Raw genomic sequence first — 71,742 nt, forward strand, 5'->3', positions numbered from 1 at the left:
GGTCTGCCCCTCTCTAAGCACCACATCTGCACACTTAGAAAGCTAAAGAGCTATTGCTTATTCAGTGTGATCCCACAGCAGCCACAAGCCAAGCCCCAGAAGTACCCAAATGCAGTTCTCAATAACGAGAGGGAGCAAGTCACAGCCAGAGGATGCTCAGCTTCACCTGCAGAAAGTCACTGATCATCTATTTCTTTCCCCTTTAGCCCATAGTCTTCAACTTCTTGAATCAGCTCATAGTGAAGCAGACAAAAGTTAAATGCAGACCAGCATTCCCTAGCAGGTAACTTTCTTTCAACAACAGGAAAGGGGATACAGCATTTAGCTGAACCATCTGCGTCAGGCCTTCAGTGAGCTTTGCTGTCACCCCCCCAGCTGGGAGTAATCTTAAGGTTTATCACTCTGTTCATCATGGAAGTTTATGAGTCTCTCGCCTTCAGTGATGTCTCACTTCTTATACTGATGTGACCTTACTGACACCCCCAGTTGGAGTACTCTTCCCACCCCAAACCTCCTCAAACAAAACCTCAAAGGAGCTTTTGCAGAAAGAGAGCAAAATCATACTAGTGACTGGCATCCAGCTGGCAGCCAGTCACCAGTGGTGTCCCCCAGAGATCAGTGCTGGGCCCCATGCTCTTTAATATCTTCATTGATGATCTGGAAGAGGGGATTAAGTCCATCATCAGTAAGTTTGCAGATGACACCAAGCTGGGGGCAGATGTTGATCTGTTAGAGAATAGGAGAGCTCTGCAGAGGGACCTCGGCAGGCTGGTCATCTCAAAAGTGCCTCCTCTACAGATGTTTCCACCTTTACTGGTCCCAGGGTTCCCAGAGATGCATTAGACCCCTCCTCCCCCTCTTGTTAGCTGACACACCAGAAAGCTAAGACAGATCCATGGCCTTGCTGACTTGGTATTTTGAATCTGAGAACATAACAATTGACAAGGAGGTTATTAACAACTTTCAGGGCATCGATAACCATGGGCGTGCAGGCACACAAATCCATTACTGGTGCAAGCAGGCTGTGTGTCATTTTACAGTGCAGAAGGCACAAGAGTGATTTAGTCACTAATGCTTTGTCCTGGGCTCTTGGTGACCTTTGCTGCTTCTCTAGGCCAGTTTTTGCCACTGCTGGTCTGCCTTCATGCTCCCACTGCCCTTCACATTCCTGTCTACAAAGAGAGAAAAATGGGATCAGCCTGTAGCACTCTTCCCATTGTGACATTTAAATGCAGTTAAGAGTACACAATAATTAAGGTTCTTTTGTGCCTCCAGTCCACAACACTCTCACAGGGAAAAACACCACCCTCCCTCCCCCCTCCCCCCCAGCTTCTGTGCTCAGCACAAAATTACTCAAGAATGTAATAAGACACTCAGTGAGAAAACCCCAAGTACAACTAACCCTCACTGCAGCAATAAACTAAAGCAGTGCTCTGCCTGTAACAGAATGCCCACAAGGCTGTGTGAGCTCACTTAAGCCTGGTTCCCCTCAAAAGCAGGTCAGTAGGAATCACCAAGATGCCTTATGCTTGTGTCAGGAGCAGCTAACAAACACCAGCAGTGCTGTCCAGCAAGCAGGGCTCAGAAGCTGTTGCTGCAGCCCTGGCTTGGCCCCTGCAGCGCTGGGGGGAACCCAGCCCAGTTCTGAACCTGCTGGGGCAGCTTCTCAGGTTGGGCAATTTGCAGCATGTTTAAAGCAATCGGTTAGTGAGCATTTACTCCCAGGTCTTTCTCAAGCCTGGATGTGGGGAAACACTCCCTTCAGCCACCTCAGTTTTCTTACCCCAGCATGAAAGAGGGCAAATAAATATAAAAAGGAATGGCCTCTAGGCTCTGCTCTTACCACTCTGCAACTCCAGCAGTTCCAGAATGAAATCAAGCAGTCTCCCTCTCTCCTGCCTTTCCTACACCAGACATACAAAGGACTATCTGAATAGGATTTAGCTCCCACCCCCTTGCCATTGTTCCAGCTTTTCCTTCCTCTGCTCTGCACGCTGGGGAATGGGAAGAAGGATGGGAACAAATATTTGATCCATTCACTTTGCACCAGCAAAGTGTTTCCTGAGGGGGGAAAGCAGTAGCAGGAAAAACAGGATACTGGATGAAGAATGTCGATTGCTCTGAAGCATCAGGAGATCCATGATAACCTACACCCATTGCTCTTGAGACACAGAGGTGAATTGCCTCAGCTGGCAGACAAATCCCTATCCCACAGCTGTCTCACCATAGGCTGCAGCTCTGTCCCCTCTTCATTGTCTTGGGGAGGTCTCACGCTCCTGTGCTTTTGCCTTTCTGCCAGCTTGTTACTTCGACTCACAAAGGCCTGCAAGCCAAAACCAGGGTGAGATCCATTAAGAAATGCAAATCATTATGTAAATAAAAATACCTGGTCAAGAAAGATAATTAGCCCAGGGCTAAGAAACTGTAGCTGGTTCTCAGCCAGGTGACACTGAGAGATACCAGGAGGGGCTCCGAGAGGCAACAAGGATGACAAACCCAACTGAGAAGGATGAGGCTCTGTTACATCTCCTACTACAGGAAGGAGGACTCTGGCTGCCTGAAATCCTTCACTCACCTCTCCACCCACTGCCACACATATATTTTCCTGAAGGCCACAGAGCCTCTCTTACACGCTCAGGTATCTGTAACCTGACTGGAGCACAGCTCTCAAAGTCAAATGCCTTCCAGTGCCTGCTGGGAAACTCCAAGTTCTTGGCTGCATGAGCAAACCAACTCTTGATCATGCAGTGAGGAGGGGAGCATGGATGTGCTGCCACAAGTTTTTCCACACAAGGTTATACAGCCTGCCCTGTTGGAAGACTTCTTATCCCTGTGGGGAGACCTCTCTTCACTGCAGGGCATGACTAATGCCAGAATCCAGACCACAGTTAAAGAGAAATTACCACCAAGTTCAGAAGCAGAGAAAGAAAAGCCTCTGTTTCGAGAAGGAGGATTGGCAAGACCAGAGTTAAAGAGAAATTACCACAAAGTTCAGAAGCAGAGAGAGAAAAGCCTCTGCTTTGAGGAGGAGGATTGGCTTGAGAAGCATTTTAGCATTTGGTAAAACAGAGGAGCAGCACAGAGGCCGAGGCTGCCGAGTTTTCCATTCACTAACATGTTCCTATCTGGGACACGTGCTTAAGTGCTGTTCTGAACCAAAGCCAGGGAATATCTGTGTCTGCTCTCTTCTGGTGGCAAGGATCAAGCCTGTCTTTAGGCTGCCTTTTTATTGCTTTCTTGTCTTCCACAGAATTCTGTGGACATTACAGGGAAGCTAAGTGTGGTGTTAAAAAGAACCAGAACAGTTCCTCTGACAGTGTCCTGAGGAAATCCATCCAGGACATTCATATCAGATGAGCTATGCTGGCTGCTGAGCTTGTTTTGCATCAGTTACTAAGATTTTTCTTTGTCATATGGTTTATGAAGGAAAAGACAGAACTGGCCAAAATAGCATGAAAGGCAAAACCATTTGCAACTCCAGAGAGCTGAATGTGAAGGGCATGGCACAGACAGAGTCAAGTGCTGGGGAGCTGAACGTTGAAGGCATGGCACAGAGAGAGTCAAGTGCTTCAGATACAGCAATTCGCTAAAGCTCTCCATCACTACAGAAGATTCTCCATGCTGGAGACGCTTGTAATACAATTCAGTAGTTATGAGGGTAAAGACACAGGCAGGCAGTCCAGAAGGAGAAGGATTTAACCAAGAGGCAGAAGACAGTATTTTGGCAAAATAATCTGTCCAGGCATGAAGCAGAGCAGCTCAAGTTGGCATCCAGAACTACTGCAGCAACAGGACACAGCTGGATCCCTGAGCTGCTGTGGGCACCAAGAAGCTCCTTGTTATGTACTTCTGCTTGTCACTGTACAGTAAGTCACACAGACATCTACTCTGAGGTGGGCACTGCAGCTGGCAGTCTCTGCACCTGGCTCATCTATTTACTGACATTTTTTAATTGCCAAAAAGGCAGCTATCACTTACAGGGTATGACCTAAAAGAAGGCAGTGGATGGTAGCCAGCACACAAGACTCAGAGGCAGCCATTTGCTTTACCTTTATAAATTCACATATGATTTGTTATCCCAGAAACCCACCCTGCTCTAACTAAGGTGCTGGGAAGGAAAAAGCATGGGTTATGGGTTCAAATTACTAGGCCTTAGGGAAAGAAAACCTCTCCAGAAGTTTAGAGTGGCTTGAATCTCTTTGCTGCTCTCCCCAGGCTTTACCAGCAGCTCCTGATCCATGAAGTATGGCTTCTCTGCAGATCCATCATTTGTTTCCATGTCAATAGCAAAGCAAAGGAGCAAGGCATCTGCTGTCACTTCAAACACAGACAGAAAGCTGTGGGACATCACATAGGCGAAAAATCCAATCAGCAGCAGAGGAACTACCCAAGCTTGCAGCTCCCGATGGTAGTTAAATGCCATCAGTCCTCCGAACACAGTGAAACACACAACAAACACCTGTAAAGAGCAGTAAAAGAGAGGTGTGCAGCTGCATTCATCATGTAGAAATGGTTCTTTAAAAAGCCCAGAAACCAAACCCAAAGCTCCCCAACCCCCTGAGGCAAATACATGACAGGAAGTATTTTACCAGCATGTCTCCTCTGGGAGATTAGCTACATGGCTTGTAGCATCATGTAGTTGCCACAATTCCTGTGCAGTTCAATGTGTAATTCTGTTTTGCAAAGGCAATCTTTTAGCAAAGGCTCACTGCAACCATGGCACCATGGATGCTACCATAACACAGCAGAGTAACTCTGTAAAGACTGTCAAAAGGATTTGGTTCCTCAAACATCATCATCTTTCCTGAATTCATTTTAGAATCATAGAATCAACAAGGTTGGAAAAGACCTCAGAGATCATCAAGTCCAATCTGTCACCCAACACCACATGACTAACCCAACCATGGCTCCAAGTGCCACATCCAATCCCCTCTTGAACACCTCCAGGGATATGGACTCCACCACCTCCCTGGGCAGCACATCCCAATGGCCAATTACTCTTTCCAGGAAGAACTTTCTCCTCACTTCCAGCCTAAACCTCCCCTGGTGCAGCTTGAGACTGTGTCCTCTTGTTCTGGTGCTGGTTGCCTGGGAGAAGAGGCCAGCCCCCTCCTGGCTACAACCTCCCTTCAGGTAGTTGTAGATAGCAATAAGGTCTCCCCTGAGCCTCCTCTTCTCCAGGCTAAACAATCCCAGCTCCCTCAGCCTCTCCTCACAGGGCTGTGCTCAAGGCCTCTCCCCAGCCTCGTTGCCCTTCTCTGGACATGTTCAAGTGTCTCGATGTCCTTCTTAAATTGAGGGGCCCAGAACTGGACACAGGACTCAAGGTGTGGCCTAACCAGTGCTGAGGGCAGGGGCACAATGACTTCCCTGCTCCTGCTGGCCACACTATTCTTGATGCAGGCCAGGATGCCATTGGCCTTCTTGGCTTCCTGGGCACACTGCTGGCTCATGTTCAGCTCCTGTCAACCAGCACCCCCAGGTCCTTTTCCTCTTGGCAGCTCTCCAGCCACTCTGACCCCAGCCTGTAGCACTGCATGGGGTTGTTGTGACCAAAGTGCAGCACCTGGCACTTGGACTTGTTGAATGCCATCCTGTTGGACTCTGCCCATCTGTCCAGCCTGTACAGCATTAACAACTCTGAGTTTAACAAAGATAAAACCTTATCTACTTTAGGTATAAGGAGACAGCCAAGCTCTGGCATTTTACCTCATTCTTACAGACCAGTAATGTCCTCACTCTTACCTTTGCTAGAAACAGGAGAAAATCTCCAGGGCAGCTGATGGATGCATGTTTAGCAGAGCTGTTCTCCAAAACGATGCCAGCCTCCTTTGCTGAGGTACAGAAGTTTGTCCCATTTATGGCTGTAGCTGTGTACACATGCTGGGGTAAGAAGAGAGAATAATTCAGTGAGAGCAAAAACTCCTACTTACCTAGGCTTGATTTCAGCAAAAGGCAAAGCTTTAAACTCTAGTGGAAGGAGCAACTCCAGCAACAGAAAGACTTACTGCCAGGATATGGCAGTTTTATTTTAAGTGACTGTAATAACCATGCTTCTAACCTCAGAGATTTCATTCCAGATAATGTTCACCATTAGCAAATTCTGGGTGGGTGACTACATCAACTTCTGACCCCACCTTTAGTCAGTGTATTTTTAGACAGCAGTTCTTTACCCTCATTTTTTGTTGATGAACCTGTGACATAACTGCCACAAGACACTCACTGGGAGTCTCACCACACAAACTGAAGTTCCTTACTTTCTGTGAATCTATCTCCAAGACTGCTGACAAACTATGTAGGTGGAACAAATAAGTTAAGGAATTTAAAAGCTGAGGATTAAAATGTTTTATGTCTGGGCCTCTCAAACTATTCCTATGCCATTGTAAATTGAGCTTATGGATCAAGCCTTTTAATGAAAGATGCAACCAACTGTGGAAGTCACTGGTGGAAAGAAAACACCTAAAGGATCCTGGACAAGACTACTAAGCATTAGGTCACCTAGGAGCCTGCTAATTTCAGCAGCCACGAGGGGCACTCACTGATTTTGGATACACTGAGACCCTGACAAGATTTCTCTTTGAAGGAATTTGCCAAGACAGGTGGAGAGGACAGAAGAGTTACCTTCATGGCCAGGATTATTGCAGCACTTGTGCATAACTTGACCTGAGACTTGGAAATTGTGCCCAAAATACCAGCTAAGAAAACCAGCACTCAAGACACCCAAAGTGCATGCTCATCTGTAGCAGCAGTTGCCCTGTAGTCAAAATGCTAGAAGGTGGATCACGTCATAAAGGATTACACAGAATATACATAGAATACAAAGAATAAACCAGGTTGGAAGAGACCTTCAAGATCATCGCGTCCAACCCATCAACCAATCCAACACCGCCCAAACAACTAACCCACGGCACCAAGCACCCCATCAAGTCTTCTCCTAAAAACCTCCAGTGATGGCGACTCCACCACCTCCCCAGGCAGCCCATTCCAATGTGCAATCACTCTCTCTGTAGAGAACTTTTTCCTAACATCCAGCCTGAACCTCCCCTGGCGCAGCCTGAGACTGTGTCCTCTTGTTCTGGTACTGGCCGCCTGGGAGAAGAGACCAACATCCGTCTGTCCACAACCTCCCTTCAGGTAGTTGTAGAGAGCAATAAGGTCACCCCTGAGTCTCCTCTTCTCCAGGCTAAGCAGCCCCAGATCCCTCAGCCTCTCCTCACAGGGCTGTGTTCCAAACCCCTCACCAACTTTGTTGCTCTTCTCTGGACTTGTTCCAGCAACTCAACATCTTTCCTAAACTGAGTAGCCCAGAACTGGACACAGTACTCAAGGTGCAGCCTAACCAGTGCAGTGTACAGGGGCAGAATGACCTCCCTGCTCCTGCTGGCCACACTGTTCCTGATGCAGGCCAGGATGCCATTGGCCCTCTTAGCTGCCTGGGCACACTGCAGGCTCATGTTCAGTCTACCATCAACCAGCACCCCCAGGTCCCTTTCCACCTGACTGCTCTCCAGCCACTCTGACCCCAGCCTGTAGCTCTGCATGGGGTTGTTGTGGCCAATGTGCAGAACCTGGCAGTTGGATGTGTTCAATCTCATGCCCTTGGATTCTGCCCACACACAGCTGGCATGGTCAGCAAGAACCACAGTATGCAAGAAATTACTGTTCCAGAGGTATGTATTTATACATGGACCTGCTGCTTAGATTACTTTGTGCTTCACCTGGAAGTGAGAGAAACCTGCTCTGATGGAAGTGAATTCGACTGCCCGCTGCAAAACACTTCCTCTTCACACATCTGCTTTTTCCTACTTCCAAATCAGAATGGAAAATAGCTTCAGAGAGCCAAAGGCAGAGAAAATTTCATTCTGCAGAATCCAGTTTTACCCCACAGCCATTTCTGTAACACCATAGTGAGGCAAAGCTTCAGTGACATTAGCTCAAAACACTACAGAGAGAGAATTCATTTTTGTCTCTTTATTGTGAATATTACTCATTTCATGTATAAACAAAGGGTGATTTATTGTGAATATTATTCATTTCATATATAAACAAAGGATGATTTTTTTTTCTCTGATAGGAAGGAAAAAAATGAGTAAAACACGGACTCATGGAATGGTCTGGCTTGGAAGGGACTTCCAAAGCTCATCCAGTCCAAGCTCTCTGCAGTCAGCATGGACATCCTCAGCTAGAGCAAGTTGCCCAGAGCCCTGTCCAGTCTTGGGACTTGGATGGATTGGCCAATGTTAACAGGATGAGCTTCAACGCCAAGTGCCAGCTACATGCTTGGGGCAGGATGGCTGGAAAACTGCCTGGCAGAAAAGGACCTAGGGGTTCTAATCTAATCTAAGCAGCTGAATAGGAGCCAGCAGTGTGCCCAGGTGGCCAAGAAAGCCAAAGGCATCCTGGCTGGGATCAGAAATGCTGAGTCCAGCAGGAGCAGGGAGGGGATTGTCCCCTGGGACTCAGCTCTGGTGAGCTCAAGTGCTGTGTCCAGTTTTGGGCACCTCAAGACAAGAGAGATGTGGAGGTGCTGGAGCCAGGGCAGAGGAGGGCAAGGAAGCTGTGAAGGGCCTGGAGAATAAATCTTGTGAGGAGTGACTGAAGGAGCTGGGTTTGGAAAAGAGGAGGCTGAGGGGAGACCTGAAAAGATGTTGTGGAGAGGTTGGTGCTGCTCTCTTCTCACAGGTGAGCAGTGATGGAACAAAAGCCTCAAGCTGCCACTGGGTAGGTTTAAACTGGACAGTAGGAAGAATATTTTCCCATCAAGATTGGTCAGGCATTGGAATGTGCTGCCCAGGGAGGTGGTGGAGTCCCCAGGCCTGGATGTGTTTAAAAGGTGCTTTGGATGTGGTGCTTGGGACTGTGTTTTACGGGTGACCCTTGTAGAGCAGGGTTCTGGGTTGGATTTGGTGATCCTGAGGGTCTTTTTCAACCTGAATAGTTCTGTGACTCTGACATTCTGTGAGGAAACCTGACAGCCTGCAAGCACACCCACAGTAGCATCAGCCTAGGATGTGGCAGCAAGAGAGACTGTTTCCCCAGAATGCTGGCTTAGGATAGGTGTCCAAGTCAAGCACTCTATCTATCTTCTATGTGTAGCCATCTCTGCCTGCTTCAAAATGGGATAGACTTTAAAGGCAACAAGGTTGGAGAAGGGCCTGGAGCACCTGGGCTATGAGGAGGGGCTGAGGGAGCTGGGGGTGTTCAGTCCAGAGAAGAGGAGGCTGAGGGGAGACCTCATTGCTCTCTACAGCTCCCTCAAGGGAGGTTGCAGTGAGGAGAGGGCAGCAGCAGAGCTCCTTGGTGGCAAGAGACAGGAGCAGAGGAAATGGTTCCAAGCTGCAGCAGGGGAGGTTCAGGCTGGAGGCTAGGAAATATTTCTTCCCAGAGAGGCTTCTCAGACATTGGAATGGTCTGCCCAGGGCAGTGCTGGAGTCACCATCCCTGGAGGTGTTCAAGCAGCCTGTGGAGCTGGTGCTTAGGGACACGGTTTGGTGCTGACCCTGCAGTGCTGGGTGGAGGGTTGGACTGGATGAGCTTGGAGGTCTCTTCCAAGTGGATGTTTTCTGTGATTCTGTGGCTTTAGAACATGCTGTGAGCGAAATCCATTTCATTGCTCCCATTAACAGACAAGAAACTGAGACACAAAGTGGCAAAGGGTTTTTGTAAGACGGTTTCTGAGCCTTAAAAACTAAATTCACAGAGCAGATCCTGATCTGGTGAAGTCAGTGTAACTTTTGCCAACAAACTAAAGAGAGCTTCCCAGTTCATTATAAATAGCAAAGGAGTCCTGTTCTAAAGATCACAAAGCATGCTGAAAATGTACCTGCACTTGTACAAACATTGTTTCTGCACTTAAGATAAATAACCATTTGTTTGCACTCCTGAATTAGCCACACTGGCATCTGAGGAATGTGCCATGAAAAGAATTCCTGATATTTATTAACCACACCAGTTACCTTGGAAAGAATAAAAGTAATGTGGCAGACTGAATGCTGCCTGTGACAAGGCAGCTGGGGAAGAACATCATCTGCAACAAATAAACCCTCAACAAATCACACAGAATCACAGAATCACCAAGGTGGGAAGACACCTGAAAGATCATCAAGTCCAACCTGACACCCAACACCTCATGACTACTAAACCATGGCACCAAGTGCCACATCCAATCCCCTCTTGAACACCTCCAGGGACGGTGATTCCACCACCACCCTGGGCAGCACATCCCAACGGCTAACAACTCTCTCAGTGAAGAACTTTCTCCTCACCTCCAGCCTAAACTTCCCCTGGCACAGCCTGAGACTGTGTCCTCAATCATCTAAGTACCAACCAGTTGCAACATCCAAGCAAGAATGGCAGCCAGTTGATAATCCAGCATGGTAGAAGGGATAAGAGAAACAAAAAAGAAGGAACAGCTGCAGACTTCACAACTAGTCATTGACATGCTCTGGTGAGACCCAACCTCGAACACTGTGTCCAGTTCTGTTGTCCCCACCACATGAGGCCTTTGACACCCTCCCCCACAGCAAACTCCAGGGCAAGCTGTCAGCCCCTGGCTTGGACAGCAGCACTGTGCTGGGTTAGGAATTGGCTGGAGGGCCAAGCCCAGAGAGTGGTGGTGAATGGTGCCACATCCAACTGGCAGCCAGGCACTAGTGGCGTCCCCCAGGGATCAGTGCTGGGCCCAATCCTATTTAATACCTTTACTGATGATCTGGATGAGGGGATTGAGACAGTCATCAGCAAATTTGCAGATGACACCAAGCTGGGAGCAGATGTTGATCAGTTAGAGGATAGAAGGGCTCTGCAGAGGGACCTCGACCGACTGGACAGATGGGCAGAGTCCAACAGGATGGAATTCAACAAGTCCAAGTGACGAGTGCTGGACTTTGGCCACAACAACCCCATGCAGAGCTACAGGCTGGGGTCAGAGAGGCTGGAGAGCTGCCAAACAGAAAGGGACCTGGGGGTGCTGATTGACAGCTGGCTGAACATGAGCCAGCAGTGTGCCCAGGAAGCCAAGAAGGCCAATGGCATCCTGGCCTGCATTAGGAATAGTGTGGCCAGCAGGAGCAGGGAGGTCATTGTGCCCCTGGACTCTGCATTGGTTAGGCCACACCTTGAGTCCTGTGTCCAGTTCTGGGGCCCTCAGTTTAAGGACATTGAGACTCTTGAATGTGTCCAGAGAAGGGCAACAAGGCTGGGGAGAGGCCTTGAGCACAGCCCTGTGAGGAGAGGCTGAGGGAGCTGGGGTTGTTTAGCCTGGAGAAGAGGAGGCTCAGGGGAGACCTCATTGCCCTCTACAACTACCTGAAGGGAGGTTGTAGCCAGGAGGGAGTTGGTCTCTTCTCCAGGCAACCAGCACCAGAACAAGAGGACACAGTCTCAAGCTGTGCCAGGGGAAGTTTAGGCTGGAGGTGAGGAGAAAGTTCTTCTCAGAGAGAGTTGCTAGCCATTGGAATGTGCTGCCCAGGGAGATGGTGGAGTCACCGTCCCTGGAGGTGTTCAAGAGGGGATTGGATGTGGCACTTGGTGCCATGGTTTAGTAGTCATGAGGTGTTGGGTGACAGGTTGGACTTGATGGTCTTAGAGGTCTTTTCCAACCTTATTGATTCTATGATCCTATGAAGAGGGCCATAGATCTGTTGAACAAGTCCAGAGGAGGGCCACAAAGATGATCCAGGGGCTGGAACACCTCTGCTATGCGGACAGGCTGAAGGAACTGGGATTGTTCAGCATGGAGAAGAGAAGACTCCGAGGGGAGCTTAGAGCTGCCCTCCGATAGCTGAAGGGATCCTACAGGAAGGCTGCAGGGGCACTTTGTACAAGAGTGCCTGCCAACAGGACAAGGGCAATGGATTGAAATTGAAGGAGAATAGGTTTAGATTGGATCTGAGGAAGAAATTCTTCACTCTGAGGGTGGCAAGGGTCTAGAATGGATTGTCCAGAGAGGCTGTGGATGCCCCTCCCTGGAGATGCTCAAGGCCAGGTTGAGTAAGCTGGGGCCTTGAGTAACCAGCGCCAGTTGAGAGGCATCCCTGCCCATGGTGGGGAGGTTGGGTTGGATGAGCTCTAAGGTCTCTTCCAGCCTAAGCTGTTCTAGATTCTGCAGTTCTTTGGCATAGCTGAAAGAAGAATGTTAGTGGTGCAAGCTGAAGGCTCAGCCAAGTGATGTCTGCTTTTTGGCAAAAGACACATTACTGACAAAACTCACTGAAGAGAGAGGGTTTCTTGTTCAGCCCCAGCTGTGGCTCCATGCACCTTCCCCACCATGATCAACATTCCCGTGCTGATCTCATACTTTGATGCCATCCAGCCACACAGAAACCTGCACCTCCTGACTAACAAAATGCCTGCCTCACACTTCAGCAAATGTGTGCTCCCATGAAGCTCAGAGGTGCAGAGAAATGAGCTGCAGTGATTTCTCATCCCTGCCCACCAAAGAGCCCCTCACACACACAAGCCCTTAGGAGCGTTTCAAATCGTCTTGGACCTTGCACTAAGCAGCTTAAATACCCCATTCATTTCAGCAGGTTATTTACAACAATGTGCTCTCTTTTTCCATGCACAAAAGCCTTACTGGGCTTGAAAACGTTGGAGAAGGGCAGCAGGAATGATCCAAAAGGTATGGAATGTCTTCTGTCTGGGGAACAACTGAGTACACCAGGTTCTTCTGTCTGGAAGAGAGATGACTGAAGGAGGATGCAGCGAGAAGGCTACAGAATCAGAGGATGGTCCAGGACAGAAGGGACCTCCCAAGGCCATCCAGTCCAACCCCCTCTGCAGTCAGCAGGGACATTCTCCACTAGATCAGGCTGCCCAGAGCCCTGTCCAGCCTCCCCTTGAATATCTCCATGGATAGGGCCCCAACCACCTCCCTCGGCAATCTGCTCCAGTGTTCCACCACCCTTGTAGTAAAGAACTTGTTCCTCATATCTAATCTAAATCTGCTCTTCTCTAGGTTGAAGCCATTGCCCCTTGTCCTGTCACTGCAGGCCTTTGGGAGCAGCCTCTCCCCAGCCTTCCTGTAGACCTCCTTAAGGTACTGGAAATCATGAGCAGTGCTGAGAGTGTGTGTAGGGTTAGATGGCTCTCTGCTTCTTCCAGAACCATCACCAGGCAGGGGGAGAACCATAGGAAGTAGCAGGAGCCAAATTTGAATACAGCTGTTTTTCACTGGAACAAGGATGCTTTAGCTGCTAAATGTTTGTGTGAACTCAAGGGAGGCTGGGAAAGCTGAGGAAAGAAATCCACTGTACACAGCTCAAGAAGTCCTGAGGCTGAAACCATTCAGAAACAGCATGGGGACAGGGCAATAGACACCGTGGCCTTTGCTCACAGCTAGTGCTGGATACTGAGCTAGATGGAGACCCAGTCTGGCCCAATACAGCTATTAAGGGTTTTACCTCTGCTCCATGAATTGATGCTTTTCAATTGCAGTCTCTGCTATGGTGGCCAATGAGTAATAACAGCATTGGTATCATGCCACTAGTCAGAGAGAGTGGGGGGTAGCAGCAGGTCAGGAACAGTCTGTATCCCTGCACCAGGAAGTTCATACAGCATCACCACCCTTGTGAAGAAGCTCAGCCTCCTCTGGCTTGGAGCCTGGGAACCAGACCCTAATTCCTCAGTGTTGGGATGAATAAATAAGGAATGTGAATGTTTACATATTTCCAAATACCACAGCATGCAAAGGAAAAAAACCAACCACAAAACTATTTAAAGACTACATCCTTCTGTGCCTCACAACACAGAATGTCAGGGGTCTTGGAAAAAGTGGCCTGCTAGTTTCATGAGAAAGGCCCCTGTGGCTCAGACCCAGGCTGCCGGCTCCCCAGTTGGTGAGAATAATTGCTACTCTGTGTAACAGCTGAATCCAGCCCTCCCTGCCAGGACCTGCTCCCATCAAATGAGCTTGCAGAAGAGAGGCTTGCCATGGCAACAGAACCTTCCTGAACAAGCAGCAGGAGACATGCTGGTGTGCACGCTGGATGCATGCTACGCCCCACTTCAGCTCTTTCTGCCCTGCTGGTAGTTTCAGCCTGATCTGACCTGGTTGCTGCCAGCTCTCTCGGGGGCTGCCCTGCTTAGCTACACCCAGTGCAACACTGCAGCTCAGGTTGGACTTCCAAGTGTCTTAGCTTGCAAGCAGCACAGCTACCAGTGGAATCCCATCAGAGAACAAAACCCAGTGGCATCGAGAGGCTCTGACGCTCCTGCGGCTGCTGCACAGCAGAGCCCCAGTGAACAAGCTGCATCACGGCTCAGATAGCGGTGGGAAATGAGAGCAATGTGAGCCTCTAAGGCCCAGCTGAAGAGAGAAGGACGTGTCAGGCTGGGGGGTGCCTTTCAGCCACTTCAGCCTCTGGCTGTTACACATTAGCACATCAGATACATTTTTTCTCTTAAGTGGAAAGTTCTCTCTTTAAACTGCTTAGGGCCCTTCCCTCTCCCAGCCCTCACATTTGGAGCTATTCCTGGCAGTTATCCTGATTCGTAGGAGCCTTCTTCCAACTTGCAGACAACACAAGGAAGGAACAGTTTACATCTACTCATTCTTCTGTTGAGCTTCTCTTGGCTCTTACCCCTCCCTGCAGTTCCTTTGCTGTAGATGGCTAGTGGGCTTGCACATTCCCTTCAGCTGTCCAAGCAGACACACCAGGAGGTGCCCTGGTGAGATGAGCCTGGTCACTGAGCAGCACCCTTCACAACAGCATCTATCCTCTTTTGGATGCAGGTGTTTGACCTCCTACCTTCCAAGGCCAGATCTGCCCTGTGAGATGCCTTTGTCTGGTGCTTGGCTTCCAACCAGGAAGCACACAGCTAATACAGAAATGGTTATTTCTGATTCTTAGGCTAATTACCACCTGCAAGAAACCCTTCAATAACCTCTTGAATTTTCCCAAGCAGTCCAACAAGCACAAATTCCCTTTGTTTCCATTCCATCTTGCATGTACAACCTGGACTTAACAGAGAAAAACTTGTCCTTCAACTTTCCTTGCATCCTCCTCCATGGAAACTACTCCTTCCATGGCTGTCATTGCCCAATGGGTAAGACCAACACAGCTTCCTCCATGGAGGGTAGCTGGGTGTCCTTTCCTGCAGCATCACACCGCAACACCTGGGCTTCACTTCCACGACAGCAGCTGGACCAAAAGGATGCTGCACAGAGCTACCACTGCACCATGATGCCATCATTCCTGGAGTTGCACACAGTGCCTGCTGCAGCTGGTGCAGCAATAGTCTCATTTTTTCTGAGATAAAATCAAACTGAACATGTCCAGAGAGTTGTCCATAAAGTGCCCTGCCTAAAAGCACCAAATTCTTGCTCATTTGCTTCGTTCCCTTTTGTCTTTCTCTCTTTTTCTTCTTCTTTTTTTAATAGGGTAGGGGAGAGGAGAAAGGTATCAAAGCAAGAAATAGTCAGCCTTGTCTCTAGCCCCTCCATCATTCACCCTGCAAAATAAGTAAAGACTTAAGGAATCTTATTGCCTGCTGTCACATCCATAAAGCCTCTGGAGGGAAAACAAACATGTCTTAAATAAAATTTCCTTGAAGATGAACACTTTAGCTAACTGGATTTTCAAGATGATGGAAACTTCAGCTAAACATCTAGAGGCAGTTCTGCCAGCAACGTTAAACTGCGGTATTGATTTTGGCAAGGAAAAGTCCTCGATGGAGTGAGGCAGTGCAGAAAAGAACTGTGCTTGCACTAGCATGCATGGATCTCATTTTATATAGCTCACTTTTTCACAAGGCATTTCACCACAACATCCTGGCAGGAGCGCCTCTGCTATGTGGACAGGCTGAAGGAACTGGGATTGTTCAGCATGGAAAAGACTCCAGGGGGGAGCTTAGAGCTGGCCTCCGATAGCTGAAGGGATCCTACAGGAAGGCCGCAGGGGCACTTTGTACAAGAGTGCCTGCCAACAGGATGAGGGCAATGGATTGAAATTGAAGGAGAATAGGTTTAGATTGGATCTGAGGAAGAAATTCTTCACTCTGAGGGTGGCAAGGGTCTGGAATGTATTGTCCAGAGAGGCTGTGGATGCCCCTCCCTGGAGATGCTCAAGGACAGGTTGAGTATCACAGTCTCACAGTATAACTAAGGTTAGAAGAGACCCCAAGGATCACCAAGTCCAACCTGTCCCAACAGACCTCACGACTAGACCATGGCACCAAGTGCCACGTCCAATCTCCCCTTCAACACCTCCAGGGACGGTGACTCCACCACCTCCCTGGGCAGCACATCCCAATGACGAATGACTCGCTCAGTGAAGAACTTTTTCCTCACTTTGAGTCTAAACCTCCCCTGGCACAGCTTGAGACTGTGTCCCCTTGTTCTGGTGCTGGTTGCCTGGGAGAAGAGACCAACCCCTTCCTGGCTACAACCACCTTTCAGGTAGTTGTAGAGGGCAATGAGGTCACCCCTGATCCTTCTCCTCTCCAGGCTAAACAATCCCAGCTCCCTCAGCCTCTCCTCACAGGGCTGTGCTCAAGGCCTCTCCCCAGCCTCGTTGCCCTTCTCTGGACACCTTCAAGTGTTTCAATGTCCTTCTTAAACTGAGGGGCCCAGAACTGGACACAGTACTCAAGGTGTGGCCTAACCAGTGCAGAGTACAGGGGCACAGTGACTGGAGCCTTGAGTAACCAGGGCTAGTTGAGAGGTGTCCCTGCCCATGGTGGGGAGGTTGGGTTGGATGAGCTCTAAGGTCTCTTCCAACCTAAGCCATTCTATGATTCTAGGATTCCATCCAAATTTAAGAGACAACCAACTGCCATGGATATATGATCATTAGATAGACTTGCTGTTGGTTTTCTACACTAGACAGCTGCTGGCTCTCCTTTCAGTGAAGGGTCTCAGTATCAGCAACTGCTGACTTCAGTAATGGACTGGAAGACTACACTGCAAGCAGTCTGCTGAAGTAAGCAGAGAAACCACACACTGATCAGCAAGGCCTTCAGAAATCCACAGGCTGCAATTTGGAGCTGTTGCTTGCCAACTGGCTGCAGACTGGGGAAAAAAAAATACACAGAGAAGCAAAACTATCCTGAAATGGGTATGTTGTTTACACAAAGTCACTGCAAAAGGGCTATCAAAGAAATCAGAAAGAAAGAGCAGGCACTTTGATGCATCACCAGTTAAGACTGTCACTGCAATTTAACAAATCAGGAGACAGACCTTGTAGCTCCCAAACCACATAACCCCCCAATATATTCCTTTTAGGGAAGAGACATTCAAGCCTCACAGGTCTCACTTGAGATGATTGACTCTGTTTATCTGGAACATACTGAAGCCATCAGAGCCAGAAGATGAAAACCCTGTGGTAATTCTGACAAGTGTTGGCAAACAAAACTGTCAAGTAAGGATAATGACTTTATATTCACAAAGCACTTTTCTTCCAGCTAGAACCCAGAGCACTTTACAAGTGGTACTAATGGATTATACACACACATGAATCACTTTGCCCATGACTGAAATGGAACAGCTCAAGGAGTGAGCTGTTTAACTGCACATAGCAACACTACACCACAGGGTAGCACAGGATCCAGTTGCAAATCCAAGAGAAACTTTGGAAGGCTGAGTGTAATCACCCACACTGCAATCTGCACCACCCCTCCTCCAACAACCACTGCTGCAAACAGGGCAGCTCTCAGTGCCCAGGGCAGCACTCTGTCACAAGGGGAAGGGGACAGGGGACCTTTTTTGGCCCCTGTTTCAGTTAAGTTCCAGGAGAGCGGAACAGAACTTAAGCTGAGCCTACAGAGAAGGAGTCACTTCAGGGATGTGCAGAGCCATCAAAATCAATGTCAAATCCTACCTGAAAGGTGATAGCTCAGCCTAAAAAGTATTTTTTTATAACATAACAGAGCATTTGGTTGACAGGCATGGGAAGAAAGAAGCTCACACTCTGTCACCAGTGCTGCTTCCTCCAGCACCTGCTTCTTACCTGCAAGTTTCTGAGAGAAAAACCAGGGGCTCTGTTTAATCCTGATTAGAATAGAGAATGGAATGGAATGGAATGGAATGGAATGGAATGGAATGGAATGGAATGGAATGGAATGGAATGGAATGGAATGGAATTAACCAGGTTGGAAGAGACCCCTGAGATCGAGTCTAACCTATCAACTGACATCATCCAGTCTAGCACCCCATCCAGTCTCTTCCTAAACACCTCCAACTTTGTTGCCCTTCTCTGGACACGTTCCAGCAGTTTGCCTTTAGAGGACTGTTTGTTGGAACAAGGTGATGGTGCTCCACATGCTCCAAGTGTGGGGCAGTCTGTGCAAGGGTTACAGGAGCAGAAAAGCAAACACACTATAAGACTTTACTGGGAAATGGGATCTGTGTGAAGGGGTAACAGTTGTCTCATGATTGTATTTCATAGAACAGTTAATGGATCGGTTTGGTTTGGGAGTTCTTTCCAATAAAGAATATTTTTCAAGCCTATTTATCCAAAACATATTTGGACTGTGATTGAAAGTCTTCATCTCAAATTTTTCTCAGTTCTGCAGCCAAGTATGAAAAAGGAGAAAGGGACAAGCCTGCAGCTTTAGCAAGCTTAGCATATGGCTTAATTAACAGAAGTATTGAACTCTTAAGGGCTCTTGCTGAGATCAGTGATAGCTGCTGGGCCCAGCCTGGAAACTTCACATAGTTGTTGAATGTAGACTTCAGAGTAGGACTTGGGAGGAGTTAAACATGTCCTTGTACCTACATTTCTGACTGTGGTGTGTTAATGCCCTTCTCTGAAAACAAAAAACCCAAAGCAGGGTGGAGGGCTTGGGGGTACTTTACCCTCCCTGCAGGGCGCTTCCCCCTGGGAAGCTGAGTCTGTTCCACTCCCCCCTCCCTGCCCAGATAGGGTATAAAAAGCAGGACATTGTAGCTGTTGGCTCTCCTTTTGGCTCCTGCCTCTGCTGGATGAGAGCTGCTGCAGCTGCCCTCCTGCTCCTCAGCCACGTGGCCGGACCTGATCCTTCTCCCTGCTACCTCCACACCTCCTCAGAGAAAGACTGGTTTTGTACTATTCTTTCTTGTCCCACTCCCAACCATCCTTGTTCCTTGCCCTTGTGAACCTTTCCTGTTATTGTCATATACATATATATTGTTTAAAGAAAATTCTTCATCTATTTCCAAGCCAACTCCAGATCATTGTTTAGTGGATTTGCTCCTTACCCTTTTTTTCCCCTCTCTGTTTGGAGGGAGCAGGGGGCAGTTGGGGGACAGATTCTCAGCCTTTCCCCCATCTGGGCTTTTAACTCCCACTTAAGGCTCAAACCACTACACTGACAATTTGCAAGTCTCTTTTAGTTCAGATTTTGATTTTTTTATGTGAGTTTAAATTGCTGAACTGTGGAGCATCTACTGCAAAAGATGGCCCAAAGCTCATTGTGCATATTAGTAGTCTTTATTTTTGCCTTTGATTTTAGTAGATCTTTCACTATAGTAATAAGCTTAAAAAAAACAAAACAAGAAAAGCATTCCCCATTACAGCTTCATTCCTGCACTGTTTCCCTGTTGATGCACTGTTACATGATTTACATCTTTTCTGCTCCCTGGTTCACAAGTGTCCCCAGAGGGACCTTGCCAGGCTGGACAGATGGGCAGAGTCCAAGGGCATGAGATTTAACACATCCAAGTGTCGGGTTCTACACATTGGCCACAACAAGCCCCATGCAGTGCTACAGGCTGGGGTCAGAGTGGCTGGAGAGCAGCCAGGCAGAGAGGGACCTGGAGGTAGTGGTTGATAGTAGGCTGAACATGAGCCAGCAGTGTGCCCAGGTGGCCAAGAAGGCCAATGGCATCCTGGCCTGTAACAGGAATAGTGTGGCCAGCAGGAGCAGGGAGGTCATTCTGCCCCTGTACACTGCACTGGTTAGGCCACACCTTGAGTCCTGTGTCCAGTTCTGGGCCCCTCAGATTAGGAAAGATGTTGAGTTGATGGAATGTGTCCAGAGAAGGACAACAAAGCTGGGGAGGGGTTTGGAGCACAGCCCTGTGAGGAGAGGCTGAGGGAGCTGGGGTTGCTTAGCCTGGAGAAGAGGAGGCTCGGGGCAGACCTTACTGCTGTCTACAACTACCTGAAGGGAGGTTGTAGACAGGCAGATGTTGGTCTCTTCTCCCAGGCAACCAGTAACAGAACAAGAGGACACAGTCTCAAGCTGTGCCAGGGGAGGTTTAGGCTGGATATTAGGAAGAATTCTTCATAGAGAGAGTGATTGACCATTGGAATGGGCTGCCCAGGGAGGTAGTGGAGTCACCATCATTGGAGGTGTTTAGGAGGAGACTTGATAGGGTGCTTGGTGCCGTGGTTTAGTTGATTAGGTGGTGTTGGATAATGGGTTGGACTCAATGATCTCGAAGGTCTCTTCCAACCTGGTCCAGTCCAGTCCACTCCACTCCACTCCACTCCACAGTGTTGTGATCCTCAGGTTAAACCTCACAGCTCCTTTCACACCAGAAATTTGCCTACAATAGGTTAGGAAATAGGAAATCTTTGAAGGGAAGGAGAGCTGCAGTACTGACTGCAGAAACAAAAGGAAGAATGTTACAGTAATTAATTCTTCTGCCAAACACATAGCCCACCACAGCTAGAGAAAGTAAACACTGGGATGCTGCATCTCTCTTTGAAAACCAGGAAGCCAAGGGGCAAGCGTGATTACAAAAGGAATGCCTGGAGCCAGAATCAACTCTGAGATTCCTCACCCAGTCAGTGACCATATAATCTGCCTAAAAACCATCTGGAAAATTCATCACCTAGAACCAGAGGTTTCAATGCATGAGTATTTAATCTAGGCTGAACTCTCTCTTCAGAGTTGTCCAAGCTGAAGCTTAATTTATGCACCTCTCTTAGAGAAGCAGCCAGAGCCTGTATCAGAATCCTCTTGTTTACTTCACCACTACCCTCAGCAACAAGAACAAAGCAGAGAGTGGTCAGAGAGGCAGGAATCAGCATGAACTTCTGATTCCCTTTCACATAAAAATACCACAGTCACCAGAAAGAACAAAAGGGGATTGGCAAAGGGAAAAAGGAACTATTTACAATGATATATGTAGAGCTGGAAAGCATTTGAAGCAAAGGAAGGAAAAAGTAGGAGTGAAACCCCTGAAAAGCTGCTGTATGTCAGCATTGATCCATTTCCAATAAAACCCACTTGAAACAAAACTGCCAGCAAAACAAAGATGCCTTTCAGAGCCAGAGAGTCTTCTATTGGCTGGCTGCCTTCCTCATGGATCATATTCTTAGCTATATTGATAATGGAAATCAGCCAGCAGTCCAAGTGGCTTCATTCAGGACTTTAAGATGGCAAATAGTCTATCTAGTTTAATGACATCTCCAGGAGGGCTTCCTACTTCTCCATTGCTCCCTTTCACCTGGACCCTCTGCACTCCAGTAGCCTGTCTGGTGCAACTCAACACGACCTTTAATCTTCTTGCCTACAGAAACACTAAGAGAAGCTCTGGAAGGGCTATCTCAGGCTGTCTGCAGCTGCCTAAAACCCTGCACCTTGCATGCTCATCAGCTCCCCCTTTCCCTGCAACAAGTTCCACCTACACCTGAAGATTTTGTTTGTTTGTTTAGATCAGGTGGCCAGTGGGAAACTGACTTGCATGCACTGGATGTCGCTTTAGCCACACTAAATGGAGCCAGCACAGGCACAGTGTTTCTAGACTAGGGGTGAGGGACAGAGGGATGAGAGAGTGTACCTACCTGGTTAGAGTATCGTAAGCAAGTCTCCTGGCACCAACACCAGCACAAACAGCACCTGAATGGGCACTTTGAACATGCACTCTCCTGCAATGAAATGAAATGTTGGTTACCGGACACAGTAGAAAAACTCGGTGTGCAGGTGGCTGACTCTCCTAACCACGCATTCCCTTAGGCAGCAGATACTTCCTCAAGGATTATAGGAACTGGTTTTAACTCAGACACTTCAGTATTAATGACTGGTGAGCCCAGCATTCTTTTCCTCCTGTAGATGGAAGATTCTTCTCTGGTAAAATAAAGGAAGAGGTGCAACCAGCTTTGTGAGCTAACAGCTGCTTGGAGAACAAAACAGGCAGGCATGCCAGTAACCCTTACAGTACTCTGCATGACCAGGGAACACACAGACAGGTTTTTAACGTCTCTGTTTACCACCAAACCTTCAGAGTTCTGCAATGAGTGCTGCCCTAACAAACAACAATGAAAGAATGCACACAAGCACTCGTATGCACACGTATGCACAGTGACTCAGAGCATACAGCCCTTTTTCAGGGCAGAAGGAAAAAGCAAGCATTGCAACAGAGAGAGCAGAGAAGCTCAGTGTGTGTTCCACTCCCCCCCCTTACATCACAAGCTCAGAATGGTTCATCATGTAAAGATTTTACCAAGACACAAAAAATAGAATAGAATAGAATAGAATAAACCAGGATGGAAGAGACCTTCAAGATCATCGTGTCCAACCTATCATCCGACACCACCCAATCAACTAAACCATGGCACCAAGCATCCTGTCAAGCCTCGCCCTGAACACCCCCAGCGACGGCGACCCCACCACCTCCTCAGGCAGCCCATTCCAGTGGGCAATCACTCTCCCTGCGTAAAACTTCCTCCTAACCTCCAGACTAAACCTCCCCTGATGCAGCCTGAGACTGTGTCCTCTTGTTCTGGTACTGGTTGCCTGGGAGAAGAGACCAACCTCTGCCTCACTACAACCCCCCTTCAGGTAGTTGTAGAGAGCAATAAGGTCACCCCTGAGTCTCCTCTTCTCCAGACTAAGCAACCCCAGCTCCCTCAATCTCTCCTCACAGGGCTGTGCTCCAAGCCCCTCACCAACCTTGTTGCCCTTTTCTGGATTTGTTCCAGCAAGTCAACCTCCTTCCTAAACTGAGGGGCCCAGAACTGGACACAGGACTCGAGGTGTGGCCTAACCAGTGCAGTGTACAGGGGCAGAATGACCTCCCTGCTCCTGCTGGCCACACTCTTCCTGATGCAGGCCAGGATGCCATTGGCCCTCCTGGCTGCCTGGGCACACTGCAGGCTCATGTTCAGCCTTCTTTTTCCAGAGGTCAGAATGTTTTGGGTTTGGAAAGCAGAGCTGTTCCAGTCACTGTATGCCAGTCCCTATGCAGAAACTATGAACCTCCCCAACTTTTTTCCCAAAGATGTTCTTGAAGATATTCCAGAAGGAATTTCTGTAACAGGTGACTGTACCTGCCAACTCCTGCCAGCAGGGAAATGTTCTCATCTTGCTGTGTATTGCTGGAGAGATCATTTTACACGAATGGCAGTCATCTCACCAAGTATTGCTTATTAAAAACCTACAGCAAAGGACTTCAACTGCCATCTCCTTTCTGATTCTCTTTGAAGACTGCTGTGGAGAAAACATCTGTGCAGTTACCTGCAAGCTTCTACACCCCTGACTTCACCTCCTGTTCACATAAAGAGCAGCATTTTTTCAAGTGCAGCAAAGTCAAGGTGAGCTCCATCAGTACCACTGCTCTAACCCTCATGCAAACAGGCCAGAGCCTGTCCCTTCTCCCACATGGATCCAGTGAGGACACTTTCTGGAGCGATCCTTTTGCAAACCAGGGTGCAAGCTTGCCTGAGCACTTCACACAGCCTCTTTAGCAAGCAACATTTATTCCACTTATCTTTAAATAATGTTCTTAGTTGAGCCAACTCATCAAATACTGTAACAAAGGCCTTCAAAAGAAAGTGACCAGCATTTCCCCACCTCTGCAGGGGTATTATTTAGGCATTCACTATCTGTATGCCACATAACATCCTTTCACAGGTGCCAGGGATGGTCACTGCAAATACCCTGTCATTAGTGTTACACATAACATGCTTCCAGGCCAATGTAAACTCGAGAGGAAAAGACTTAAATTGAAAAACTTCCTCTAAAATCAGAGCTGTGCAGTCATGACAGCCCTCCCTTAGTTCTGGCACTAAGTGCAGTGGTTTGCTTGCAGCAGCAGAGAGGAGATGCAGAGATGTGTGGAAGATAGAAAGCAAGCAAATAATCAAAGCAGACAGGAGATAAATATATATATATTTGTGTGTGTGTGTGTGTGTTTTAATACATCTTAAAAGATGTGGTTTGGCTCCTACACAAATCTCTGGAAGAGTTCTTATTTCACACATTCTTGGTGCAGGCTTACAGGGCATCTGAAAGCCTGCCTAGAATGTATTTTATATGCAACAATTATGTTCTTAGGTTGTAGCCTTGTTTGTAAATCTACGATGCACAAATGCAAAAGGGAACTTTATGCCAAGTTTTCCCTTTGCCATGCATGGAACCCCTTCATATATAAACCACTAAAAAAAGGTGACTTTTGAAGTTGGTGTTTCCTGCTTTTAGAAGTTATCTGTGTTGAGAATGACAAAGGGAGTGCTGATCTCAGAGTTCAAAGCCAACAAGCTTTCTTAATGAAGAAAATAGGGTAAAATATGAAATCCACATCACATCATCCATTTAAAAGCAGAAAGCTCATTCACATTTCTTCATGAATCTCATCTTCTAACTACTACTACTGTTAGAGTGTTACATAAATGTATACCTACCTTTTGTTTTAGGGCTTTAAAAAGGTGTAAGAGAACAATCCTTGGAACTCTCAGCACTGTGATTAGAAAGGAGCCTTTTACAGCAGTTCCTAGATGATAGCAAAAAAGAACTGACATGGAAGACAGGACTGGGTGAGGTGGAGGGCTACTTTTATTTCTAGAGAGAAAAAAACAAAATAAAAAAGCCAAGTAATTTTAAAATGTTTTAGGAACTTCCTTAATAAGCTATATAGTCTATATACATTCTGTGATCTGGTGTATTTTTGGTATCTGGACATTTAAAGGACTCATTTGGCATGCCCTTTACCACTTGAACAGCTCCAGCTTTCCTGCTGACTTCATCTAAATATTCACCTTAGAGCAGGTGAAAGGAAGACAAGCAAGTTAAGCACATTTTGTTGGATTAGCTCAACTATTGAGCAGTTGCGGGAGGAGGAGAGAGGAGGAGAGAGGAGGAGAGAGGAGGAGAGAGGAGGAGAGAGGAGGAGAGAGGAGGAGAGAGGAGGAGAGAGGAGGAGAGAGGAGGAGAGAGGAGGAGAGAGGAGGAGAGAGGAGGAGAGAGGAGGAGAGAGGAGGAGAGAGGAGGAGAGAGGAGGAGAGAGGAGGAGAGAGGAGGAGAGAGGAGGAGAGAGGAGGAGAGAGGAGGAGAGAGGAGGAGAGAGGAGGAGAGAGGAGATTAAATCAGGTTGGAAGAGACCTTCAAGATCGTCGTGTCCAATCTATCACCCAACACCATCTAATCAACTAACCCATGGCACCAAGCACCCTATCAAGTCTCCTCCTAAACACCTCCAATGATGGTGACTCCACCACCTCCCTGGGCAGCACATTCCAATGGCCAATCACTCTCTCTGTGAAGAATTTCTTCCTAACATCCAGTAGGGACATCCTGGGGGGAATGGAGCAGAACTAGAAATGGGCAGATTCAGATTGGATGTTAGGAAGAAGTTCTTCCCCATGAGGGTGGTGAGACGCTGGAACAGGTTGCCCAGGGAAGTGGTGGCAGCCCCATCCCTGGAGGTTTTTAAGGCCAGGCTGGAAGTGGCTGTGAGGAACCTGATGTAGTGTGAGGTGTCCCTGCCCATGGCAGGGGAGTTAGAACTGGATGATCCTTGAGGTCCCTCCCAACTCTAACAATTCTCTGACTCTAAGGCTGGAAAATTTACTTGGGCAACAAAAGCAGCAGCAGTAGTTAAGTAAAGATCAGACCTCACATGACGAAGAAGATGTCCTATTTGCTAAGTGATTCCTTCAAAACCTCTACTGTCTTGAACAAGACAGTGATAAGAGAGCGACTAGCTGGGGCTAAAACCCACTACAAACGTGCCTTTATGAAACTCTCACTTCACTGAGGGCTTAAATCATACAAACTCTGTCAAGACAGGGATCACAGCTCTGCCAGAATCCTGAAGGTATCACTGCAGTTCCTTCAAACACTGAAAATTTGCAGCCAGTGGCCCTATTTGAAAATGTGAATTTGCCACACTATTTTAAATGGGAAATCCCATCAAAGCAGTTGCTGCCTGTATTGTTTTGGGGGAACAGCATGGTGGATAGTGGAGTTCACACTCAATAAGGCAGATTTGTTTTCCTTAAGTCATCAGAGGCTTCTGGTTTAGGAACACAGTCATGGCAGCATAGATGAGTTACCCTACCCAGATAGTACCATTGTTTCCTTTACTACTTTACAAATCACAGTTTCAGTCAGATCTCAGAACAATCTTTACCATGAGGATAGTGGAACACTGGAACAGGGTGTCCAGGGAAGTGCTTGGGGCCCCTGGAGATATTCAAGGTGAGGCTGGACAGGGCTCTGGGCAGCCTGATCTAGTTGAGGATGTCCCTGCTGCCTGAAGGGGGGTTGGAGTGGGTGACCTTTGGAGGTCACTTCCAACCCAGACTTCAACATAGAAGATAAAGTTTCTGGAAGTTTAATGTTAACCAAAGCTGAGAAATGCAGCAAGGACAAAGTTTGTGCTCTTTTGTTAATAATTTACTTGCTACAGAGGAGAAAGATGGAAAAGGGGTTTGGTATTTGTAACAGGAATGATGAATGAGCAGGAATGCAAAACATGGAGTACAATTTCATCCCATGTAAAAAGTTTAGTTTCTCTTCGTTTGTACACATTTGGCTCCTTTTCCAGACCTTCCTCTCCTAGCAAAGGGATTCTTGAACACAAGAACACCCCCAGCAAGGTTTCTTGCTTTGCTCCCAAACAGATTAGAAAAAGAACAAAGATCTTCCCTGTAATTCTGGCTTGGGGTAGGAAACACAGGAAAAGGCTGTGCAGCTAACCACAGCAGGTGGTGCTTGTGACCCTGAACAAGCTCAGCCACCCAATCTCCCTCAAGAATGGATGTTTCACCCAGCTTTGTACACTACATGGCTGCCATCCTGAAATGACCTGAGGACAGGCATACAGCCAGCCATGGACATTGAGTTCTGTAGGTAGTTCATACTGTGCATGCACACACAAGTTTCAGGGGAAAACAGGAACCTGCCTGATAGCGTCAGTTACATGACTGAGTAGGACCACAGCTTGCTTTTCCTCTTTGATATTCCCAGTTTTATGTCACCACAGGAGTGTTGGATTTCCACAGAACATATTGCAAAGTCCTGTGAACCTGTACTCAAGAACACAGACTCTTTCACAAATTTTCTTTCTTCAGTGCTGCCAATTATCTTTCCTTTCGTTTGAGCTCTGTGACACTTTCTGTCTTAACAGCGAATTCCCTGAATCAAATGATTACACCCCCTGAGTTAAAAACACTTAATGTGAAGGAAAAAAAGCCATCTTAATACACTCAGAAGACACAAATATTGATATTTGAAGGGGGAAAACTCAATTCCTTTAAAAGCCTGTCTTTTCAGAGCTATGCTTATGGCTTTCTTAAGTCCTGCCTTATCTGTTTCAAAGAATACCTGAAAAACGAGTTGGTGTGAAATACTATAGACTAGACTAGACTAGACTAGAATAGAACAGAAATAACCAGGTTGGAAGAGACCTTTGAGATCATTGAGTCCAACCTAACATCCAACACTATATAATCAACTAAACCATGGCAACAAGCACTCCATCCAATTTCTTCCTAAGCACCTCCAGTGATGGTGACTCCACCACCTCCCTGGGCAACACATTCCAATGGTCAATCACTCTCTCTCCCCCTCTGAAGAACTTCTTCCTAACATCCAGCCTAAACCTCCCCTGGCACAGCTTGAGACTGTGTCCTCTTGTTCTGGTGCTGGTTGCCTGGGAGAAGAGACCAACCCCCACCTGCCTACAACCTTCCTTCAGGTAGTTGTAGAGAGCAATAAGGTCTCCCCTGAGCCTCCTCTTCTCCAGGCTAAGCAACCCCAGCTCCCTCAGCCTCTCCTCACAGGGCTGTGCTCCAAACCCCTCCCCAGCTTTGTTGCCCTTCTCTGGACACCTTCCAGCAACTCAACCTCTTTCCTAAACTGAGGGGCCCAGAACTGGACACAGGACTCAAGGTGTGGCCTAACGAGTGCTGAGTACAGGGGCAAAGCAGTGTTAAGGAACTGAATCACATATTCCTGAATGCAGTGACAGGATCTGTAGTAGAGGAGACATTTTCAGACTAGCAGAGAACAGACAGACTGTGCTTCCCACTGTCATGTTTCTCAGAACCTTAAGGGACAGGTCTGACTACAGGCATGCTGATGGCTCTTTTACATGGATTGGGTCATGTACGCAATCAGGGCAAAGGATGCTCATAAATATTGCAGATGGGTTAGAAAAGGTAATGGGAGATCCTTTGAAAATGTGGTCCTGCTTCATCTTGCAACAGCTTTGGTGCAAATCCATCAGCCTGGATCTTTGATTTACTGATGTATGCTTTTCACCTCTCAGTGAATCCATCAGAGGTTGTGGTGCTGAACACCTTAGATGGGTGGAAAACACCAGCCCTGCAAATGCTTAGATACTTTCTTCATTTCAACCCTGTGCAGCAGCATACACGTATCTGAGTGAATAAATAAGCTCAAACATGGCCAGCACAGCAATGCCTGTAACATGGCCCAAGTTACCATACAACTCCTTTCATCTCAGAAAGGCAAACAGCCTCATCTCACCGAAAATGTAAGCATAGACATAATACCTAAGCACACTAAGATGAAAATAAACCCTCATGTAAAACAGCAATAGTAAGACAGAAGATTTCTAGAAAGACTAAGCTCTAAGAAGTCCTAAAGAGCAATCATTGAGGAAATGATTAAATGGATCAAATCTTTCATGTATTAATGTTTCATCTGAAATCAGGCAAAATCCATTTTCACTGGTGGGATGACAGGTCAAACATATGTCACCTGTAAAGCTGATCCAGCTAAAATGATCCTCTGCCCTCTGCATCTGCAGCTCCCCTGGGGCTGCTAGCCCTGGAGCACAGTGCTGCATGTGCTGTGGAAGGTGATTTCCGCAGGGAAAGGCTGTGCCATTTCCTCCGAGCACTTACAAGCAAAGAAGAAAGCCTCCCTGAGAGGTATCACAAACAAACTCTCGTGACGTGCCTTTATGATGCTGCCCCAGGGAATGCACTTAAAAAAATCACAGCAGACAAGCTCAGAATTGCTGGAACAGCTTGAGATAACCCTTGCCCTTGGTGGTGTGACTGCTCTTGCTGTTAACCATCCTCTCCCCGGTCCTGCACCGCTTTGCGCCTTTGCAGATCTGCGCTGACAGCCTGAAGGCCTGGGAGGGGGGCATCAACACCACAGAAAAATTGCACCTTCCCTCTCTCAACACAGTGCATGTCACCTGGCAAGCAGAAGGAGGGCTTGACAGTAGATGTACAAGATGATTTCAGTACAGATGGGTGCAGGAACCTTCTGTATTCTGGCCAGTTCCTGCAGCAGTCAAAAATAGCTGGGAAGCGGAAGACCCTAGCAGAGCAGTAAATGTCATCAGAGGCGCTTTCCCGCACTGGGTGAAGAAGATATGGACAGTGTCTTTGCCCTGGAGATTCACATGGTGTGTCAAACCAAAATGCAGGCAGTGCACCACCCAGTACCTGCGTGAAACTGCTTTACTTTCATGTGCCTCCTCAAGCAAGCTGTCTTAAATGACTGCCACAGCATCCAGCTGCTAAAGCCGTCCCACCTGCTAAAGCCTGAGGGACAGAAATGTGCTTAGAAGAAAAGAGCAGCCCGTTACCTACAGCACCACAGCCATGCTGGTCAGTTCTGTTTACAGCTTCAAGAGGAAAAAGGAGATGACATAAGAAATGTGATATAAGAAATACCATGGCCTGCAAAGTAGTAGTGTGAGGCTGTGCCGCTCAACACAACTCAACCTTTGAGAAAGCTGCATTTTAGGGGGGTTCTGCTCTTTTACTAGCACCAGTTCAGTGGTATGGCTGTTGGCTGCATAAAGATTCTGTAAGAAAAAGGGTCCTGATATATATTATACATTGCTCTGCCCTTTTTCTGACCTTTGGGGTTGTAAGACAGAAAAATCCCTCCCAGTGATGGTGCAGCTTTGCTGCTTTGCCTGGAGCACAGCCGCTGGCAGCTGCAGAAGGAAAGCCTTACAGAGCTGCTCCTGCAGGCAGGGCCTGCGCTGCTGTCTCTGCTGGATGGAAGAGAAGAGATCATTTGGAAACATTTCAGTAGGAGGCCCCTCTAGCAGCAACTGAAATACTTGGAGATACAGTCTAGAGAACATCAAACAGAAGCCTATCTAGGTTTTGGAGAAGCCCAAAGCTGCCCTTCCTGGCCACCCAAGCCTAACGTTCCCATGTGGCTGCAGACGGCGCTCCAGGATCTTCATCTCACTCTCACATAACCTTCCTCAAGGGCTGACTTCCCAACTGATTATCATCATATTCCTCAAAAAATGAAGGAATGTCTTACAATGCCAGAGTTTTTCACAGATCAGAAAATCTCATGACTGGGTGCAGAGAAGCAGGGCAGTGAGGGCGACAGAGCTCATTACATATAAATAGAATAGAATAGAATAGAATAGAATAGAATAGAATAGACTAGACCAGACCAGACCAGACCAGACCAGACCAGACCAGGTTGGAAGAGATCTTCAACATCATCATGTCCATCCTATCATCCAACACCACCTAATCAACAAAACCATGCAACCAAGCACCCCATCAAGTCTCCTCCTGAACACCTCCAATGATGGTGACTCCACCACCTCCCCGGGCAGCCCATTCCAATGGGCAATCACTCTCTGTGTAGAACTTCTTCCTAACATCCAGCCTAAACCTCCCCTGGTGCAGCCTGAGTCTGTGTCCTCTTGTTCTGGTGCTGGTTGCCTGGGAGAAGAGACCAACCTCTGCCTGTCTACAACCTCCCTTCAGGTAGTTGTAGAGAGCATTGAGGTCACCCCTGAGTCTCCTCTTCTCCAGGCTAAGCAACCCCAGCTCCCTCAGCCTCTCCTCACAGGGCTTGTGTTCAAAACCCCTCTCCAACTTCGTTGCCCTTCTCTGGACACCTTCCAGCAAATCAACCTCCTTCCTAAACTGAGTGGCCCAGAACTGGACACAGGACTCGAGGTGCGGCCTAACCAGTGCAGTGTACAGGGGCAGAATGACCTCCCTGCTCCTGCTGGCCACACTCTTCCTGATGCAGGCCAGGATGCCATTGGCCCTCATGGCCGCCTGGGCACACTGCTGGCTCATGTTCAGACTACCATCAACCAGCACCCCCAGGTCCCTCTCTGCCTGGCTACAGTCCAGCCACTCTGACCCCAGCCTGTAGCACTGCATGGGGTTGCTGTGGCCAATGTGCAGAACCCGGCACTTGGATGTGTTCAGTCTCATGCCATTGGACTCTGCCCATCTGCCCAGCCTGTCGAGGTCCCTCTGCAGAGCCTCTCTACCCTCCAGCAGATCAACTCCTGCCCCCAGCTTGGTGTCGTCAGCAAATTTACTGATGATGGACTCGATGCCCTCATCCAGATCATCAATAAAGATGTTAAAGAGCATACTTATGAGGAAAACTATTTTCAGGATACTGCTCTCTTCAGGGCCAAAAAAACCAACCCCAAACCTCAATGTATTGTGACATTTTAATCTTCCCCTGCAATGACAGGACAGCAATGCTCCAGTGTACAAAGCCAATTCAATTTCCTTTGACAGTGCCTAAAAAGCAGTACAATTCATCATGAATCCTGGATTTCAGGGGAATACAAATTTCAAGCTTGCTTGCACAACTCTAAATTCTTAGCAGTGGTGTTCAAGCATTTACAGTGAACTGAAAATACCTGTGCAGAATGAACATAAGAAAAGCAGTCCAGGCATTTCTGCAGCCAGAACGAATGGCAATCCAGAGCAGGGATGAACACTTACAGGAAGCGGTCAAACTGCCTCTGAATATATGAAATCCCCAAGGACCTGTGTATTGCATCTCCATTTGCAGCTACTGCAGTCTCCTGGAGAAGAGTGAAATGCAGCCTATGCCTTCCCACCAGCAATCTCTCCAGTCAGCTGAGCTCTCTGGGCTTCTACCAAGGCTCACTTTGGCCCAGTAACCCCAGTGGTAGGGGTGAGTCACACTAACATCATATAGGCTGTACAATCTTAGTCAGGACTTTGCCACAAGCAACATTATTTTATATGAAACTGGATTCCAAGATATTTACATAGACTGCAGTCTGTTTTGCCTGGAAAAAAGATTTTAAAGTCAATGCTGGGAAATCCTTAAAAAAAACTATACAGGGGCAACTCTGCACTCACCTGTTGAAGTAACAAGAGACCACTGCCCCAGCAATTGTCATTTGCTGACAGACAAGAATGAATTCACTGGTCCAGATAAGGCCAACAAAATGATACCAAACCATGTAGCAGATTCCAGACAGAGCTCTGTATTCCACTTGTCCTCCTGAAGTAGTCTGTGCAGCACCTAGAGTTGGGAATCGCACCACTGTGTTATTAAAACACACTAGGAGAGGAAACCCAACCACAACAAAGTACATCTCAAATGACAGAAGTACTTCTGTACCCTTTTCCTGGACTTCAATACAGTTGCACCCCCCCCTCCCCGCCAAGAGATAAACTCAGGTGCTCTTCAATTCTTTCTAACAGTGTCAGAGAGAGAAAATACTGTAACTAAAACTGACTCTTGAAAAACACAAACCTTACAAACAACAAGAGCTGGGGGTTTAAGTTAACAGAGACACAGCTGCCGATCGTGTCCAGAGGACTGCTACAAATTAGGAAGCATTGCTCAAGATTTGAGCAATCAAAGGCTCAGAAGTAAAGGAAATCTTCATTTTCTTAATTCACATCCGAAATAAACTCACAACAAAATAAAAGCACTACTTTAATTGCTACTTTTAATGATGTTAATTAATGAGACCCATGGCAGCTGCTTTTCTGCTCTCTGCAGTTTGCACTCTTTGTGCAAAATAGGGACACACAAAGGGGGTGTGGCAGTTTCAGGCTATGCCTTCCAAAGTTAGCTGCAGATTTTCGAGCAGAAGAGTGAAGAAGGATAAACAGTTCACAGTTGGGTGTAAAAAGGAAAACAAGAGATTATTCTAAACGAAATTTCACTGGCCAGATGTGAGATGTACCCCCCAGCAATATCTCACATCTCATTTCATTCCCTTCCTTCACCTCTAGCTGCCTGGCTGCTTCGCTGGGGAAGGATTTTATCTGCTGACCTTGAGATAAGAATACAAACAATGAACACTGCTTTGAGCTAACAGCAATCCTAACTCCTTTCTCTTTCCTTCTAATTAAAGATAGAAAGGGGGTGGGGGAGGTTAGGGCAGACCTGGAGCAGTTTCCCCTGTTCAGGGGGGGTTTCTGTGCTGTTTTCTGCTTGTAAATACCTGTATAATATTGTAAATGCTGTACATTTGTACATATTCATTGCATTCCATTGTGGAGTGTAGTTACTGCTTGTAAATATAGCTTCCATTTGCTTTCCCAGCTGAGTGAGCCAAGCTTCCTGTTAATGTGGTGGCAGATTCTAAACCATTACAGGGGGCCTCATACTGCTTTCAGGAGCACCCACAAGTTCACTTATTCAAGGTAAAAAACCCTGCCTCCATTTCTGCTAATAACCAAGAATTAATTCCACATTCAAAAGATGGCTTTACCAAAGGTGGGGGTAACTCAGACAGCTTAGCAATCAGCCCTTTCTCTGTGCAATCCTATTATGTCACTTGACTCTGGAGACTAGCCAGGGGATAATGGCATTGGGGACATTTTTCCCTAGTGCAATGTCCCCAGTTCTGTAAGCTGCTGGTTTTTAGCTTACCAAGCCTGAATTCTATTAACTTTAAACACTCTCACAGAATTAAAGTCTCTGGGGGTGAGTAGTTTCTTATTCTAACTCTATGAAAGGTGTATCAACTTGAGAGTTGTCTGTTCCTGACAGAACAGCATTAGCACCTAAGCTTTAATACTTTATGTAACTGTGTGCTTGATTTGGCAGCGTTAGGTTGGTGGCTGGACTCAATGACCTTAAAGGTCTTTTCTAACTTAAATGGTTCTGTGGCTCTGTGTTCTCTGCCAGACAGCACATCACCTTCCAGTTTCAAACTGCTATAGAACAGAATAGAACAGAACAGAATAGAATACAATAGAATAGAATAGAACAGAACAGAATAAACCAGGTTGGAAGAGACTTTCAAGATCATTGCATCCAACCTATCATCCAACACCACCTAATCAACTAAATCATAGCACCAAGCATCAAGTCTCCTCCTGAACACCTCCAATGATGGTGACTCCACCACCTCCCCGGGCAGCACATTCCAATGGGCAATCACTCTCTCTCTGTAGAATTTCCTCCTAACATCCAGTCTAAACCTCCCCTGGCACAGCTTGAGACTGTGTCCTCTTGTTCTGATGCTGGTTGCCTGGGAGAAGAGACCAGCAATCACTTGTCTACAACCTCCACTCAGGTCAGCCCTGAGCCTCCTCTTCTCCAGGCTAAGCAACCCCAGCTCCCTCAGTCTCTCCTCACAGGGCTGTGCTCCAAACCCCTCCCCAGCTTTGTTGCCCTTCTCTGGACACCTTCCAGCAAGTCAACATCTTTCCTAACCTGAGGGGCCCAGAACTGGACACAGGACTCAAGGTGTGGCCTAACCAGTGCAGTGTACAGGGGCAGAATGACCTCCCTGCTCCTGCCGGCCACACTCTTCCTGATGCAGGCCAGGATGCCATTGGCTCTCCTGGCCGCCTGGGCACACTGCTGGCTCATGTTCAGCCTACCATTGACCAGTGCCCCCCAGTCCCTCTCTGCCTGGCCACTCTCCAGCCACTCTGACCCCAGCCTGTAGCTCTGCATGGGGTTGGTGTGGCCAATGTGCAGAACCTGGCACTTGGATGTGCTCAATCTTTCAATCTCATACCGTTGGACTCTGCCCATCTGTCCAGCCTGTCGAGGTCCCTCTGCAAAGCCTCTCTACCCTCCAGCAGATCAACATCTGCCCCCAGCTTGGTGTCATCTGCAAATCTACTGATGATGGACTCAATCCCTCATTCAGATCATCAATAAAGATGTTAAAGAGCATGGGGCCCAGCACTGATCCCTGGGGCACACCACTAGTGCCGGGCCGCCAGCTGGATGTGGCACCATTCACCACCACTCTCTGGGCTCAGCCCTCCAGCCAGTTCCCAACCCAGCACAGAGTGCTCCTGTCCAAGCCATGGGCTGACAGCTTGGCCAGGAGTTTGCTGTGGGGGATGGTGTCAAAGGCCTTGCTGAATTCCAGGCAGACCACATCCACAGCCTGCCCCACATCCACCAGGCAGTCACCTGATCATGGAAGGAGATTAGGTTGGTGAGGCAGAACCTGCCCTTCCTAAATCCATGCTGGCTGGGCCTGATCCCTTGGCTATACACACAAAGCTGCCTAGGAAATGGTTCACTTATTTCTGTCCCCTTTTCTACAGCCACAGAGTTCACACTCCAGAACAGCTAAAAGTTATAGAAACAACAAAGATTTGTTTTCAGCAAGACCATGAAATTTGGTCAATCTCTGTACACCTTCAGAACCAAGACCTGTTTGTCCATAAATGATGAAAAAGATTGATCTACCCCAAATCAGCACTGCAGAATTGTTTTAAAGCACTTTGAAGGGATAAATCAACACTACATGAGTGCACAAATGCAGGCATACATTCCAGAGACTGGATTTTCTGTCAGGTTATACATTCTAGCTGTGCAGGCAAGCTCTTGGGAGTGCTGGCATTCAGAAAAATACTGCTGCTTCCATTTGTGGCTTTTTAAAGGGGAGCACCTCTCCTATGAGGACAGACTGAAGGAGTTGGGGCTGTTCAGTCTGGAGAAGAGAAGGCTCCAAGGTGACCCAATTGTGGCCTTCCAGTATCTGAAGGGGGCTACAAGAAGGCTGGGGAGGGACTTCTCAGGATGTCAGGTAGTGATAGGACTGGGGGGAATGGAATGAAGCTGGAGGTGGGAAGATTCAGGCTGGAGGTGAGGAGGAAGTTCTTCACCATGAGAGTGGTGAAGCCCTGGAATGGGTTGTCCAGGGAGGTGGTTGGGGTGCAGTCCCTGGAGGTGTTTAAGCCCAGGCTGGATGAGGCTCTGGCCAGCCTGATCTAGTGTGGGGTGTCCCCTGCCAATGGCAGGGGGGTTGGAACTAGATGATCCTTGTGGTCCCTTCCAACCCTGACTGATACTATAATACTATGATTTTTTGAGGATAGGTCACTTACTTTAGTATATTAAAATAACCTGTGCACTATACCATTCTTAATGAATTTTTCTTCTCCCTTACTTCTTCCACAGACTACCAGTTTCCTGCAGCACAGGCAACTACCCAAAGATGCTCATCAACCATAGTCCTTACTGAGGCCACAGGCAAACGGGAGGTGAGTGAGATAGAAGCAAGTCTCCCACCTGCCCATTTTTAAGCAAAGACATATTGCCATTTGATAGCAGAACTGCAGACTTTCCTACCACATGATCCACCTGAACACTTGTTTTGCAGAAAAGGTCCCATTCCATGTTTTGCCTCTGCAGTTTTGTCATAACTGACAAACCAATTCTGCTGCTTTGTCCCAGCCTGCTGAAACAACCTCCTCTGGCTGCAAGGGTTGTAGCAGTGTCTTTGCTGGCCAGCCTCACTCATGTGCATGTGCTGCTGCACAGAATTCAGGCACATCCACCTGGGAGCTCACCAGTGAGCACTTTGCTGTCTAGGTATGATACACTCCTTTCTCTGAAGCACCAATGTGAATAGCTGTGTCTGATTCTTTTGTCTGCTGGGCTTACCACACAGGCAGAATTCTGCCAACAGAACTACACACAGTGCTGGTTTTCATATGTCAGTCTTAGTGACAGACTTTAAAGACACCCTGTCACTACTTTCCCTGCTGCCAATCTGTGATCCATCTGTTCACACAAGCTAAACTTCCTCAACGAAGCCTTGCAACACAGTTTAATTTGTCATCAGAAGGTTCTTCTCCAACTACACCATCATGAATCTTTCTGGTGTACTATACACTCCAGGTGGTATCATTAAGAAGTCAGCAAATAAATGAAGTCCTTGCAGCTGAATCACCAAATCACAGAACGCCAGAGGTTGGAAGGCACCGCATGAGATCATCAAGCCCAAACCCCCTTGCCTGAGCAGGATCACTCAGGGTAGTCCACACAGGAATGCATCCAGGTGGGGTGCAGAGAAGGAGACTCCACAACCTCTCTGGGCAGCCTGCTCCAGGGCTCTGTCACCCTCACTGTGAAGAAGTTTTGCCTTGTGTTGAGCTGAAACCTTTTATGTTCAAGTTAATATCCATTGGTCCTTGTCTTATTACTGTGCACCACCCAAAAGAGCTTGGCCCCCTCCACTTGACACCCACCCCTCAGATATTGATAGACATTGATCAGATCCCCTCTCAGCCTTCTCTTCTCCAGACTACACAGCCCCAGGGCTCTCAGTCTCTCTTCACAGGGGAGATGCTCAAGTCCCCTAATCACCCTCATGGCTCTCCCTTGGACTCTCTCCAGCAGGTCTCTGTCTCTCTTGAACTTGGGAGCCCAAAACTGGACATAGGATTGCAGGTGTGGTCTCAGCAGGGCAGAGTGGAGGGGGAGGTGAACCTCCCCAGCCCTGCTGGCCACACTTTGCTTGCTGCACCCCAGGATCCCATTGGCTCTCTTGGCCACAAGGGCACTTTGCTATGCCATGCAGAACTTGCCGTCCACTAGGACTCCAAGGTCTTTCTCCATGGAGCTGCTTTCCAGCAGGGCAGCCCCTAACCTGTCCTGGTGTCTGCTGTTGTTCCTCCCCAGATGCAGGACCCTGCACTTGTCCTTATTGAACTTCAAAAGGTTTGCCTGCACCCAGCTCTCAGACTGTCCAGATTTCATTGGATGCCAACACAGCCTGACAGGGTGCCAGCCACCTGCCCCTGTGGTCAGCAGAAACCCTGATCTGCTGCTAGTGCCTCAAAAGAAGTGCTGTTAACAATGCAAGCAGGCACAAGAGTTTGCAGCAGAATTCAGAAGCTTCTCCGGTTGACTCTGCAGCCCAGTGCTGCAACACAACAAAGACACCTGTCAGTATGCATCTGCAGTACCATCAGCTGCATTTTGGTACTTTCAGACCTCTGTCAGATGCTCTTACTTGGCAGCTGCTGCCACGAAGGTGCTGCTGCTGCCTGGAGCAGCAGGCTTTTGTGAGCGACAAAACCTCTTGGCAAGTGTAGTCCAGCAACTTCCTTATCGGAAACAAAGGACTACTGACCAGAAAATACTGGGAGCCTGTTTATCAGTTCCTGCCAATGTAAGAACAAGACAAGCCCTCCCCACTGCTAAGGGAGGCAAGGTTCTGGCACCATGCACCGACTCTTCACGCTTCCTGCAACAGCATTTATCGTGTTATCTTAGTCAGCTTTTTTCCATGTAGTGGCATTTTCAGCTAAGCTATCCGGCTGTAATCGGAACGTCAAGGGCCCAGCAGGAAGCACATTTTTATTGCTGCTTTTGCTACTGCACAGCTTTATGTGGCAGTTTTATTGCTTCCTTGCCCATAGGATGCACCTTCCTTGCACACAAACCCCGCACCGCCTTCGCGTTCTACTTTACACGCGCAGCGTTTGTGCCACACGAACCCCACAGCTGCTGCGTGCTGCAGAGCTGGAAGGCACGCTCTGCTCTGCCACATGGCCACTTCAGTTCTGCAGTCAAATACTGCACAAATTAGCAAACAATAAAGCTCAATACCCTTAAGACATACCAACTTTTCCAAAGCACAGCTGAATGCCATTCCTAGCCAGATAACGGTTCTAACTGGTGCCACTCTTGGTGCAGCACCAAGTCTCACGGAGTTTTGGCATTTCTATCTAGTTTTCCAAGTCTGGAATTCACTCAGCCTCTGCTGCTCATAGAGATTCTGAATTACCAAGGTACCTACCTTACCAGGCAGGTAATTACCAGGTAGGAATTACCAGGTGCCTACCTTGAAATGCATATGCAGTCCCATTGATTTTAACAGGATTATACGTGTGTTTCAAGACAGTCATGCGTACCAGAACAAGAGGACACAGTCTCAAGCTGTGCCAGGGGAGGTTTAGGCTGGATGTTAGGAAGAAGTTCTTCACAGAGAGATCTGCCATTGGAATGGGCTGCCCAGGGAGGTGGTGGAGTCACCACCACTGGAAGTGTTTAGGAAGAGACTGGATGGGGCACTTGGTGCCATGGTTTAGTTGATTAGATGGTGTTGGGTGGCAGGTTGGACTCAATGATCTCAAAGGTCTTTTCCAACCTGCTTCTATTCTGTTCTATTCTATTCTAATTCTATTCCTATTCTAATTCTATTCCTATTCTAATTCTATTCCTATTCTATACTTATGCAGACTTGCCAAGTGCAGGCTACAGCTGCCTATAGCTCCCAAGAAGATAGTCTTTCCTCAGAGTACCACTAACTTGGAGGGGATGGAAATCAGGTGCCTGTGTGGTCCATAATGGTCAGGTATACCACAGCTGAAGGGAGGATCAAGTGCTCCAGAGCTCTAAGACACAGAGACACTATGATTATCATAGAACTAGTGAAGATCTAAGGCAAATGTTAAGAGCAGGTGCCGCACAGCAGCAAGCCAGTTCCACTTGCCTCATCTCCCTGCATCAGACAAAAGAGTAGTCTCTTTGTAAACATTTCTGGTTTTCAGCTTTTTTGGTATATTTGCATTTCAAATGCAATCACTATAGCTCCAGAAAATGTTTCTGAGACCAAGAAGTCAAGTGTCAAACCCAGGAAAACCACCATCTGTATTTCAACAGGGAAAACAAATGGGTCTAAGACAACATATTTTAGGAATCTTCAGGGGTGTACTCTCAACTGCTGCAAAAAGTCCCCAAAACTCAAAAGAAACCTCTTCCATTTACAGGGTGATTGCAGACAACCAGTAGAAAATCCCACGCTGTTCTGCCACTGCATTATTCAGCCTACAGTGCTCCAGGGTTTTCTTTTTAGGGGACATGTTAAGTCCTACAACAGAAAAACAACCCCCAGTGAGCTGCTCTTCAGAGGCAGCATTTCAGAGGACTCATCTTTGGAGTGAAAACTTGAAATACAGTCTAAAGGGATATTCTAAATACCAAACCTGGTCTGCTCCTCATCTGGCCAAGTTCTGAACCACGAAACAAATCTGAGGCAGCGTACCTACCTGGCAATTCAAACTACCACACCTGCTGCTGACCTGAGAGCTGGGAAAAACAATCCTTTCCTACATCCTCAGTTTTCAAAAGACAAAGATTGCCTTTGCTGTCTTCAAACTCCCCTCAAGAGTTCCTCTCTTATCAGTAGCAGCTTTCTCCTGCTGCTTTATCAGCACCTAGTGGGCACTGAAGCTGCTGCAGGTCATCGCCGTGCTCTGTACAGAAACACCTCAGCCCCTGAACCCTGCTAAGAGCTGGGCTATACACCTGCTGGGCAATGGCAGTCATCATTTCACATACACAGCATAACAAAAGCAACAATTTCAAATACAAAAGGATAGACTTAATAAAAATCAAAGTAATCAAGTATGTAGAATGGCGTCTTTCCATCTGAATTCATTCTTATGCTGTACCTTGGAATTGGTTTGGATTACTGATCAAATGCACATCCTCTTCTAGATACCAACATGGTAACTGTTAACAGAAAAATCTGAGAAGCATTGACAGCTACACTAAAAACATTCTGCAGAAGACCTCAGTCAAAACATTTTTTTACCAGATCCCTCATGTGAGCAATATATTAACATGGAATGGCCTGGAAATGACTTTCCCTTCTTATGCAAAAAAGTAAATGCTTTCAAAACAGTACCATCACTCTGCTAAGAAGCTGCCCTCTGCACTGTGCTGTTGTTATCACTGATTGGAAACATCAGCATTCCTGCTATGGCAGGGAGAAGACAACAAATAAAGGGTCATTGAGTTGTGTGCTGCACTATGAACCTAGCAGCAAGTCACAAACTCTTTGAATCCTACTCCATAAGCAGGCAGAGGAAAAAGACAATAGAATCACAGAATGGTCTGGGCTGGAAGGGACCTCCAAAGGTCATCAGCTGACCTTCCCACAGCCAGCAGGGACATCCCCAACTAGATCATGCTGCCCAGGGCCTTGCTGAGCCTCACCTTGAGGGGAAGAGGCCTCAACCACCTTCCTGGACAACCTGTTCCAGTGTTCCACCACCCTCATACTAAAGAACTTGTGCCTAACATCCTCATCCTGTCACTGCAGGCCTTTGTAGACAGACTCTTTCCATCCTTCTTGTAGTCCCCTTCAGGTTGCTATTTGGTCTCCCTGGAGCCTCCTCTTCTCTAAACTGAACACCCCCAGCTTCCTCAGCCTGTCCTCATAGCAGAGCTGCTCCAACCCCCCTGATCATTTTTGTGGCCCTCCTCTGGACCCTCTCCATCAGGTCCATGTCCTTCCTGTATTGAGGGCTCCAGACCTGTACACAGTACTGCAGAGCAGGGTAAAGTTTAATGGAAAGGTCTAAGGGGAAACAGAGAATATAACCAGTGAAGAAGAATGGACCAACACGAGTTGTTCCAAAGCTCAAAAAAAGCACAAAAAGCCTCTCCAAGGCAGTTTTCCTTGGGGTTTATTGCTCTGTGAATACATGTGGAATTTGCTTTCAGACATAATGTGCAAGCCACTACTTTCCTGCAAAGTCTGTAAAAGCATGCTGGAAATACCTGACTGGATGCCCATCCTGCCCTTTTCTGCCATACACACTAGAACATTTCCACACTTCTAATGGTTGCTGTATTTCCAAAAGCTTTTGGATACAGTGGACTCAGCTGGCATTTCCTAAGTTTAGATTTCACAAGCACAAGCTTCACACAGCCTTACGTGTGTATATTGAGAGTAGCAATGAGTTTTCCTGGGGAAACTCCTGCCAGCACAGCGTCAAGGATGTTGGACAGCAACACTCCGTGCTGGGTAAGGAACTGGCTGGAGGGCCGAGTCCAGAGAGTGGTGGTGAATGGTGCCACATCCAGCTGAGGGCCAGTCACTAGTGGTGTGCCCCAGGGATCAGTGCTGGGCCCCATCCTCTTTCATACCTTCACTGATGATCTGGATGAGGGGATTGAGTCCATCATCAGTAAATTTGCAGATGAACCAATTGGGAGCAAATGTTGATCTGTTAGAGGGCAGAAGGGCTCTGCAGAGGGACCTTGACCAACTGGACAGATGGGCAGAGTCCAACAGGATGGAATTCAACAAGTCCAAGTGCTGGGTGCTGCACTTTGGCCTCAACAACCCCATGCAGTGCTACAGGCTGGGGTCAGAGTGGCTGGACAGCAGCCAGGCAGAAAGGGACCTGGGGGTGCTGATTGACAGCCATCTAAACATGAGCCAGCAGTGTGCCCAGGGGGCCAAGAAGGCCAATGGCATCCTGGCCTGCATCAGGAATACTGTGGCCAGCAGGAGCAGGGAAGTCATTGTGCCCCTGGACTCTGCATTGGTTAGGCCACACCTTGAGTCCTGTGTCCAGTTCTGGGCCACTCAGTTTAAGAAGGACATTGAGACACTTGAACGTGTCCAGAGAAGGGCAATGAGGCTGGGGAGAGGCCTTGAGCACAGCCCTATGAGGGGAGGCTGAGGGAGCTGGGCTTGTTTAGCCTGGAGAAGAGGAGGCTCAGGGGAGACCTTATTGCCCTCTACAACTACCTGAAGGGAAGTTGTAGCCAGGAGGGAGTTGGTCTCTTCTCCCAGGCAACCAGCACCAGAACAAGAGGACACAGTCTCAAGCTGTGCCAGGGGAAGTTTAGGCTGGAGGTGAGGAGAAAGTTCTTCACTGAGAGAGTCGTTCACCATTGGAATGTGCTGCTCAGGGAGGTGGTGGAGTCACCATCCCTGGAGATTTTCAAGAGGGAACTGGATGTGGCACTTGGTGCCATGGTCTAGTCATGAGGTCTGTGGTGACAGGTTGGACTTTTCCAACCTTAGTGATTCTGTGATTCTGTGAAAAGTCTTCCTTTTGCTGTGCTGTGACTCACAGAACCATGGTGATGCTGAAGACTCCAACAAATGGGGGGAAAAGAAAAGGGAAAAAACCAAACCAAATGCAAAGGGAAGAGTAACTCTGCCAGTGCTGCACTGCCAGCCCACATTTTGTACATTAACAACCTGCAGGTCCTACATTTAAGCATTCTACTTAGGAAACAGACAGTACTCATCCAGAGCCATGAGAAGCATATACTTACCTGCAGTTCCTAAGCTTAGTAGGACAGCAACCCAAAACACCCAGAACATCATGAGGATCAGAAAGGTCCAGAGTGGCTGGAACAAGAGGAAAGGAATTCTGCCAATGATTTCACCAACAATTTGAAAGAGCTGTACAGTGGACTGAAGCCTCTTTCTCAGGGCAAGTATAAGGGAAAGCAGAACAACCTGTTACAGGAAATAAAAAGACAAAAATTGTCAATTTTATTTTTTTTTTTTAATTATTATTCTCAAGCTGCACCAGGGGAAGTTTAGGCTGGAGCTGAGGAGAAAGTTCTTCCCAGAAAGAGTAACTGGCCATTGGGATGTGCTGCCCAGGGAGGCGGTGGAGTCACCACCTCTGGAGGTGTTCAAAAAGGGATTGGATGTGGCACTTGAAGCCATGGTTTAGTAGTCATGAGATCTTGGGTGACAGGTTGGCCTTGATGATGCTTGAGGTCTTTCCCAACCTTATGTGAAAGGTGAGATCAGGGGCTAGAGGTTCTACAAAGACCCAAAGCAAGTTTGTGTACTTTCACTGCAAAGCTTTCTGAGGCGCTCTCTTTACTCTCAAAGGCTCTGTGGATTAAAATCTGGTTTTCTGAAACCATCACTGCTGCTTGGATTTTTAAACAAAATAGGATTGGTAAAACTGTAGTTCACCTAAGGGGAACAGTGTGTTTTGCTTTACAGCAAACAAATGCACATCACATGCTACACACTGCCTGTCTACCTTACCAGGATTCACACTTTCCTTCCTGTGGTGGTGGGGTAATTTCAACCCACCACACATACTCAGGTCACATAGGTAGGAGAAGCAGAAAGGACAGCAACACAACCAAACTACTCCAACAGCTGTGCATGTAAGGAAGCAAAGCAGACAGAAAAAAAAAAATCCCCTTTAAATAGTTTTTTTTTTCCTCAAGGTTATAAAAAAACCCCAAACAACTATAATAACAAAACCCTGAGTCAAAAACCCCACAATGTGCCCAGCTCATTGTATACGACAAGCAATGATGAAAGGCAACTTATCCATAAGATAAGAGTGAAAAAACTGCCTCTGGTTGCACTTTTCTCTTGCCTGCTGTAGAAAGAAGGCAGTGGCTGTGAAGAGAAGGGTCACCTGCAGAATTCACCCTGGCCTGCATTAGTAATAGTGTGGCCAGCAGGAGCAGGGAAGTCATTGTGCCCCTGTACTCTGCACTGGTTTGGCCACACCTTGAGTCCTGTGTCCAGTTCTGGGCCACTCAGTTTAGGAAGGACATTGAGACACTTGAACGTGTCCAGAAGGGCAACAAGGCTGGGGAGAGGCCTTGAGCACAGCCCTGTGAGGAGAGGCTGAGGGAGCTGGGATTGCTTAGCCTGGAGAAGAGGAGGCTCAGGGGTGACCTCATTGCTCTCTACATCTACCTGAAAGGTGGTTGTAGCCAGGTGGGGGTTGGTCTCTTCTCTCTAGCAACCAGCACCAGAACAAGAGGACACAGTCTCAAGCTGTGCCAGGGGAAGTTTAGGCTGGAGGAGAGGAGAAAGTTCTTCACTGAGAGAGTCGTTCGTCATTGGAATGTGCTGCCCAGGGAGGTGGTGGAGTCACCATCCCTGGAGGTGTTCAAGAGGGGATTGGAGGTGGCACTTGGTGCCATGGTCTAGTCATGAGGTCTGTGGTGACAGGTTGGACTTGATGATCTTTGAGGTCTCTTCCAACCTTGGTGATACTGTGCTACTGTAATTGGATGCTCCACAGCTCTGCCAATGAAAGCAAGTTGTACTGGAGCATGCACACATGCAAGGGAGTCTTTTCTTATCCCTTTACTATCAGAAGTAAAAAGGTCATAACTCATGGAAGGAAAAAAATAAGATCTGCAACACATTTATATTTGTCACTCTAGACTGTCAGGATGTTCCTGTCCAGTGAATTTCACTCCAGGGATCCCAATGAGCTTTAACAAAACAGAAAAACAGTTATTCTTACAAATGACCCTGAAGTACAAATAGTCTGTACACTCACATTGAGCAATGACTCTGTCATTGCCACATCAGAAGGGAAACAAACCAAAGAAACAACAACAACAAAAAAAATCACTTTAAAAGTTCAAATCCAGACTCAGAAAAGCAGAATTTAACTCCTTAACTTGAGGCCTAGACACTGCTGCCTGTGCCTCACTGCCCCTCTCACTGGGCCGCTGCCACCTCCTTCTCTTCCTGACAGCCTATGCTGAACCTACAGATCTCATGTTCACATGGAGCCAGTGCCCCTCTGTTCCCTCAAGGCGGTTTTCTGGTTAGCTGGAGCAGGGAAGAACAGGGCTGGAACATTTTTACCCCACCAGTGCTAACACTGTTGGTGCAGGTTTGAAGCAGGGCAGAGCACTGTGCTGAGAAACAAATTTCACAATGAAGAGATATAAGTATTTAAATGAATGTAAGCAGAGCCTATAATTGTTTCTTGGGTTTGGATGTGAAAGGAATGAGGAATTATGTGTACAGCTGCTGAACCACTGTCATTCAGCCTCTGCCATTGCTTAGGGTAAAATGCTACTTACAGTAAGTACTGTTGAGAAGATAGCATATCCAAGTAGGAATTTTACATTTTCCTTTTCTATTTCCAATTCAGTGCTAGGATCGTTCCTGTAGTCATAATAGAGCCACCAGAGAACACCTGAGACAACTGAGCAAATGAGAGCAGCATGAAGGTGGGCAGCACTCCCCAGACTGATGTCTACCCAGCCTCCCTCCTGAGACTCCAACCCTTGTGCCTAGCTCCGGCTCAGAGCAGCAGAGAGGCACAAAAAGCATCAGTGAGCACAAAGAAAATTCACATCATGATCTGTCAGTCTAAGGTAAAACTGCAGCAGAATGTTTGGTTTTCTTGCAGTTGTTCTAAAGCCCCAGCAGGCCATCTCATTCAGGAGACACAAGGCTAACTATCACGGAATGGCAAGCTTTAGCTGGACACATTCCTATGGCTCTTTCTTGAAGCAGGCAATGTAAAACTTCACAAAACTTTCACAACTGCATTCATCTGCCAAAAGAAATATTGTTTCCAGGCATCTGTTAAAAAAACAACCCCAAAACAACAAAAAACCCAACATATCCCAACCCTCAGCAGCTGAACAGCACAGCCAGACCTCGGCACCAAAAGGTAAGCAGGGCCCAACTTGGAAATGGCTGTGGTTAGCTTAAGGTTGCTCTAAATGGTCATGGAGAAAAAGGATAGCTCTTTGTTCAGCTGCACCTCCTTCCACTCACTGAGCTGATCCATTCAGCTAAGCACATGCTAAAAGGGAAATGTACTTACACAACAAACCAAACACCAGCAGTGCAATCAAAGTATGCACAAGAAGCGTCCCAATAAATCTGAAGGCTAAAACCACTACAAATGAGAAGGCTGAAAAATAGACCAAGGAAGTTTATGATGAGTGTTACAAGCCATTTAACTTAATTCTTACTCTCTTTAAATATCAATTTAAGGTTCTTGCAGAATTTGAGCTATTCTTTTTAAAGAGTGGTGCCAAAAGCAACAGCATTTAGTAAAGCTAGCAACCATTTTCACATTTGAAACACTCAGTTACCTGTAATTTACTAACAGTGAAGTTGTAAGTGAAACATTTCACTTTGGCAATGATGAGCTTTTTTGTATAAGATTTAAGTTCAAATGTTCATGCTGGTGCCATTATTTTTTCCCCCCATCAGAAATTTCTTAGTGCCTCCTGAAATGAAGTCTACGATCGTACTAAGCAGCACAGAATCTGCTGTTTCACAGAGCTGTATTTCATCAGGCTATTACATGTTTCCTGATCTCTTTCTCCAAACCCACTCTGCCCAGAAAACATGGAAGAGATCACTTTTAAAATTAAAAATATGAAGTAATAGAAACATTTTTAAAACTCACATTTTAATTGAATATCATTATTCACCTTTTTTTCTTGTTCTAAGCTTACCTAGTGCAAGGACACTCAGTCCTATCATGGTATCTCTTCCTGCCAATATCCCACTCAGGATCCGGTGAAACACATCCATCTCATTAACTGTGCTGATCAAGACAGAGGCATATTGGGAGTAACACTCAGGACTTTGTGGAACACACCGATTCAAGAGTGGAAAAGATTTACTGGAAGGTTAAGAACGAAGATGGTTAAAAATCTAAGTTACTGGCCCAACAGTTTCCAATCCACAGAGGTCATTCCACCATTCTCTTTTAAGACCTCATCAGACCTCCACCAGCACCCTCAACACAGCTTTGCAGCCACAGCTGGCCAATCTGATCTATAACCTGGCAAGCATCCTCCCTGCCCAGGAAGAGACATTGCACACGAGGTCTGACACACCAGCGCACTAGGGCATGGCAGTGGTCTGTTACAAACAGTGATTATCAGTTTCATCTGCACAATAAACTCCTAGCAGCACTACACCTGTAGCACTGTAGCAGAAGATCCCTTCAAGATCAACTTGGGGGGAAAAAAAAGAACTACTATCTCAGTCACCATCAGCAGGCAGCTCCTATTCCCGTGCTAGTCTGGCTTCATCTGCTGTGCTCCTGTGTGTTTCTAAGAAGCCTAAAGCCACGCTTACCACAGCTGTAAGCTATGTTGTTGGAGGTAATTCTAGATAAACCACAAACACCTTGCATTGTTTTTTTACCACATTTAAGTACTCTAAAAGCCACATCAACACAGTATTTGTAAGGTGCAATTAGCACCACCAAAAACCTGCGTACAAACAGTCCAGCCGCTTGAATATATTTATTGTCCCACTTTGGCAATGCTGCACGGCAACAGCTAAAGACATCTTCATACCTAAAAAGGAGAGGTTTGCTCATCAACAGTTAGAAACTTTCCCAGCTGCCTTTGCTTCTGCTGTGAAATATTACTATGGAAGGTGAATAATTTTTCTGAGTTCCTTGTCAAACAGAAAGGAGCCTAAAAGAAGTAAGTAAAACACAATGTATTTTCCCACCAGTTGACATGCTCTCCTTTGATCCACTCTCTGCAATGTTTTTGTGTTTCCTGCTCTATTTTTGGTTTCTTCTTTTTTCTCTTGTTCAGAGCAGGATGACTTAGCTCTGCAAACATGAAGATTCCAATCCTTTGCTATATTTTAATGACACAGTGGAATGCAAAATGATAGGTTTAAGGATTTTGACTCACAAATGTCCAGTGTTAAAGACAGTGCCATTAACAGACCTGGGCTTCACACCAATGGGCTATGGAATGATGCTGATTGGTCATTTCTGGGTTTGGGATAACAAGCAAGGCCCAAGACCACCAGCTCCCCTTCACTGGCATTGAGGGAGGAAGCAAAAGTCTGTGCAGGAGTTCAGTTGCACCTCACGTGTCATGCTTCTCTCCTGATTTGCAGAGGAAAAATCTCTAAAGGGCAGAGGGATAGAGGGAGTGCAGTCCTTGTTCATCCTCTGGGACAGGACCCTGGTGTGCTCACAGGCACACGTGGGAACTCATGAGGACATATGCACAGAAACAAACAGAAGCACAACCACTCTGTGCACAAAGCACGAAGCTGGATGCACACTGTGAGGAAGCAGCAACCCTTAAGAAACTGTTTATAACCAAGGCTGTTGTAAAGTGCTCAGTAGCTCTGACCTTGGTGGAACTGGCAGTGTGGGACACAGCTCAGCTGCCTTTGGATCTAGTGTGTAACTGGAAACGCTCAGGTTGTAAACACAGAGACAAGAACCTAAGAAAGGAAAAAATAAGAAAGAGTAACTCAGCTAAAGTTTTAGAGAAAAACACATTACCAATGCAGCTTTGTTTACACTTCAGCTTTCAGCCTCCAGCAGGACATATTCACCTCTGATATTCCAGTGGGAATGTCAATTAAAAAACAGTTAATTGGGTAAATCTAATACCACCTCTGTGGAATATTTTGCCTTCGAGGCTTAACTGTAATTACCATTTACTAATCTTCCTGGAGGGCAAGCACACTGCTAGTTCCACAGCACAATGCTTCTGCTCTAAACTCTTACTCATTCAAGTAACAGTGTGGTAGGTTGAGAGAGGGCCTAGCTCTCCCTCCCCCACAGAGTAAGAAACCATGGCTAAACTCAGTTGGAGAAGCAGACTGTATTTACAAGCATATATATAGGAAGCAGATTATATATAACACAAATATATACAGGTATTTATAATATATATACAGAAATATACAGCAAAGAGAAATAACACAACAAAATTCCCTCCTCAGGGAGGGTTTCCCTCCCTGTAACCCCCCTCTCTCTCCCCCCTACCTCCCTTTTTCCCCAAAAAGAGGTTTAGAGAGAGAAAGAAAGGGAGTTAGTAAGGAAAGGAGGTGTTATTAAGCTTTAAAAGCCCATGCAGAATTAGCTTCTTATCTCAAGGTCAGCTCCGTTTAGTTTGCTGAGAAGCAGGCAGGCAGAGAGAAGCAGTTCAGGCTGGCACGGAGGACAGGCTGAAACCCAAACTGAGAAAGAATTCCAACTGCCCTACAATTTAAAGTTGCATTTTGCCCCTTCACCAATGAAATTCGTTTAGAATATCATGTTTTCATTTTCATACAAAAACATTCAGCCAGTGTCCCAGTACTGTCTGTTTCTTAAAGGCACAGCCTCAAAAGGTCACAAACAGAAAGCCCTAACGTGACAGAAGCTGCACCAGAACTAGTCCCCTCGTGATTTGGAATAGAATATTTAACTATCCAGAAACTGAACACTTGCTGGGCTCTGAGCTAAATATTACCAGGTACTCCATCAACAATACTCTGCTCCATTATACAAAGCTTCTGGGAAAGAAAGGCTGGATATATTTGAGGCATTCAGAGTGCAATATTGCCTTCTCCCTCGAGACAAACATGCAAGCTGTTTTCACATGCAATTGGAATTTCATGCAGTTATATTTGGTTACAGTAAAAACACTTAAATAATAGCCCAGCTGTTTGCAGCTTTTGGTACACACCAAATGACGGCAAACCATCTCGAAGTGAGATTAAAACAAATGCTGTCAGTTTCAGTAGCAGTCCTTGCCAAACAAAACAACAAGCCAAAAAAGAATGCAATGCTGACCTCCAGCAACAACAGCCACTAACATTCCTAGGGTCTGCAGTTCATATATACCCTATAGAACGAGGGTTGGGGCAGGTTATTCTATTCACATGCCAGACATGAGTGACCTGAGCTGCCTCTTTTGCACAACTGCTATTTCTGACATCACATCCATCTGGAACAGCATCAAATAATAATAATAATAAAATATCTAGCTGGAAGAGCAAATTGTGGGATATGAGGTGGTGGAGTCACCGTCCCTGGAGGTGTTCAAGAGGGGATTGGACGTGGCACTTGGTGCCATGGTCTAGTCATGAGGTCTGTGGTGACAGGTTGGACTCGATGATCCTTGAGGTCTCTTCCAACCTTGGTGATCCTGTGATATGTAAAGGTATAAACCCAATTGTGTTTCTCTGGAAACACTTTAACTAAGTTTAAATGAACCACTTGGACAAGTTTCTCAAATAGCATGGGAGCTCTGTTTGCCTGCTGGCACCCCCACTAAGCAGCGCTGGTTTATTCTCAGCAGCCAGTTTTCTACTGTGTTATCTCAGCCCTGAAAAGGAATTAATCAACAACTTTCCAATCTGCCTGAGAGAGCTGTAACATTTCCAGAAACTAAAGCAGGAACAAAACGTTTTGTTTTCTGTTGCCATGGGCTGGTCTGAAAATTCCTGATAAGAAATGACTCCCTAGTACAGCAAAGGTAAGAACAACAAAGTGAAAGCTGCTCAGCTGTTTCACAGATCCACTAAGATATTAACATTCCCTGTTGCACACCATTATTCCTTGCAAAACTCTGGAGATCTTCCAAAGAGTTGAGTTGCTCTTCTGGACAACTAGACACACACAAGGAAAGTGAACTTATTCCGAGGCTTTGCGTTTCCAGGCTGCACGAATTCAGAAAGAATACATACCTGGAAAGAAAAAAACAAAAAGATCCTCAAAACCCAAAATGTTGGGGGGGGGGGTTGTAGGTTTAAAGTCTGAGCCTTCTTTCTAGCTTTTTTTAAAGTGCTTTCAAGCAAACAAAACTCCTTATTCACATATAACTTCTGAAGTTAAGAACTAGTTTAAGAATACGCCACATTTTTACACTTCATTTTTCGGTCTTCCATGGGATCAGAAGGTGTCAAGGCAGGTGCCATTTACAAGGGCTAGTTCATAGAGGCTGACAGAATGACTGGGAGCTCCATCAAGCCACTTCCTTACACACAGAGATCTGCTGTATAGAATAACTGCTGGCTTGGCTGGAGTCCTGCCAAACAGAGAGGGACCTGGGGGTGCTGATTGACAGCTGCCTAAACATGAGCCAGCAGTGTGCCCAGGAGGCCAAGAAGGCCAATGGCATCCTGGCCTGCATCAAGAATAGTGTGGCCAGCAGGAGCAGGGAAGTCATTGTGCCCTGTGCTCAGCTCTGGTTAGGCCACACCTTGAGTCCTGTGTCCAGTTCTGGGCCACTCAGTTTAGGAAGGACATTGAGACACTTGAACGTGTCCAGAGAAGGGCAACAAGGCTGGGGAGAGGCCTTGAGCACAGCCTATGAGGAGAGGCTGAGGGAGCTAGGATTGTTTAGCCTGGAGAAGAAGAGGCTCAGGGGAGACCTCATTGCTCTCTACAACTACCTGAAAGGTGGTTGTAGCCAGGAAGGGGTTGGTCCCTTATCTCTAGCAACCAGCACCAGAACAAGAGGACACAGTCTCAAGCTGCACCAGGGGAAGTTTAGACTCCAGGTGAGGAGAAAGTTCTTCACCGAGAGAGTCATTCACCATTGGAATGTGCTGCCCAGGGAGGTGGTGGAGTCACCATCCCTGGAGGTGTTCAAGAGGAGATTGGATGTGGCACTTGGTGCCATGGTCTAGTCATGAGGTCTGTGGTGACAGGTTGGACTCGATGATCTTTGAGGTCTCTTCCAACCTTGGTTATACTGTGATACTGTAAAGCCCCATTGAAGAGGAAGACAGCATAAAGCACCACAGTGTAGCACATTTTCAAACTGTATCTTAATTTCTCAGTTTTGCTCACCATTTTGCACCATTCTCATTATTTTTCTCTTGCCTTTCAAAATAAGCACATGTATACACATGTGCATGCATGTGACTGGCAACTAGAGGATGCATATCTTACTAAGTTCTCCAGCACTTTATGTATTTAACTATTATCTGATGTACTTACTTTTTATTAGTCATGTCCTGTCCAGAAAGGGGTGCCCCTTCCACAGGAGCATTCTTCCTGCCACATACGTTCCCAAAGCTGTCATATCCAAGCACAAGTCTTTCTGCAGCACCAGCCATCACAGCATAGCCAGTGACAAACATCTGTTAATACATTTCTAATGTCAAACCATGCCACAACAGCTTCTCCCTCCCATTCAGTAAATTCTCCTTTCAACCCATGCATTTATACCTTGTGGATGCAAGCAGTTAAGTCTACAGTTCACCCCCCCTGCACAAGCTGTGGCAAGACGTATGGACAAGTGTAGCCTGACTGGCTCCTTAGAGCTTTCCTTCACCTGATGTTCAAAGTATATAAATTAAGCAGAGTATCACAGGAGAAGAAAGACACAGGAAAGCAGTAGCAAGGTGCTAAACACTGGCTCTACTGAGTTCCACTAGGCAAGGGGTAATGGCTTAAATCAGAACAAACTGGGTCATACCGCAGCAGCAGGTTAGCCTGTCTGCTTCCCCACAACAGAAGTGAGGGGGAAAGTCACACAAAAACTTGAGACTGAGACACAGAAAAGTGAGACAAGAATAGAGTTTACTGAGCAAAATCAGATAAACACAGTACAAAAATGCATCATTCCCTTAGCCTATTTGCAGAAAAAGCACAGTGCAGAGCAGCAGCAAGCAGCAGCAAGCAAGCCAAATAATAACAGCAGCAGACTCAACTCAATCCATGACACCAGGTCACCAGAAGGCTAAATTCTCAAGAGACACTGCTTCTGATTCTCCAGGGGGCCCCTAAAGACACACCTGGGCAATAGATCTGCTGAATCATTGAGTCCTTGCAGCTGCTGTGAATTTAATCAGTGATCTACTTTAAACACATTAAAATGCAGGTTACATGGAAATTCAGGAAGATGCATTCTATAACAAACGAGTAAAACCTGGAGAAAGCAACACTGCACTGATCAACAAGCAACACAGCACTGGTAGGCTGAACATGAGCCTGCAGTGTGCTCAGGCAGCCAGGAGGGCCAATAGCATCCTGGCCTGCATCAGGAACAGTGTGGCCAGCAGGAGCAGGGAGGTCATTCTGCCCCTGTACTCAGCACTGGTTAGGCCACACCTCGAGTACTGTGTCCAGCTTTGGGCTCCTCAGTTTAGGAAGGATGTTGAGCTGATGGAGCGTGTCCAGAGAAGGGCAACGAAGTTTGGAACACAAGCCCTATGAGGAGGGACTGAGGGAGCTGGGGTTGCTTAGCCTGGAGAAAAGGAGACTCAGGGGTGATGTTATTGCTCTTTACAACTGCCTGAAGGGAGGCTGTAGACAGGCAGAGGATGGTCTCTTCTCCTAGGCAACCAATACCAGAACAAGAGGACAGAGTCTCAAGCTGCACCAGGGGAGGTTTAGGCTGGAGGTTAGGAAGAAGTTCTACACAGAGAGAGTGATTGCCCATTGGAATGGGCTGCCCGGGGAGGTGGTGGAGTCACCATCATTGGAGGTGTTTAGGAGGAGACTTGATAGGATGCTTGTTTGCATGGTTTAGTTGACTAGGTGGTGTTGGATGATAGGTTGGACGTAATGATCTTGAAGGTCTCTTCCAACCTGGTTTATTCTAATGATTCTAATGATCTTTTTAGGTGCTCTGCTGTCATAGCAAAGCCTCATTGTATCAGCTCCCTGCAAACCCCAGGAGCAGCTAGACATCTCCTTTGGCCAAGTAGCAGCAGCAGTTAGTCAATACAAGACACCTTGATTAGGAATGCAGCTTAAACCCTGCTCACATGCCCTATGAGGGCCAGAACACCCCTCGAAAAGAACCTTTCCAAATGCCAAGAAGCAGTAATCCTTCTGCCAGGAAGCTGGAGAAATCCTGAGCACTACTTTATCCAAAGGCTTATTCACAGTTCTCCAGCTACTGAAGAACTCAGTGGTTCAACCCTCTCCTCTGTCCCATGGGGTATAAACCACATTTTGCACACACCAAGGACAACACACCAAGATCTTCGGCTGTATGCCAGCTGTTGGCAGCAGCAAGTATTTGCAGTCCCCACACTGAACACTGCTACTTTGCATGGGGATATTGCTGAATATCAGCTGTGCTGGACACAGACTGCAAATATCCCACCCAGCACAAGTGCTTTCTTACTTAAGGTTTAAAGCTCTTATTTGTTACTCTCCTTTTAACACTTGTGACTGAAGATGAGATCTGGGCAAAAACTGAGTCTCCTGTAAATACAAGCTGCTGTAGTTCCCAGTGTAGTCTTATTTTCACTTATGTCTGCAGTCTAATTAGTAAATATTTTTAATTGCTTTTTAGTATGACCAAATGTTAATGTTGCTAGTGCTGGAGATCTTTGTGGAGACTCCAGAATGATAACTTCTGTACTAATTCTGGACGTGGCATTTGTTGCAACCACAAAACATTTTCAGATCCAGTTCATTTGCATAGCAATTATTTGTTAATAATTGCATTGTGCTCAGAAGAAAAAGGAGACATGACCTGGAGCTCAACCTGAGAAATGCTTTCAGAACAACTCTGGCATTCCTTCTAAAGCTGGACATCACAGGTCTGCTGCTATCAGTGTGGTTTGCCACATGCACATGTGAATTATTTGGCCTTTTTTAAGTGCAGAATGCTGGATACAAGCCATGAATGTTCTTAAGTAATAGATGGCTGCAGGACTGCTGGAGGGGTGTGTCTATATACACCCATGACACACACTTCCACAGTTACCAAAGAATCACAGAAACATTCAGGTTAGAAAAGACTCTCAGGATCACCAAGTCCAATCCAGAACCCTATTGTACAAGGGTCACTCCTAAACCATAGCCCCAAGCACCGCATCTAAACCAGCTTTTAAACACACACACAGGGTTGGTGACTCCACCACCTCCCTGGGCAGCACATTCCAATGCCTGACCACTCTTGCTGGGAAAAAATTCTCCCTCATGTCCAGTCTAAACCTGCCCTGCTGCAGCTCGAGGCACTTCCCTCTTCTTCCATCACTAATTACCTGTGAGAAGAGACCAGCACCAACCTCTGCACAATATCCTTTCAGGTATTTGCAGAGAGCCATGAGGTCACCCCTCAGCCTTCTCTTTTCCAAACTAAACATGTGGTTTCCATTTTTTTTCCCACTATGTGAACAAATCAGCGTTACAAAAAAAAACACTTTAATATTTTACAACTAAGATCAAACAAAAGAAAACAAACACATGCACACAATAAGCTACTTCACAGTAACTCAGCAATAAAAACAGTGAGAGAAAACCTAAATCTTCACCAGTGACAGGTTTCGTGTCCCTGCCCATGGCAGAGACATTGCAACTAGATGATCCTTGAGGTCCCTTCCAACCCTGACAATGCTATGATTCCCTCCACTGGTCAAAGTACTAAGCATAGGACAGCACATGAAACACCCTATCCTGTTGACAAAGTTCTTATGCAGTATTCCAAACGTGTACACATTCTTCTGCATCGGCTTCCACTGAAAGAGTTATTTGGAGCTGAGCTGAAAACAGAGCAGCCTCAGGCACACCGTGAAAAAATAATGACACTTCAGAAAGAAAAAGCTTGCGTGCTGTTCTAAGCACAGGACAGGCAGTGAGGGCATAAGACATTCAAGGGAGATGCTGTAAGAGACAGCAACACTACAGTGAATGAGATAAGCAGAAACAATAGCCCGGGCTAAGCCTTGACTAATTCATTGATGAGCTAATTCTAAATCTAAAACATATGGGCAGAACTTAGATGTCTCTGTAACGACACTGCAGTAAGGCACTGCATTGCCACAAGGGTCAGCTATGCCCCAGTGCAATCCTGGGATCCTAACATCTGCATCTATGACCATTTCAGCTTAGAGTTAGAATAGTGTGCAGGGCCTCATTAACCTTGGATCTGACTTTCCTCCAGGGAAAATAAAATAAATAAATAAACAAACCCCAAACAAACCCAAAAACATTAAAGTAGCATCCTTACCAAACCAGCCCAGAAGAGAAAGAAGAGGAGCAACCAGAGAGTGTCTGTGCAATTTCTGTGAATGGCTGGCCTCCATTCCCGTAGTTCACAAACACCATCTGCAGAATCCTAACACGAAACGAAGAAGAAAAGAAACAAACTTGCTCTAAGAGTCAAGTTCCCAATGCCCCGCGTCAGCACCCGAACATAACCCTGCACTTCAAATGCCTCACACCTGGTAGCTCTCTACCGCGGCAGGTGCGGCACCCGTCCGCAGCGCGGTGAGCTGCGACCCCACTTTGGCCACCCCGAGCCGCCCGCGGCAGCCCGGGGCCCCGCCGCAGGCCCCACTTCTCTCCCCGCCCCCTGCCGCTCACCTGCCGCCGGACCCCGCGGCGCTCCATGCTGCCGTTCCCCGGGCCGCACGGGGGCGGCAGGCGGGCCTAGGGCGAAGCCCCCTCAGCGGCCGCGGTGGGGCGACGCCCGCCAGGGCACGGCACCGGCGGTTGCAGTACGCGCGGCGGGGCCGGACCCGCCCGGGAGGAGCGCCCGGCCGGGTGGTGGCAGCCCCGGCAGCTCCTCCTGCCGCCGCTGCCGGGCACTGCCAGCCCGGGCACTGCCAGCCCGGCCCGGCTGCCCCTCCTGGAGACGCGCTGCAGGCTGGCCGCCGTCCGACCGGACAGCTATGTCTGCGGGAGGAAACGGCATCTGTTCTCCCCGAAGCTGGAGCGCCGGCGGCCGGCATGGCCAGGGCACGGCGGTTCTCGACGGGAGCGCGGGTGGAGCTCTCCGTTGCCTACAGCTGACGACCCGATGAGACGGCCCCTGCGCGACTGCCGCTCCTGGGCTTCGGGGGTGCGGGGTCCGCGGCAGGCTGCCTGAGCCCGGCGGGCGGGGACCCTCTCTCCCCCAGCGGGGCACCGCTTAGGGCAGAGGCCGGGGTAAGCTGGCAGTTCCCTCCCAGACGCAAGCTTACAACTGGGCACTGTCCAGAGTGGGAGGTTTATTTTTCACCGTTAGTTATTTACGGGAATGACTGCAGATTTGCTACTGCCAGTGCAAAATGCAGGCCACTTCCCTGTGTAAAGCCAACCGATGACCCTGCTTGGCTGTCCTGGCCGCACTATCCGTATGGAGTCAGCACCGGATCCTTTTCAGCTTTTGTGTCTGTGTTGTGTGTACATTAGGCTGACTACGCCACAGTTCCCTCTTGTTGATGTCCGTGCACCCACTGCTGAATTGGATCACTGCTTGTAACTTGACTGACCGATGAATGCACCATTTGTTGTCCACTTTTGATAACCTGTTTGCTCAGTTCTGTCTCTGCTGTCTTTTTATGTTCACTAAATTCAGCTCTATCATCTAGAGAAAGGTACTACTATAAATGGAAAATACATTAAAAGTTCGGTTTTGCTCCCTTCCTGACAGGCAGTGGAAAATGCATCGTCTTTAAAAAGCAGTACAACATCTGCAGCTACAATAGAATGGAATTAAATCACAGCTGTTTTGGGAAAGCTGTTTAAGAATTGGCCCAACCTGTTCAAGAGACAGCACTGAGGTGGCCTTGCTTAAATATCTCCTTGCAGTTCTCAGCTGGAATGAAGCTTTGGTGACAAACTAAGGTGGGAGCTTGAATTGAATTAATTCAAAAAAATAAGACTACCAACGCTTGATCAGCGGGATAATCAATTAACAGAAGGGATTCATTTATTAACAACAAATTTCCACGCCAAATGTTAATAAACTTACTTGTTTAGGTTCGGGGAATCACTTACACAAAACGTTGGTAATTCTAATGGTGTGAACACTTTAGTTGGATCTAGAGTAACTACACTCCTGATGTCAAACTCACAGTCGAAGGGAGAGCGAGGAGCCGCAATTCTTGATTCAGTAACCAATTTGGTCTTCTTTGCTCCCTGGTGGAGCAAAGGCAGAGGGCAAGAGGGAAATTAATGTCCAATATTGCTTTATGAATTTAATAATCAGAATCACTTACGAAGCAATATTCAGCCCGGAGATTCTGAATCAGTCCAAGATGTGATGTTGAGAGCAGCGGTCAGAGAGGTTTGTAATCCAGAACTCTGTTCTCGGTATGATCTTGTAAAGCCAAGGAAAGGTAAAAAGATAGGATCCAAGCACGTTGCCCAACACTGAAAGCGAAACTGGAGTACACGTGGTGGATGCTGGTGGAGGGGGATGGGCGAGCAGCACACACCTCGCCGGCAGGAGACGAATAGAATAGAATAGAATAGAATAGAATAGAATAGAATAGAATAGAATAGAATTAACCAGGTTGGAAGAGACCTTCGAGATCATCGTGTCCAACCTATCATCCGACACCACCTAATCAACTAAACCATACAACCAAGCATCCTGTCAAGCCTCGCCCTGAACACCCCCAGCGTCGGCGACCCCACCACCTCCTCAGGCAGCCCATTCCAATGGGCAATCACTCTCTCTGTGTAAAACTTCCTCCTAACCTCCAGCCTAAACCTCCCCTGACGCAGCCTGAGACTGTGTCCTCTTGTTCTGGTACTGGTTGCCTGGGAGAAGAGACCAACCTCTGCCTGTCTACGAGCCAGGGCCAAAGGGAGAAAAGGGGGCGGGTTACTGAAGAACCCCTCTGTTTAACTGCTGTTTTGAAACAAAACTGACCACTGGCAGAAAAGTAATTTGAAACTTCACCAATCACCTTCTGGGCATCAGCACAGTGGTGAGTGGTCAGGATACCGGCCAAACAGGTTTGGCTGGCTTTTTATTGGTACAGGTTTCCCTTTGTCTATCTCCCCCACCTCCTAGTCATGTCCAACCAGGACAGAGCTGGAGCTGGGATTTCAGAGTCCTTCCAAAATGGAAATAAATCCATTTTCCAAAAGAGTTACCTTGTGCAATGGTTTTGAAATTGGCTTTCTAAGGGGCTTAACAAAGTTCAGTACAATTCTGATTTAAATTTCCTACCACTATCTCCACTCTCAAGTGGTGGATCAGAGAAAACATGGCAGGAAAGGCTTCTAAAAACCTCTTTATTAAACCAATAGTCCCAGTCAATTCACCATTCTTTATCAGCATTGTAGCCTTCAATATTATTAATGAGTTTGTACAGAGTTACATTAGAATAGAATAGAATAGAATAGAATTAGAATAGAATAGAATAGAATAGAATTAACCAGGTTGGAAAAGACCTTTGAGATCATTGAGTCCAACCTATCACCCAACACCATCTAATCAACTAAACCATGACACCGAGCACCCCATCCAGTCTCTTCCTAAACACCTCCAGTGATGGTGACTCCACCACCTCCCTGGGCAGCCCATTCCAATGGCCAATCTCTCTGTGAAGAACTTCTTCCTAACATCCAGCCTAAACCTCCCCTGCTGCAGCTTGAGACTGTGTCCTCTTGTTCTGGTGCTGGTTGCCTGGGAGAAGAGACCAGCCTCCACCTGGCTACAGCCTCCCTTCAGGTAGTTGTAGACAGCAATAAGGTCTTCCCTGAGCCTCCTCTTCTCCAGGCTAAGCAACCCCAGCTCCCTCAGCCTCTCCTCACAGGGCTTGTGCTCCAGACCCCTGTAGTGGTTTGAGCCTTAACTGTGAGTTAAAAGCCCAGATGGGGGGGAAAAGGCTGAGAATCTCTCCCCCACTCCCCCCTCCTCCCTCCAAACAGAGAGGGGAAAAAAAAGGGGTAAGGAGCAAATCCACTAAACAATAATCTGGAGTTGGCTTGGAAGTAGGTGAAGAATTTTCTTTAAACAATATATATATATATAAAACAATAACAGGAAAGGTCCCCAAGGGCAAGGAACAAGGATGGATGGGAGGGAGACAGAAAAGAATAATACAAAACCAGTCTTTCTCTGAGGAGGCGTGGAGGCAGCAGGGAGAAGGATCAGGTCCAGCCACGTGGCTGAGGAGCAGGAGGGCAGCTGCAGCAGCTCTCATCCAGCAGAGGCAGGAGCCAAAAGGAGACCCAACAGCTACGATGTCCTGCTTTTTATACCCTATCTGGGCAGGGAAGGGGGAGTGGAACAGACTCAGCTTCCCAGGGGGAAGCGCCCTGCAGGGAGGGTAAAGTACCCGCAAGCCCTCCACCCTGCTTTGGGTTTTTTTTGTTTTCAGAGAAGGGCATTGACACACCACAACCCCTCCCCAGCTTTGTTACCCTTCTCTGGACACCTTCCAGCATCTCAACATCTTTCCTAAACTGAGGGGCCCAGAACTGGACACAGGACTCAAGGTGTGGCCTAACCAGTGCTGAGTACAGGGGCACAATGACTTCCCTGCTCCTGCTGGCCACACTTGAAACTAGAACAAAATCATTAATAAAGGTTTCACAAGTAATTTTGTCTGTGAAACCTAAAGAGAGAAAATAACTTTTCCTTCTCTTTACATTATTGCACATTAAAAAAAAAAACAAAGTGGGAAAAAAAGAGTCATTTCCCCTTGAAATATTAATGTGAAATGTAATGTGAAACTTTTTTCCCCCCATAATGTCAGTACTTTATCAAGACAAATAAACAGAGGTTATTAATAACTTTTGATACAAAGATTGATTTGATTATGTGATCATTGTAAGAGCAATGCCAATAGTGAAGGCTGATATTAGGACTGGATAGCTTTGCTGTCATCACATGCTAATAGCAGCCTGCATTGTTTATCTGGCCTGTTTTGAATTATTCTTTTCAACCTTTATCACAGAATCACCGAATCACAGAATCACCCAGGTTGGAAGAGACTTCAGAGATCATCAAGTCCAACCTGTCACCCAACACCACATGACTAAACCATGGCACCAAGTGCCACCTCCAATCCCCTCATGAGCACCTCCAGGGATGGTGACTCCACCACCTCCCTGGGCAGCCCATTCCAGTGACAAACGACTCACTCAGTGAAGAACTTCCTCCTCACCTCCAGCCTAAACTTCCCCTGGTGCAGCTTGAGACTCTGTCCTCTCATTCTGGTGATGGTTGCCTGGAAGAAGAGACCAACTCCCTCCTGGCTAAAACCACCCTTCAGGTAGTTGTAGACAGCAATAAAGACTCTTCTTCTCCAGGCTAAGCAATCCCAGCTCCCTCAGCCTCTCCTCATAGGTTTGTGCTCAAGGCCTCTCCCCAGCCTTGTTGCCCTTCTCTGGACACATTCAAGTGTCTTGATCTCCTTCTTAAACTGAGTGGCCCAGAACTGGACACAGGACTCAAGGTGTGGCCTAACCAATGCAGAGTACAGGGGCACAATGGCTTCCCTGCTCCTGCTGGCCACACTATTCTTGATGCAGGCCAGGATGCCATTGGCCTTCTTGGCCTCCTGGGCACACTGCTGGCTCATGTTTAGGCGGCTGTCAATCAGCACCCCCAGGTCCCTCTCTGTTTGGCAGCTCTCCAGCCACTCTGACCCCAGCCTGTAGCTCTGCATGGGGTTGTTGTGGCCAATGTGCAGCACCCAGCACTTGGACTTGTTGAATGCCATCCTGTTGGACTCTGCCCATCTGTCCAGTCGGTCCAGGTCCCTCTGCAGAGCCCTTCTGCCCTCTAACAGATCAACATCTGCTCTCAGCTTGGTGTCATCTGCAAATTTGCTGATGACTGACTCAATCCCCTCATCCAGATTATCAGTGAAGATATTGAAGGGGATGGGGCCCAGCACTGATCCCTGGGGGACACCACTAGTGCCTGGCCACCAGCTGGATGTGACACCATTCATCACCACTCTCTGGACTTGGCCCTCCAGCCAGTTATATTCTGTTTGGGAAATAAGGAAAACAGCAAGTGGAGCAAATATTTTTAATAAAATCCAGATTCCAAGCAGCTGAAGGTGGTGGAAAACCACTGGAATCAGCAGTAAGGCCAGCTCTTAGCAAGCAGTATCATTCAGAACTCTTGTACTGCTCCAATGAGCTTAGGAAAAGTTCTCTGATACCTGATAGCAAATAGCTCAGGATTAGAATAGGACTGGGTTTTTAACAGTGAATGAAATATTTTTACTCTGCTCTGGTGAGACCTCACCTGCAGTGCTGCATCCAGCTCTGGAGCCCTCAACACAGGAAGGGCATGGACCTGATGGAGGTCCCGAAGAGGCCATGAATATGACCAGGGGCTTGGATCACTGCTACGAGGACTGGACAAGGGAGCTGGGGATGTTCAGCCTGGAGAAGAGAGGCTCCAGGGAGTCCTAATAACAACCTGCCAGTACCTGAAGGGGGCTATGAGAAGGACTGGAGAGAGACTGTTTACAAAGGCCTGCAGTGACAGGATGAGGGACAATGGCTTCAAACTAGAGAAGAGCAGGTTTAGATTAGATATGAGGAACAAGTTCTTTACTATGAGGGTGGTAAAACATTGGAACAGGCTGCCCAGGGAGGTGTTTGGGGTCCCATCCCTGGAGATACTAAAAGTGAGGCTGGACAGGGCTCTGGGCAACCTGATCTAGTTGGGGATATCCGTACTGGCTGCAGAGGGGGTTGGACTAGATAACCTTTGGAGGTCCCTTCCATCCCAGGCCATTCCATAATTCTCTGATTTTAATTGTAGTAGTTTTGTTGTTTGGGTTTTGTTGTTGTTGTTGTGGGGGGGTTGTTTTGTTTGTTTGTTTTTTCTTTTGCTGGATTTCAGATCTGATCCCATTACACACGTGTTCTCTTTAGTATCAGATGAGTGATTTTGTCTTGTGTCACTAGGTGGTGATCTGCTCCTTGGTTAGAGCTAGAGCAGTTGGGGTTGGTGATCTGCTCAGGTTACCTGGTCTTCACAAATGAGGGATTTTCCTTTTTCAGTTGAAAAGAATGCCAAGAAGGGAGGCTCAGTTATATAAGGGATTTAAACCTCCACATTCAAAATGTAATGACAAAAACTCTTGCTTGTTATCTGTGCAATCCTGCAGGTGCCCAAACTGCCAAGATAATTGTTAAACTGTCTGGTTTCACCAGTTTCATGGGGAGGAGCCTGGTTCTGCAGCTGAGAAGTTGAGGGGAGTAGGGAGTTTTAGAACTGACATTTTGTAGGGTGGTTCTAGTTTGACCTAAAATAGAAAAGAGATTAAAAAGAGTTCTGGAAAAAGAGTTTTGAATTACAGAACTCTTCCTTTTATGAGGCTTAACTTAACCAGAGAGGTGTCACCTGGCTTGTGCTAGCTCTCTCAAGCGAGAAGTCCAGATTAGAGACCTTGGTCTAAATGCAGAGGATGCTGACTTCCCCATCTTAGTCTCATATCTAGCCACTTTCCTCAGAACTTAGTGTGATGAGGGTCCACATTTACATCTGAGCCTTCACTGCTCCCTCAGGTATGTAATGCTTCTTGTAAAGGCAAAATCAATATTGAATGTTCTGGAATGCCCAGGACCCCACAGTGATTTGATTGTGAATGAGGGCAGTAACCATTCCACTTGCTTGTTTGCTGTGGTGGAGGAACCACAGGAAGGGAGATTAACATTTACATTTTCAGACTCCTTGTAGTTTTCAAGATTTATTTTTTTTTCGTTGCTGCAGGCTGGGGTCAGAGTGGCTGGAGAGCAGCCAGGCAGAAAGGGACCTGGAGGTACTGGCTGACAGCTGGCTGAACATGAGCCAGCAGTGTGCCCAGGTGGCCAAGAAGGCCAATGGCATCCTGGCCTGTATCAGGAACAGTGTGGCCAGCAGGAGCAGGGAGGTCATTGTGCCCCTGTACTCAGCACTGGTTAGGCCACACCTTGAGTCCTGTGTCCAGTTCTGGGCCCCTCAGTTTAGGAAAGATGTTGAGATGCTGGAAGGTGTCCAGAGAAGGGAAAAAAAAGCTGGGGAGGGGTTTGGAGCACAGCCCTGTGAGGAGAGGCTGAGGGAGCTGGGGTTGCTTAGCCTGGAGAAGAGGAGGCTCAGAAGAGACCTTGCTCTCTACAACTCCCTGAAGGGAGGTTGTAGCCAGGTGGGGGCTGGTCTCTTCTCCCAGACAAGCAGCACCAGAACAAGAGGACACAGTCTCAAGCTGCAGCAGGGGAGGTTTAGGCTGGATGTTAGGAAGAAATTCTTCACAGAGAGAGTGATTGGCCATTGGAATGTGCTGCCCAGGGAGGTGGTGGAGTCACCATCACTGGAGGTGTTTAGGAGGAGACTTGATGGGGTGCTTGATGCCATGGTTTAGTTGATTAGATGCTGTGGGATGATGGGTTGGACATGATGATGTCGAAGATCTCTTCCAACCTGGTCTATTCTATTCTAGTCTGGTCTAGTCTGGTCTATTGATCTTCAGACATGTTTATCAGCATTCAGCAAGAGAAATACAGCAGTGAAAACTTGCATGCATTTTTTTCTCTGGTTTTGATTATTTGTTTATGAATGTCATAAACTCACCCAGAATATATAAAAGAAACCAATATAAACTCCAAGCCTGCCCTGTAATGACAGTGTTCTTATTATTTCTTATGAGTTTGTTGTTTATTCAGAAAAAATGATTAAAATGATTTCTGCTGCTGTCTGCTCCAGAAACTTACCTGGGTAAAACTGGGGCAGGAATGTGGGTTGGGAGAGCAAGGTCTTAAATGAAAGTATGACAATTCCTTGCTGAGCTGGTTAAGTGAGATGACTGTTCCTATCTGTATTCTCTTCTGGGCCAGACAAGGACCACAGAGCAATTACCTTTAATAGCACCAGATAGCAACTGAGGAAGTCAAGCCAAAAGCAAACATTTTCTGCCTAATTAGAGAAGGTGCATCTGAGGCATCTGTCTCAAACCATGTTGCTTATGCACAGTAGCTCAGCAAGTATGCAGTGTTCCTGGTGTGTAGCTACGCCACTCGGTATACCTTGAACTGGAACACAGGGAGACTGAACGCAGTGCCACTTGCAGCACTGCAGCTGCTAGCCAGGTTGTCTGACAATTTCCATTCTAAGGGCTTGGTGTTTATGACCTTAGCTCAGCTGAACTGTTCAGCCTGAAATTTCTCCCAGCAGGTGCTGAAGGGTTTTGGACAACTTCAGCGCAAATTGTTCGGACTTCTGTAAGAATTAACTTGGTGAAGCAGGCACTATAGTATCACCTTGTTGGGTAGTAGCAAAGAAATTCTTGTGTGATTTCTATCAGAAATTTCTAATGGGCAAGGAGAAGGAAGTGCTTTCTGCTTTTTCCCACCTCTGAAAAACCTTGAGCCACATTTGCCCACATCACTTTGGTAAGTGCCATTGTATGCTCAGTCAACTTGCTGAACTTCATAGCTAAGGAAGACTGTGTCTGCATGGTGTGCTCCTGAGTCTGCCTGAGACAGTTTGAACTACTCTGAAATGTGCTCCGCATCTGCCACATACTTTCATTGCTTTGCCTGTGTCTCAGTGATTGTCCTGGTGGTGGCCAGGCACAATGGACCAAGGATTGTGAGATGGGTGTAAAAAAAACAAAGGGAGAAATGTCTGTCACTGTTGAACAGCTTCTTAGAGTTGATAAGGACTATCTTGGTTAATAAGGAAAGCAGGGCATAGAAGCTCTCTGAGAAGGATTAGGGGTTACACAATGTGGGGATGTGGGGAGGCCTGTGGATGTGGTCTACCTGGACTTCAGCAAGGCCTTTGACACCGTCCCCCACAGCAAACTGCTGGCTGAGCTGTCAGCTCGTGGCTTGGACAGCAGCACTCTATGCTGGGTTAGGAACTGGCTGGAGAGATGTCCTAAAGGAGATTAGGACTGGTGTAGGTATACACCTGGCCAGAGAAGAAGGAGGTAAAAGTAAAGAAGCATGAGAGCTGTGTGGGATCAGACAAGCAGCAGCACAAACCCTGCAGGTACATAAAACATGAAAACTCTGAGGAATGAGCAAAGGAATCTGGATCTGCTGCCACTCCTTTTCACAGGCAGAGTATCACCTTTCCTCTGCTGTCAGCAAGCATCCAAAATACTGACCTGAAGTACCCCTAGTCACACTGGCCTGACTAACACCTCAAATCACCCTAGCAGCCTTCTGACCAGCCTGCTAGTACTGCCAGTTAGTCCAGTGGATCAGCTGGTAGATGTCTGTCCAGAAGTATCTAGGGAATCCAATCCTTCTGATGATTTAAGTGTCTTAAGTTAGCTTTTCTGTTGGCTCACCTAGCGAATCCTACCTGATCATGCTTACAGCTGCAAAGTTTATTGTTATCCATAAATCCATTTAAAAAGCACAAAAGATAAACTATTTTTCTAATTATTAGATAGATTTTGATATACTCCACTTCCCAGCCTCAAAAGCCACTTGAATCTAACAAGTTAATAACTAATTAATAAGCTGCCTATTTCCAGCTTCCAGCCACATCAATTCCATCTTCTGCATATCTCCAATGCATGGAGAAGCTCTTTTAAATCTACCTACTATCAAGTAGGTTACCCAGGGCTCTAGAAGAATAGTGTGCACATCTTATAGCCCAACTATGTAGCTGTAGCTTAGCACTGCTAAAGACAACGCCAGCTATAATTTGCAAACCATCTGACTCACTCAAGGAAGGACTATAATGCCACAAAGTTAATTTATCCCCCTTTCCACATGAGCAAGCAGAGATTTGCACAAAGAACCCTTCCATCCCTGTCATTATGCAAGCTAGGGCACAGTCTGACCCTAGGAAAGTGTTTTGGGTGTGTTTGCTTTGCTGAATCTGATTTAGAAAAACCAACCATCTTTAGGACTGGCTCATGTCAAGATTTTAGAACACAGCAAGAGGATCAGTGTTTCAGGATTACATGCTGCTTCAGTGCCAACCCAAGCGAGTAGCAGCATTAGAGCTGTAGCTTTGTGGGATGTCAGAATTAAAGGCAAATAGCACAGGTAGAATAGAATAGAATAGAATAGAATAGAATAGAATAGAATAGAATAGAATAGAATAGAATAGAATAGACCAGACCAGGTTGGAAGAGACCTTCGAGATCATCGTGTCCAACCTATCATCCAACACCACCTAATCAACTAAACCATGGAACCAAGCACCCCATCCAGCCTCCTCCTAAACACCGCCAGTGATGGTGACTCCACCACCTCCCCAGGCAGCCCATTCCAATGGGCAGCCACTCTCTCTGTGTAGAATTTCTTCCTAACCTCCAGCCTAAACCTCCCCTGGTACAGCTTGAGACTGTGTCCTCTTGTTCTGGTGCTGGCTGCCTGGGAGAAGAGACCAACCTCTGCCTGTCTACAACCTCCCTTCAGGTAGTTGTAGAGAGCAATGAGGTTACCCCTGAGTCTCTTCTTCTCCAGTCTAAGCAGCCCCAGCTCCCTCAGTCTCTCCTCATAGGGCTTGTGTTCCAAACCCCTCACCAACTTAGTTGCCCTTCTCTGGACACATTCCAGCAAGTCAACATCCTTCCTAAACTGAGGGGCCCAGAACTGGACACAGGACTCAAGGTGTGGCCTAACCAGTGCAGAAATGAAAGAGCTTGAATTGGATCTACTTCTGTTGTTCAGGGCTTTTCATGGCCCTCTCCATTCCAAACAGTGGACATGTTAGTACATCTGCATGCATCAACACAGAGCAGAGAAGTAATTGCATTGCTCTTCATAACACCACAAAACCCCAGAACCAAAACAAACCAACCTCCCCCCCCGCCAAAAGCCCCCAAACAACACCCCCCCCAACCAAACAAAACCACACACACAAACAAAAAAACTGACAACAAACAGAGACACCCCCCCCAAAAAAAAACCCAAAGATGAGGAAATTTCTTGAGTTTCAGAGAAATTAAGGAGTGCTGTGGATTTATAAGGTTGAAGAAGCATAGCTTGTTCTGTAAATTACACAAATGGAGGGAATAATGGAAGGCATTCTTAAAAGCAGTGAAGAAAACAATAACCTAGGATAAACCCAGATCAAACAGCACCAAGGTGGAGCCTGTAGAAATACTTGTGGTCTCCACAGTCACGTCTGGTAAGTCCTCATTAACCAGGTGGAGGGCAGGGCAGTGCTGGTTTAGTCACCAAGATAAGCAACGAATTCCTTACAAGGACTAGAGAGTACACTTTTTTTTTTTGCCAGCACAAGACCCTTCGTTGATCGTTTAGCCGTGGTGTGAACCAATCTGCATTAATGCATCCAGCTGCTGAGCGTCTGCCGAGACAAAAGAGCTGTGTCAAATCCAGAGAGCCGTCGGGAAGCCAAAGCTTGCGCTTTGCAAGAGCGCTGCGTTCGCACAGCGCAGCCGCAGATCTGCCCGCAGGATGTCACTCTCGGGCAGTGCTCAGCCCTGATCTCTGTCTGCAGCAGCAGAGCTGCAAACCTAGCTGACAATGACATACGTAGAGCACCACCTTGTTTACATTTTTCTGAGTGTATTTTCGTTATTGCTTTGAGTTTTGGGCTTCTGGGCACTGCTTTGCACTGGTTGCTCCAGTGAGTACGTAGCAGTGAGATTAGGGTTAGTAGAGAGTAGTGAGACTGATGTCATTGTTTTGCTGTGTTTAAAAGCATGTATGATTCTACCTGTATTTTATATTTGCCTTTTAAAAACACAACTTGTTGCTGTGTAGTAGGGCTGGGACAGCAGCATGTATAAGGGGAGACCTTATTGCTCTCTACAACTACCTGAAGGGTGGTTGTAGCCAGGAGGGAGTTGGTTTCTTCTCTCAAGCAACCAGCACCAGAACTAGAGGACACAGTCTCAAGCTGCACCAGGGCTTCACTGAGAGAGTTGTTAGCCATTGGAATGTGCTGCCCAGGGAGGTGGTGGAGTCACCATCCCTGGAGGTGGTCAAGAGGGAATTGGATGTGGCACTTGGTGCCATGGTTTAGTGATGGGGTCTGTGGTGACAGGTTGGACTTGATGATCTTTGAGGTCTCTTCCAACCTTGGTGATTCTGTGATTTTCCTTTTTTTCTTCATACAAGTCCCATTGTTTCTCATATACAGAAGACATCAGACTATCTATCTGGTCTGTTCAACCCTAATGTTCCTCAGCACACCACAGGTAGCCTGCAGAGAATCTGCTCTGCTTATTAGGCTATTTGTAGACTTGACTGTATTCCCTGTGCAGTGTGGCCTATTACTCTAATTACTATTAATAATAATAATAATAATAATAATAATAACTTTAGCCAGGAGTTCTAGGCTAAGGCTTCTCATGTCTAATAATGTGTTTCTGCGTGATTTTATTAAACTGAACAAAATCCAAAGTTCCACTGCAATGCATATTAAAAAGCCTCAAAGGCAAGTCACCTTCATTGCTTGAGGCAGCCTGTTAATGCTGGAAGGAAAGGTGACTGGTTGCTGAGTGCTCATAGGCTCCCCTGCCAAAGCATCCACAATCTGCTCTGTAAACACTGGTGTTTGAACAGCACATTTAAAACATCTGTAAGTGGCTAGACATGCTGAGTCAGGTAATGGCCCACAAAATGTCTGTTGTTCAACAGGCCTAGTCCACAAACTGCCTTCAGTTTACCTTCATGAGACATCAGAAATTATCTGTTTGATTAGCGTTTCTCTTTAATTACTCATGAGAAGAAAAATCAACAGTGAGTGGACTGCAGCTGTGGAGCCAGCAGTCAGTGGCAGTATTACAGATATGATGGTATGATTGACATAAACAGTTTATTCATGTTCATTAAAGTTATACTGAATCAGCACCAAGGCTCCAGATGAGACCCTCTCAGATCAGTAGCTCTACCTCGTTGAACTTCTGTGGTTATCCTTGAAAGCACAGCTATTTACAGGACAGGAGTCCAACAGCGGAAATGTTTGCTAAGAACAGTGATCCAGTTCTGCAAACCCTAATTTAAGTGTTGAATAGCTTGAGAAATAGTTCCAGTTCTCTTAAGACGTTCACCATTATAAGCTACCATTTCAGAGAAAAGAATCCTGAAATCTAAAGTCTTTTTGGTGACATTTTGAGTCCTGTGTCCAGTTCTGGGGCCCTCAGTTTAGGAAAGATGTTGAGTTTCTGGAACGTGTCCAGAGAAGGGCAACAAAGCTGGGGAGGGGTTTGGAGCACAGCCCTGTGAGGAGAGGCTGAGGGAGCTGGGGTTGCTTAGCCTGGAGAAGAGGAGGCTCAGGGCAAACCTTATTGCTGTCTACAGCTACCTGAAGGGAGGTTGTAGCCAGGTGGGGGCTGGTCTCTTCTCCTAGACAACCAGCACCATAGACTCAAGCTGCGCCAGGGGAGGTTTAGGCTGGATGTTAGGAAGAAGCTCTTCATAGAGTGATTGGCCATTGGAATGGGCTGTCCAGGGAGGTGGTGGAGTCACCATCACTGGAGGTGTTCAGGAAGAGACTGGATGGGATGCTTGGTGCCAGGGTTTAGTTGATTAGATGGCGTTGGATGATAGGTTGGACTCGATGATCTCAAAGGTCTCTTCCAACCTGGTTAATTCTATTCTATTCTATTCTATTCTATTCTAAGATCTAGACTATCATCACATGTTATGTATCAGCCTCTCTCCTAAGTTCTTATCCTGCACTTACACAGGAAGTTCAGCTAATTAGGGTAGCTGGGCTCTAATACAGAAGCCTCACAGCTCTGCATCACTGGCCAGCCCCACTCTGTCTCAGGGCTCCATCTGTTTGCTTCCTGCTACTTCAGGTATCAGTATATAGTTTTGTACAATTTTTAGTCACTTTGCATTGATGTTTCCATTGATCATTTAAACTGAAAGAAGAAACAGTTCTCTTATCATAGCAGTAAGGTCAATATTCACTAATTTGGTAGCTTTGTCGCTAAACCTCATTTTGTTTGATTTCAAAGGTTAAATTTCAGAGCTGGATTCTTCTAAGACTTCTTTTCAAGAAGCAACACTGCTCTGTAGCACCAACTCATCACTCTGGTTATCATCCTTAGTTCCAGATCCTGTTGCAGCTTATACACAGTGCTATTTTGCAAAATGCCTTGGTGGCAGGTAACACAGGATGCTGCATGACCTGTGGAGTAGACATTGACAGCAACCTAAAGAAGAATGTACATAAATGTCTAGGTATTGTTGCAGTGCTGATCTATTTTCATCTTTGCCCATAACCCAAGGACTGTTACTCATTTGTTGTGATTAAGCAACAGAACAACAGCATCCTCAGTCTGTCATGTTTCTGGTGACGTTATGGGATAGCTGCTGTGCTTGAGTAATAGTCATGCAACAGAGAGGTGTCACAGGGTGATTTTTAGTCCGTTGCTCTTCAAGCCATCCTACCTTACACCAGCTTCCAAATGAAAGTGCTGGCTGGAGCAGTGTATTATGGGGCTTGAAGTCCAGATTGCAACATGAGAGGCTTCCTGTTTCAGTTGCTGCTTCTGGGTTTTTGGGTGTTAGCGCCCTTCCACTGGGATGGCCACTAGATGGGGAGGGATGGGGAAGTAGCTCCCTGGTGTGAGATTTTAGCTTGCTTGCTTGTGCTTTCTGCTGTGCTTTTTCTGCAAGCAAGCTAAGGTAATTCTGCATTCTGTTAGCTCATTGATATTAAACTCTTAACTCTTTATTCCAACCCAGAGGTTTGTATGTGTGTGTTACTTTC

General features: G+C 47.0%; 1 protein-coding gene across 1 annotated transcript; it reads right to left on the reverse strand.

Annotated features, from left to right (window-relative positions):
* Positions 1-1,013: 1,013 nt before the first annotated feature.
* On the reverse strand, positions 1,014-56,744 carry SLC44A3 (solute carrier family 44 member 3). Its single transcript, XM_054164978.1, has 16 exons — positions 56,574-56,744; positions 56,362-56,469; positions 52,389-52,531; positions 50,994-51,130; positions 48,799-48,892; positions 47,140-47,309; positions 46,497-46,586; positions 45,742-45,866; positions 43,204-43,390; positions 32,256-32,421; positions 24,552-24,708; positions 21,714-21,797; positions 5,746-5,883; positions 4,223-4,459; positions 2,225-2,323; positions 1,014-1,172 (listed from the first exon to the last, which is right to left on the reverse strand). Exons 1-16 carry the CDS (start codon positions 56,742-56,744, stop codon positions 1,161-1,163), a joined length of 2,118 nt encoding a protein of 705 aa, XP_054020953.1. The 3' UTR covers positions 1,014-1,160.
* Positions 56,745-71,742: the final 14,998 nt, after the last annotated feature.

The sequence above is a fragment of the Dryobates pubescens genome, chromosome 11, assembly GCF_014839835.1.
Source record: "Dryobates pubescens isolate bDryPub1 chromosome 11, bDryPub1.pri, whole genome shotgun sequence".
In the NCBI taxonomy this organism is placed as follows: domain Eukaryota; kingdom Metazoa; phylum Chordata; class Aves; order Piciformes; family Picidae; genus Dryobates; species Dryobates pubescens.

Coding starts and splice junctions, on each gene's coding strand:
- SLC44A3 (XM_054164978.1), bottom strand. CDS start 56,744: ATGGAGCGCCGCGGGGTCCGGCGGCAGGTGAGCGGCAGGGGGCGGGGA. Junction 43,391..45,741: donor TCTTCTCAACAGTACTTACT/GTAAGTAGCATT, acceptor TTCCTGTAACAG/GTTGTTCTGCTTTCCCTTAT. Junction 2,324..4,222: donor TCATGGATCAGGAGCTGCTG/GTAAAGCCTGGG, acceptor TTTGGCTTGCAG/GCCTTTGTGAGTCGAAGTAA.